Source organism: Ornithodoros turicata, unplaced genomic scaffold (genome assembly GCF_037126465.1).
Source record: "Ornithodoros turicata isolate Travis unplaced genomic scaffold, ASM3712646v1 Chromosome93, whole genome shotgun sequence".
In the NCBI taxonomy this organism is placed as follows: domain Eukaryota; kingdom Metazoa; phylum Arthropoda; class Arachnida; order Ixodida; family Argasidae; genus Ornithodoros; species Ornithodoros turicata.
This window is the reverse complement of record NW_026999397.1, coordinates 158691-230779: the sequence shown is the minus strand read 5'-3', so window position 1 is coordinate 230779 and position 72089 is coordinate 158691. Positions and strand designations below refer to the sequence as shown.

The 72089-nt window shown below is 45.6% G+C and overlaps 2 long non-coding RNA genes across 2 annotated transcripts; one reads left to right on the top strand and one right to left on the bottom strand.

Annotated features, from left to right (window-relative positions):
• Positions 1–23403: 23403 nt before the first annotated feature.
• LOC135374664 (uncharacterized) lies at positions 23404–23786 on the bottom strand. The gene is made up of 2 exons (XR_010417056.1): positions 23689–23786; positions 23404–23630 (listed from the first exon to the last, which is right to left on the bottom strand). It is a non-coding gene; the product is annotated as an uncharacterized LOC135374664 (long non-coding RNA).
• An 11949-nt stretch (positions 23787–35735) lies between these two features.
• On the top strand, positions 35736–36118 carry LOC135374665 (uncharacterized). The gene is made up of 2 exons (XR_010417057.1): positions 35736–35833; positions 35892–36118. It is a non-coding gene; the product is annotated as an uncharacterized LOC135374665 (long non-coding RNA).
• Positions 36119–72089: the final 35971 nt, after the last annotated feature.

Sequence of the window (72089 nt, the reverse complement as noted above, 5' to 3'; positions counted from 1 at the left end):
GTGCTACTCCTGCACCTTCTCTTTCATTGCATGTTGTAGCACAGAGCTCGGCCATTTTTAGGCGTAAATTCTCCTGGATTCTCTCATGGGATGCGAGCTGCTCCTTTCTACCCAATTTCATTGTGTTCTGCACGGCGGCAAGGACCGTTGTCAGCTGTGCTTCAACATTGCCTGTGATGGAGGCCTTTATGGGAGTGTACAAGCTAAGAAGCCTGTATATGTGGGAAAAGCTGGTAATTGTGGGATGATCTTCATCACCACCAAAGCTTCTGGTCATTCCAAAGAATCTCTGAAAACACGAAAGAGAACAGAAACGTTTAGTGTACCAGGAAATTAAGCTCGATTGCACAATGTTTGCCTCCAAAGGGTCCTGGTTCAGTTTGCCAGTGAGGACATAATGTGCCCCTTTGGAAAGAATATCAGTGATGAGGTCCAGAACTGATGCAAGTGTTACTCTAAGGGACTCCATGGTGACTTGTGAGGCGAACATGACAGTTCCTCTCGAGACGTGGTTTCGCTCTGTCACATTCACAATGTCAAGGAATTCCCGGATGGTCTGTAAAAACAAAGTGATAATAGAAATAATTATTCGGGTGTTTACATCACGAGGCAACTATACGGGAGATTAGAACAACTTGGGTAAGTATTATAGCAACATTTCTAGCAGTTACCTCAATTCCCTTCGATGTGCTTGTAATCCCAAAGCGCGGCAGCTTGACATTGAGGGCATCGAACAGGTCGTTCATCATAGTCGTGAACTGAGCAGTTCCTTCTGAGTCTTCAAGCCCAGGCTCTTTAAGCTGGCGGTACAGTTTGAGTCCAACCGCAGTGCTTCGACTGAACAACTGGTGAGGAGAGAGGCATATGAAGGAATGGGATTTCGTCATGTACACATACAGGGTGTCCATGCTAAGTGTGAATAGGACTTTTCAAAACTCTACCTGCAGCGGAAAAACTGATGCCGTTGCTTGAACACTTGTGTAAGTAACAGGTGCTGCATTGCACGATCCACGTGTTTCTTATACAAGCTTCTCAGGAAACGTATCAGTTAGCCTGTGACAGCACATCTTTTGGGAGATCCTGTTCACATTTTGTGTGAACACACTGTATACGTTCTATGCATCTCAGATCAGGATACCCATGCATGTGCCTGTTTACCTGCACAGCAAGCCTGACGTTCATCTTCCTCAGGTTGTCAGGACTGACATGTTCCTTGGTTAGCTTTGGAACCACACGTAGCTGCTGCTTGCCATCCACCTCCTGAAGCACTCGGTAGTCATAAAAGTTGATCCTGTGCTCACCGATCTGGATATTGTTGTGCATAAATTAAGAGCTGTGGTTACGCCAACATGCTTCTTGTATTGGGCACATACTTACCATGCCATATTTGTGCCGAAGAAGGTGATTTCTGACACATTTGATGATATAAGGCACATCACAAAGAAAGTACAAGTCTTGGTTGGGAACACACGGGTGTTCAACTTTGTGTTTTGGGGCATGGAGCTTACCGCTGACTCCAAAGTTTGACCACATGGCCTTGTTTGTGTTGGCACCATCGCTTATCACCGCAACAACAATCGCGCTTTGCTTTTTCAGCTGTAGAATTGCCTCCAAAACAATTCTAGCCAAAACTGTCCCAGGCGCTGCATGTTTTGTTGCAAAACTTGCGATTGGTTGCACCCATGAGTGAAAAAGTGGAACAAACATCACGACCAAAGCGTGGTCAGCTGCTGCTGGCGAGACCTGATCATCGCCATAATCAACAAAGCCATCAACCTTGTAGGTAGTTTTATTGAAAGTAACGGCTTGTCGGACTTTCATTTCGTCCAGTATCAACGTGCCGTAGCATTCAAATTCCCTCTTTGTCTGCATGAATGCACCAATGCTGGCAAGTGAGACCTTATTGAATCCAAACTCACAAGGCATTCATTTTATTATTTGTTTCAGCCTTGTGGTGCTTGGGAGTGGCAAAATGTTCATCTTGGTCATTAATTTGTAAGCACTAGGGCTTGATATCCTTAATAGGAGGCAGTGCATAAGCCACTCAGACTCGTATCGTTTACCTCTTGAAGATTTCGCTTTTAGTCCCTGCAGTTCTGCACGAAAAGCAAGCTGCTGTGCTTGTGGGAGGTCCTTCAAGGGGTTGGCCATGGCACTCTCTGAAACATTCGACAACTCACATCGAAGTTTCTCAAGTTCCTTTTTCGCCTTCTCTCTGAATACAGTTGCTCGAATGACCTTCTTCTTGAGGTTTTTCACTGAGTAGGGCGATTTTCTTTGCGAGTTTGTGCGTTTTCTTGCATGCAACCTTTCTCGTTCTGCGAGATTCCTCTTCACTGTCTTGCATGGAGAACACACCTGCTCCTCAGAAAGTATTGTACACTTTTTGCTTCTCCACACATTGTCAATTTTCACGGCGGTTGCTGACGCAGACACTGATGGAAACTGCCTGCTGTGGCAACCAGAGCACAGTTTAAGCGACTCAATGTAGCCAAGAAACGAGCATACATCCTGCATACTTAACAACCTCGGTAGGTGCTGTACGTGAACAGGCCTCCCCCGTGACCTTACAGATACAGTCGTGTCTTGTGTAACGACGACAGCCTTATTCACATTCACTACGCCACCGGCCTCTTCCAGCAGGTAAAAGATAATCGATCCTTCGCCATGCTTCACAGACCATGATTCAAACACCGAGCGCGCCTGCATCTCAGTAAACCAGGACTGACATTCGGGCATGGCGCCTGGGTCTCTACTGGTGTCAACATCGTCGTCTTCCCCCGCGTGCTCGTCCTCCTCGTTTTCTGGTTTGGAAGTGACGGTACTACTCACTCGTTCTTTTGGCGGTTTCCTCCGACGTTTTGTGCTGGTTGGCTTTGAGAGATAAGACGGAATGTTCGGAAATAGACGGGGCACAGCGCCCTTTCTCAGTGTCCATCTGTCTCGCGGAATTCTCACTACCTGACCTTCAATGACGTGCTCGTAGTGGGTCAGTATGTCCTCTGCCTCAAAATGAAGATCACAGATGTACGTCTTGGCTGTAACCTTCAAATTCTTGCGTGGAATGGCACATTCCCACGCTTTGATAACGTCGGGCTCGCTTGTAGGCTTAAAGAAATGCCGTGGCATAGAAGTTTCCCATGCTGACTTGTAGCCGCTTTTGCAACCGGGAGCAAAGCATGTCGGCATGGTACTTCACCACCGTTACCTTAATACAGGAAGAAATCACAACTGCCGATTCAAAACTCGCTCCATACGACGCAGCTCCGTAAGCAGCGAATACGATAAGCCGGCGACCTCGATCTCAAAGCGCTGTCAGCGCCATCCCGCGGAGAGCCAATGAAAAGGGGCTGCCCCGGGCGCCGAGTTTCCCAACTGACCCTATCTATAAACGTTGAGGGCAGCTAACCGAGAATGGCGGCGCCCGTTCCCGTTGTGTCAAGTGTACTTTGTGAAGAAACGTCCTCTCAAAAGCGTATCATTTGGTCTGACGCGAAAAAGCAAGCCCTGTTACGCATTTGGGACGATATTTTGACATCCTTGCGTTCGAATAGGCGCAACGTGCCCATTTGCGCCGCGACGGCAGATCAACATTACCGACCGGCGAAGGCCCTTACACTGCAAAGCAGGTGCGGTTGAAGATTGATAATCTAAACAAAAAGTATCGGTAACTACTGTTTTCATACTTCGACGATGAGCGGAGTTTACCATTGCTGAGTGGCGAAAAGCAAAAAGACCACGTAGAACCCGCTTCCTCGTCGTTTTCCTTTTCATTGGCTACCGGATCGTGAACTGCGCGCGTGGCAGCAGCAAACTCTCTTCGTTCCTAACCGCGGCTAGGCATAATCTTGGTTAAGGCTGCGTGTGTGACAATGGTATTACATACAGCGCCATACGCGCTGTCAGGCCTGAAAGGCCATGCCACACCTGTCACGGCAGCCTAAGAGGTCACCAGAAACCTCTTATGGGAACTTGAAGGGTCCTATCAGACCTCTCACGACAGTCTAAGAGGCGACTTTGGACCTCTGACGGAGCGTTGAGGGGTCTTCTAGAGACCTCCCACAGAAGGTTGAAAGGTCTCTCAGACCTCTCACAGCGGCTTAGGAGGTCCCCTCAGACCTCTCAGGGAAACTTGAAAGGTCCGTCAGACCTCCCAGAAAATCCTGAAAGGCCTTTCAGACAGATTTTTATTAGGGATGCTTCAGGAGGAAAGCTTTCACTTATGGTACGTACAGCACTTGTTTTGAGGACTTTTCTGCAGTGATTTCCTAGTGGTCCCCAGAGCCACCTGGTGAACTGTTTGTAGGCAACGTACCGAAACTTCGTGCATGTACCATGGACAGCATAAAATTATGGTGTGTAACTTTACTAATAACAAGCCGAAGGCACACATGAATGAACTCACTTGCTCACTTTGCTGTTCCTGATAACAGCGTACTCGTCGCTTTCTCTCACGTAGCAGTAGGATACCTGGAGCAACTCAGTCTTCAGCCAGAGTATTTCAAAGTACAGATTTCTTGAAATGCAACCGCTGCGCTGCTTGAGTAACGTCTCATTTCGCGACAACAACGACATTCTTCTGCCGTCGGCATCGGCACGCATTTGCCGCAAGGACACCTTAACCGAAAGAGCAATATCATATTTCCGCTGCGAGGTTCTCAACATCTTCATTACACATGAAGAGAGTTTCCCACTGCGGCAAGTTGACAGCAATGACGGTAATTCATCATCCGTCGCCGATTCTTCGTATGAAATTTCATGCTCCGGCGTGCACTCGTGAGAACAAACGTTTTGCGGGCGTGACTGCTGGACTATGGCAAGCTCGAGTGCATTCAAGTTTGGAAAATTGAAATCACACGACGTGGACCTGAAAAGAACATTACGGAGTTACGGCTTCGCCACAGACCGTGAGGCGGATAAGAAAGGCGAGACTAGCCGTAGCCGACACGTGCCAACCCAGTGTTGTTGCTGATTGAGTACTGAGCTTTGAAACGGGATTAAAAAATAAATATTTCGTAACTGAGATGTACTCTTCCTAGGCTTTCATAAAATCATAAGATAACCATGGGTTGAAATTCACTTTACAGTTCCTTTAAAGGGGCGGCCTCCTACAGGCGGAGCGATTCTGAAACTTAGCCAAAACTAGCTTCACGAGTACTGTACACATACAACCGTCAAAGTTTCATTCGTCGTTCGCGAGGAATTCGTCGAAACGTGCCATAATAGCAGACGACGAAACTTGCGCTTATCTCATGCATACGTCACATATGACTGTAATGGCAACTGTAACTTGCAGAAGCACCTTGGGTTGAGTCATCCCCTTTGCTCTTGGAATGGGGACACTCAGGCATATACCTCCGCGAGCAGAGAATGTAGTCCGAGCATTGACAGTGGGGTCTCCGATAATGTGGCGCATAATCGGATACATGGAAGCTATGTCACGTGTTTTCTTTCCTCGACTCTGTAATGGGGTTTTTAAATAAACACGCACTCTCCATGTACGTCGTCAGCGACACTTCATTTCGAAGCATGATCAGTGTGCAACGGGGAGTGTAATGGATGCGCGCGCCGATGGCCAGCGACTTCATATTTGTGATTGTGGGAGGGGTTGTCCTGCGACTTTTAACTTGACTCTGAGGATTAACACAGTTGTTCTAAACGACCATGCTTGCCACTTCTTAGAATGTGCGTTTCTCACCTAGGAACTGATAGAAAATGTACGAGAGTTGCCGCGGTGCCCAGTAACTTCTGAACGTCATCTGCTCACGCCGACGCACTAGCGCGCGCAAAAGCAAACGATTTCTGTATCCTATCACGGACTTTCACGCAGGGCGACGTGGCAGTTCTTATTGTTGCCAACACAGATCGCGGTATGCTCTGCAATCTTTATCAATTTAATTCGGTTGTTTAATAACTGTGACGTGTTTTGTCGAGTAGTATTCCACCTTCAACAAAGGGCCATTGAATGGTACACTTTATGAGAAGGGCAAGGGGGTACGAGACCTTCCCTTTAATGAGACTTTCCTTCCGCTGCTTTCGTCCCTTTCCTTAGGAACTCACAACACTACTTGCGCCAGAGGGTCACGTTCTGTAGCTAGTGACAGTTTTGAACGCGGCTCATGCTTTCCCAACGTCCTTCGAGTGCTGAGTGCTTCAAGCAGTGCTTCGGATGGCGACAGCACAGAGTGTAACTACAAAACCACATCCTAAAAGACAAGCCACCATCTCGTACTTTAAACCTAAAAATGTTTTAAAGTCTTACTACGTGTGCTTCAGAACGGACGATTGAATCGATGATCTTAAGAAATGCCAGTCCTACCTGGGCACGCCCTGCTCCAAGAAGAATGCGGAAAGAGTGAAAGCGCATTGCACTCACTACCAGACGTCCTCAGACGTCCGCGTAACCTTGAAATCGATTATCTCCCCACAATGAACATGACAGTCGCCCGCAGGTGGGTTCACGGCGATGTTTTCCGCTCAAAGATGGCGGACTCAAGGGCTTGTCATGCGCATACACGTTGCCGGAAATGGTTCATTGGGCTTCGTTTTCGCGTACCTTGACACATACGAGACCTTGCACCTGACACGTGTTACCTTGACACGTATTAACGACACGTACTATTAGACGAGAGTTGATCTTGACACGTATTAACGTTGACGTCTTTACGATACGCTCGCAGTGCATGCTGCCAAATATGGCAACATGAACACCATCCGGCACACCAGATAGGACAGTATAAGGACAGTCTCTAAGTATTCATGTATACAGAACCACATCACAGGCTTGCCTAGTGGTACTGTTAATTACATAGTTTTTGTATAAATGATGACAGAAAGAAAAAATAAAAAAGTCTGAAGTCTGAAGTCTGAAGACAGCAAACCTGCTTGAGCCATAAGAAGGTCCTCCTAGAAAACAAGAAGACCGATAGCGTGTCTACGGAGGGCGAGATATGCAACAGAAGGTAGCGCGTCAGCAACATGTACAACTGCGACCCTTTCGCGTTTGGGGCAGGAAGACCGAAAGTGTCGTTTAAAATTCGGCGGAAGGTACTCATTCCAAGGGAAAGGGGGATCTGAAAGGAAAGTGGCATTTAATAATTCGAGCCTCACTTCCGCAGTTGCCAAAGTAAATTCTACTTTGCTTTTTTCGGGCTCCGGCGTACATTTTGTGCTTTGCATACGTGCTTTGTATTCCAAGGGCATCAGTTATGTAGTCATCCATGCAAAATTAGCATCATGTTGTATTGTACCTTTTTTTGTTCAAGCTCCAAAGCTTCTGGAAAAGGGTCGCGATTGCGTATTTTTACTATATCTTGCTACCATATTTTCACTTCGGATTGTCTCGTATTCACGGCATTGGGTCGTATTCACTGGTTCAACATCTGCGCAGCAAGCAATTGGCATCCGAGGCTCATCCGCACCGTTGGGTTACGGATGTGTTAATTGTGAGCCTTAGAATACCGTTGATAAAGTTATCGTCTCTATCGTAACCAATCGCACTCGTGCGCGACTCAGAATCTTATCCACTGATTGGTTCCGGTTGATACGGTGAGACGCTAGACACGTCATCAACGGTCTGCTGAAACTCTCTAATGGCATACACACTTGTCTACGAAGCAGGACCCAGGCTGGTTCTCCAATGGGTTCCAGCCCCTTGTGATGTCGAAGGCAATGAACAGGCCGACAACACTACAAAAGCAGCTCTCTCGTCTCGGAGATGGACGCGTATTGCGTTGCTGAGAGGCGATCGTCGTTGCGTACTTCGGCGCCTCGTGACTCTTCTCGCTATACGCCAATGGACCGCTGACATTCTTCCCCTAGCCATGCTGAGGAGAGTTGATCCAGCGCTCGGTTTCCGCATGCCTCGACATATCTCTCGGCAAGATGTCGCATTAGTTCATGGAATGCGCCTCGATGTGGCTTTCACAGCGCAGTGGCTTTGCCGCTTGAGGCAAGTTGATTCTTTCTAATGCAGTCACTGCGGTGCTGTAGAAGGTCTAGAGCACATTCTTCTGCATTGATGATTTCTTATCGTTGATGGTGCGTTCTCTACTGAACCTTTTGGGAATTGCAGAATAGAGCATCTACCCGCAAGGTATGCCAATGAAATAAGAGGGCTTCACCTCGCATATCGAGACCAAATAGTGTTTTGTGCAGTACACGGTAGCGACTCGTTGTCTATTTGCGGCTCCAAAAACTCTTTGGTACCCTGTCTAGAACACCTTGCTTCCGAGAGAAGTGTGCTAACTTACGAAGTCATTTCAATTCAATTAAGAATACATTCTTGACACCTTATGACAAACACTCTAAACCTGAAGCTGCGAGGTCAAGCGGGACAGAGCCAGCTATCAATCGCCACATTCGTTAATGCAGCGTTATTCTCCTTTTCTGATGCTCCGATTACATTAGCTTTCCGATGCCGCAGTAGCGTCCCTGATATGCAAGCACACTAGCGGCCTTCCCAAAACAGTGAATCCAGGAAAGCGTCATTCCTTCGTTCCCATTTGCACACGGCAACGGAATATCTCATTTTTGGAGCCTGTATTGCCTTCTCACACGCTCAGGTGGAGTGAATAAATACACACGAGACGCCATGACCATAGGAAGCCGCGTATTTTCCCGTGAACAGCCACATTTCAACTTTCTTTTTAAACATCGCTCATGGAAGAGAAGTGACGGAGAAAATAAAATGAGAGGGAGAAACGGGAGAAGGCATGAATGCAGTGATGGCTATGTTCTCGGCCGAAGACCAAAAAGGAAAAGAACAAAATAAGAAAGTGCGGTCGCTGTGTTTAGACCGCTGTGCACGAGACCTTGCACTTGCCTCATCCGTAACTGGCGACCTCTTGTGAGACTGAACAGACGTCCAGACAGACAGACTTCTATGGCAGGACAGCCGACGATTTGCAGGTTAGAAGACTGTAATACTAACACGCATTATTTTCTTATTTTCATGAATCATTAAAGAAAGATTTCGGGGCGATTCGAAATTCTTGCAGTGACTCTCTAAATAAGTTCGGTACACCCTTCCGAAATGAGAAATAAAGTTTGTTTGGCAGTAGGAAAGTCGTTAGTCGCAAAAAGAAAAAAGAAAAAGGAAAAGCTGGGAAGCTTATATTGAAACCGAAACTCCTGAAGGTCCTCCCTGTCGGCCTCCTGTACGGAATGCGTGACGTCACAGATAGTTTGGCGCTGTACGGCAGCTACTTTTCGGGTATGCGCTTGGGCTTGGTATCTTCTTTATGGACTTCATCTGCTACCTCGATTTCGTTCTAAAATTTCTTACCATCGGTATAACAGAACCTACAGAAAGGCGCGCTCGAAGAATACCGGTTGACGCCCACTTTTGCTAGATTGCTCTTCCGTGGAAGAGCTCCGAATCACTCAAAGGAAAGTATTCCTGCTTTAATTATCTGTGCCAACTGGGGATGACCAATTGTGTTCATTGAAACATCATAGGGAATGAGTTGATCATACGCTTCATGTGATCCGATTGATCATACAGACATCACACGGTCCCACTGTTACTTCAGTACGTTTTCGATGAGCAATATCCCTTTAAAGGGGCACTAAAGTGCAAAAAAATCTCCTCGTGGAATAAAAGATACCGGTACCTTTACACCGACACAAAAGTAGCGACACTCGTCCGTTGCGTCGTCCGTGATTTACGAGCAGGTAATGGACGCGTTAAGCAGCCTCCTGAGCGTCCTTTCACGGGGTATCAGAGGAACGCACTCTTTTGGTTTAGGGCTTATGAGAACCCGGCTAAAATGCCCCATGGACTTTCTTAAAGGAGCGTTGGAGGTGGCATTTAATGTCGCTCGAAATCCTGCCTCATCTGCCAAACTTTGTTTTATTATCTGTTAGCGCCGCGAAGCAACTGTGGCTATGAGCGGCGTACAGACGTGGACACATGGAGACATGACAGCAGGAAGGAGCGGGAGACAGTATGCGTCCTGTGCCGATTTCAGGGGGAACTGTACCGACAATCGTCTTCGGAAAACCTCAGGCAGCACAGCCGATGACAGGATTCGAACCTGTGTCACCTCCCAGTCTCGGCGTGGAAAGTGATCATCTTACCCACTGTGCCACGGGACGTGGCATCTGCCAAGCTGTCTACCAGGAGTCACCATGCACACTATTTCCGCTCTGACGTGCGTAATAGCTATGCAGGCCAATTTACAAAAAAAGAAAAAGAAAACAGCGTGAGAAAGCAGCAGTAGACGGCCGACACGATCCTTTGCGTGACATATTGGAGGCTCAGTGCCTTGTTTCTTTGTTTTTGCTTCGCAGCTCACGGGATGTTTATACGTGACTGAGCTGTGCCGCTGTACGTTACTCGTCACGTGAGGGGAGTAGCACGCGTCACGAGGTCCCCTCGTTTGCGATGCGCGCTTTTCACAAGGAGACGAATTTTTCAAAGGTGTGCGAAACATAGCCCTCACGCTCGCTCTTTAGGTCACCTACGCTCACCGTTCTTTGGCAGGAACTCATTTTATTCGTAGGAAAACACACTACATCGAAAACGAAGGGGAAAAAAGGAAATGTTGGGTGTCACCCCAGCGCTCCTTTAAGAAGTGAGTTCGCGTTATTATCTCTGCTATTCTAACCAATGCTTATTGGTTAATACTCGACATGGTGAATGTACTAGCCGCGAGGAGTGCATTACATATACTTATAAATAGAGCCGGACGTTTTCGGGTTAAACCTGATCTGACCCGAATTTACCCCCCGAACGACCCAGCAGGCAGTCGGGTTTAACCCGATTTCTACCGGTCGCAGCTCCCGTCCCGTAAGTTGGCTTTCCTGCGTAAACGAAGCGTTCGTGCATGCGTAAACGCTGCCTCCACGTGCAAGCGCCTCGTGCATGCGCGTCAGCCGCGCCATGACGAAGGAAACTCGCCTTTTCGCATTCGATTGCTATCGGCTCTTCGCAGTTTCGTTTGACCAACATGTGCATTTATGCATTTCACGCATTAACGTCGTGACGTTCGTCTTTTGACATGATGGCAGGTCATAAAAGGAAACTCAATGACCCAGTCTTCAAGTCTTTCTTGAAGACTAGGTCATTGAGTACAACGATTTGGAAATAGTGAAGAAGGGTGACGACGAAAACGTGCTCGCGTGTAGCTTTGTGCTGCCGTCAGATTCGGCGAAGAAACCCTACGGTCGAACACCTCGCATCGGCAACAAGACATGATAGTCTAAAGAAGAAAGCGAAAGGTGCGCAGACAATGTTTGAAGTTTGCTGTCGTCAGCGTGAAAGAGAAGAGAACGCCGAAGGTGTCGTTCCTAAGTTCGTGAGCGCACCGGCCAAATGGAATAAGCCTCGAGCAGGCTGATGGTCTCCTTGGAGAATCTGTACGCAAACACTGCCCAGCAGCCAAAACAATGCACGGAGTGCACCAGCTTCGTCGTAAGCAACTCATCGAAGTTTTCGGCAAGCCCATGGTGGGAATCCGCGATGATGTGAAAGACGCGAAACTGAGCTTCCTTATTGGCGAGTCTCCCGACATCCTGGGGTATCCTACCGTAAATACCTGCAATTTATTTTCCGTTCTTTATCCGCGGCGTTGGATATTTTGTATAGCAATAGCAATACTTTCTCTTGCGATGGGAAAATTTCTAAGCCAGAGGTAAAAGATCTAAAACCATTATCCCCTAGAAACTGGTACACACTTTCATTTAAAACAAACTTCATGCAAACCAAACAATTCTTCGCCTCACAAAACAGTTGTGAAATGTATGGGGATTTTCATAGAGGCCTCTAGGGGTGATGCACTTGCCTTAAAGGTCTGGCCATGTAAATTTTGCCGAGTTCCTGTGTCATTCTGAGGAAGAACGACGAGCTGTATTTCACCCGAAAAATACGCAAATAAAGAAATTTCACCCGATTCCACCATGTTTTCCTGCTCACCAGATAACACCCGATTTTTACCCTCCGAATTCTAAAAGCAATAAAACCCGAAAACATCCGGCTCTACTTATAGACGTTTCGAAGGCCTCTTCAATGTCCCTATAATTTTGTCCCATAAAAGCTGGGACTGCACATTAAAGTTCTTGCGGCCCCATTTAGCGGCGACAAAATCGAATCACATTGTACTCGTCGATCAAAACTTTAAAGAAAAGTGAATGAATGAAAAGTAACTCACCAAGCTGTTGAATGCAGACGTCACAACATCCGCAGAGGCCACCGTTCTTCACAATACGTCCGTCGCAGTTCACTTCCGAGATGTCTTCGCAGGTGATTTGGTCGCAGGCGTCTGATTCACAGACAAAGGCCTCGTTCTGAGCCAGCAGAGCAAAGAAGAAGGGCAAACACAGCAGTAGTGCTCTAGACATCTTCGTATGGCTGGGTTAGTGCAAGAGGAAGGGAGATAAGACGCAGTTATGCACACATACTGCTAGATTGTGGAGTGTATAATGCTCGTTTCTGTTTGTACAGTGCGCAGAATGACATTCAGCGAGCATTCTGCACAAATGTGTGCGCTCAACGGTATGTCACTTCGCCATATTTTTGCCGGTGATTGGTGCGACTTTGACGGTAAAATTTGGACGACAAATTGAGAATATAAGATCAATAAATGTTTCTGTTTTGTGTGTGAAAAAGTCCAATATAAACAGTAAAATGAACTCAAATACTACTAATGAATTGCATGATTTCAATGTATCCGTCTCCACAGTTCTTGGCTCTTGAAAGAATTGTAACCCCTTTTAATGCAGAATACACTCCTTGAAGAAGTTCGCCACCAGGCCAATATGTAACAATTGCGGATCATTTGTTGTTCGCGCCGGCTGCCTGTCGAATGGCAATACTGGCAGCGATATGCTACTATTTTTTCCGCACATCGTGTTTCCAGGAGAAATATGCAAACTATATCCTAAAAATACGTTGCGTGTTGCAGACCTTTTGTTCGTTCCAAGTCATATTTCCTAGCACAATGTAACACCAACAATTCAAACATAACAATCGATATTCTTTCTTGACACACTTCTGTGACGCCATCTCCTATTTTCCACCTCACCGTACTGCCCTCGCCCACTGCTACCTCCTCTTTCGTTCGGTCGCACCCACTCAACGAGTATTTTTGGTGCTGAAAGGTGGCAAATCTTTTCGTGACTAGCGAAGACCTCTCCCGAGTGTCCTGTCCACTCCGTAACGGTACTACCTCTACGCTCCAACAACCTCCCTGACAACAAAAGACGTGATAGTAGCGTCACCCCATAAAACTTGTTAGGAGACGTTCTCTTCACCCTCCTCTCTGCTACAACGGGTAAGGTGAGGCTAAACGAGGCACTTTTTGTTTGATGTCATCTATCTCAGGAACGCGTTGCTTGACGAACTTCATCCCTTACTGAGAAATGCCTCGGACTGTTGGCTTCTCCTGACTAGGGAATTGTCGTGACTGCTGTATGTGGCGAAAAGAAAGTATCGTCTCATTGTGCCTGCGTCCAGCAGCGTTTTGGAAGTCTAATACGTAAAAAAAGGCAGACATGATGCCTAGCTACAGAGGCATCATAGCAACGACAGCGACAGAGTTGTTTATTTGAGCTCACCTGTCGCTACGTACATGGTTCGCCCTATCGATTGTAGTCAGCAGCAAGATCATCTTCCGTACGCACACTTCCTAGGACGGCGCATACTGCCGCTGTTCATCTCCACATAGGCACATACACACGCAATGCCGTCCCCGCTGCTGCTGTGGGCGATGAGAGGGCGGTACGCGCGCAGCACAACTGTATACATTTCATGATATGTGGGCAGGCACGCCGCTGCTTTTTCTCGGTGGCACGTGACGCCAACTTGTTTTGTTATCAGTGGTAAGACAGTTGACGATGTTAAAGCTGCTATTTCGAGTGATACTAACTGCATTGCACGCTGGTTTAGAGCGAATCATCTGTCGTTAAATGTAGCCATGACATGCTTTGTTGTTTTTAGAAAGCCGTCCACAGTCGGCACGCAGATTGAGTTGAGTATTGAAGGCCAATTTGTTAAACAGGTACAGGAGTTTAAATATCTTGGTGTCTTGCTTGATTCGTCTCTCACCTGGAAACCGCATATCGATTACATTGCGAGAAATGTACCGCGGTCTTGTCACGCTCTCTTTTTGGCTCGTCAGTGTTTTTCTATTCATGTAACTAGACAACTTTACTTTTGTCTCGTTGAATCTCATTTGTCCTATTGCATAACCTCATGGGGAAATACATTTCCTGCTTATCAGGAAATTCTATTTAAGTTGCAGAAAAGAAGCCTTAGACTGATAACTTTCTCTCACACGAGGCATCCATCGGTAGACCTTTTCACGAGACTTAACATACTACCGTTACCTGATTTAGTTCGCTTTTGGTATCTGAAGCTAATGTATAAAATAATAAATACCGGGGAATATCATGGCACAACAGGATTTAATTTGTGCCCTAGAAATAACAGGAGTGTACAACGTCTTCTTTTCAAACCTTTTCGAACAAACAATGTTTGTGGGAGCCGGTTGCTATAAAGCTATGGTATCAGATTGTGGAATATGCTGCCATCCGACTTAAAATATGGCAATCATTTTGTGCGCAGCTTACGTCGCTATGTGATGAACAGCTCAACCCTCCTTTCATCTTAATTATTTTGCTGTAAAATTGTAGTGTAAGTAGTGTTTTAAGTAGTTGTAGTGTATTGTAGTGTAAGTGTATGTGGGTAATACTTTTAATGTCGTTTCACTGCTTCTCAGTGTGTTTCTATGCGACTGTGAATTAATGTGGAAATCTGAGGATGAGCTGTGGGAGTCAATACTAGCCTGTGCTAATGACACCCATAATTCCATCCCTAAGCTTTGTATTTAGATTTTTAATTCAATTCAATAAACAAACAATAAACAATGTGGTGGTGGTGGAATGGTGGTGGTGGCAAACGTCACACATACGTGGCTCTCCCAACCGACCAATCCGCGTCGCGCACCTTTTCCTCATTTCTTCAAGTCCTCTCGCGCAAAGGGAGAGAAGGGTTTTCGGCGATGCGACGTTCGGGACAGGAGCTTCCCGAAATTGGACCTTCACAGCTCATTAAATTTAATTATTAATCTAGCTAGATATTTACAAAATATAGTCCACTGAGTTCACTGGTTTAGAGTAGAAAACAATATTTGGCGGGTAAGGATATGTGTGGGATGTAACATCGCAACATTTGATCTAAGTGACCGCAATCTCGTCTCGAATAAATTAGGAAATTATGGAATACGTGATTTACCACTCGCTCTACTTAAAAGCTATTTGACTAACAGACGCCAGTACGTTATCCTGGAACAGCATATTTCTGATACCAGGACAACAAATTTAGTGTCCTGCAGGGTTCACTATTAGCACAATATCTCTTCCTCACCTTTATTTTTGATTTTTTTTGATCGCGTGTTAGCGCTATGAGCGGCGTACAGATGTGGACAGATGGGGTGAGGACAGCAGGAAGGAGTGGGGGACAGGGGGGTTAGTATGCGTCCTGGGCCGACTTCAGGGGGAACTGTGCCGACATTCGTCTGCAAAGTCTTCGGAAAACCCAGGGAAAACCTCAGACAGCACAGCCAGTGGTAGGATTCGAACCCACCACCTCCTAGTTTTCAGCACGACCTTGGTTACCACCAACGAGCGGACGCCTTAGCCCAGTCGGCCATGCCGCTGGTCCTCACCTTTAATAACGACCTACCGACACAACGCACGTGTAAAACCATCTTATATGCCGACGACACTACACTATTTATAAGTGGCCCATCCACTAGCGAAGTATATATAGAGCAGCAAATAACGCCCTGCAACACCTGTGAATATGATTAGTAGGAAACAAACTTGTAGCCAATCTAAACAAATGACTTACATATCATTCCAACAACAAAAATAAACAACTAACTGCAGACAACCTACACCTGCAATTTCTTAACACCACTCTAGAACGTGTATACCACACAAAATGCCACGGCATCACCATCGGCCTCTCATGGCGTAACCACGTACTTTTTTTTTTCCTTTGCAAAAGCATATATCCAACCATTAACGTACTTTTTACACTCCGCACTCACCTACAACTAAAGTCATTGCTAACCATGTATAATGCACTTATCCAGTCTCGTCTAGCTTGCTGTGACCCTATATATGGAACCACCTATAAAACACTAGTACTTCCTCTTCAAGTGGCTCGATACAATAAAAAAATACCTATTATACGATTGTCATGATTGCAAGGCAAATCCCTGACTCCTGCCTTATGCAATACCGAATTGGTTGAACATACCCATCGCCCGTTGCTACGTTCCCTTAGATTAGGGCATGTTGGAACACTCTGCCGCCTGTTACATATGCACCAGTCTGACGTTGCAGAAAAGCCAACTATCCCGGCTCCTCGCCATTTCAAACAAATAGGGCATTCAATATAAGTGATGTCACTTTTTCATTATTCAGTCAAATTGTCCCTCAGTTTGATTCTGGGTGCAACGCGAATCTTATTCCATTTAAGATTCGGATAAGCTGTCAACTATTAAGATCCGGGCCTACTTCCAACAGTAAGAAACGTGGCCGCTAAGTTGAATAATCCTCTCTTTTTTTTTCGGTTTCAACTAAGGCATAAACAGCTCTCACACTGCCCTGGAATTTGCACATAAAACGAAGAGGGACTCAAGGAAAATGACCCCCCCCCCCCCCCCCGACTTGACCTCCTGGAATATTGCCATACCTGACCCACCGACGTCCGCCTCGTGGCGTGCACCGATTTTGACGTCAGTTACAACGCATATTTAAGCAATATGGGGTAATCACTGTTCCTCTTTTGTCCTGACGAAGACATTGCCACTGTCGAAACGTCGGCCATTTTCAATTCAACTTTAAATATGGTGTTTTAATGTCCCTCTGTTAAATAAACTAGTGGTCTTAATTTCCCTAAAATCTCTTGTCCACGTCTTTCTCCTTCCACTGCTATATATATGTATATTCTGGAAGTTCCTGAAGATACCAATGGCCCACAAAAGAAATGGGCTCGCACAGAGCACCACGAAAGGAAACTTCATAAGTGGAATGTTTTGAATTATTTCATTCAGTCTAGAACGAAAGAAAATACACAAACACCGTGTTTCTAACGGATAACCGTTCTTTGTCAAGTGAACATAGATAACGCACTCGTCAAACAGGAAGCACAGTTACATTCGTGTGCTAAGACAGCGCTCGGTAGGGGAAGGGAAGCCGAAGTTTGTTGGTGTCGCTGTAGGGAGGTCGGAAAATTTGTGTTGGGGGCAGTCTTGTACCTGTTACTCAAACAAAGTTATTGATTACCGGTGCAGTTACTTCTACGGAAAAAGTAATTGATTGCTGTTACCGATTACTCGACTGCAATCGAGTAACGAGTAGAAAAGTAACGCGTTACTCCGCATTCACGCAAATTATACCCGTCTTTGTCTACCTCAGAAAAGAAAAAAAAAACAGTTCAACAGCGTAACGGCTGAAATAACACAAAAACAAAACGCGTAGGACAAGTAGATCTGCACGTCTAATCCATTTGTCGCCCAGAAAGACGTTCACCCGATCGTGGAAGAGCATTCGTCAAACCTCCAAAGTTTCAGGTACCACAACACTGGTGTAGGGAGAGAGATCCTTATATTCCAGAACGTTATTACAATGACCTCCGCTTGTTATAGCAGAACGATAAAAAAAGGCTGACATCACGAGGGTCTTGATTGCCGGCAGATCATCTAAAAGATAAGTTAATCTCTGCGGGGAAAGGAATCAATTACTGAGTAACCGATTACTCAGAAAAATAACTGATTACTTGAAAAACTACTCCAAAGATTAACTGGTCACAGGCAACGCAATTACTAGTAAAGGGCAGGTTACATGAAGGCGCCCCCAGAACGAAGAAGAGGACCCCATATCAGTCTGGGCAGGGGAGCTTTCTCCTACGACTGCCTCCACGCGCAGTGTAGCGAGACAACGCTCTACCTCCGCGCGCGTTCCACGAACCAAAAAGACTAAAACTCGTCTGTAATGAAGGTTATAACACTTTTATGGCGTAGTGTGATTATTAGAAAGCATGAATAATAGTCTCGAAAGCTTGCTTGTTCGTTTCATCTATGACCACAACGTGTTTCTCTTGTCTGGACACACTGACATGCCCGCAACGAGCGCGCAGCGGCATCCGCTGCTTCTTCGTGCGGCACGAAGCGACGAACTCCGCGCGCCAGGACAAAGTGTGGTGGCACGACGCAGAATGTTCGCTGGCTGCGTTACATGGAGTGAAGAAGCAGCGGATGCCGCTGCGCGTTCGTTGCGGGGCTGTCAGTGTGTCCAACAAGAGAAACACGCTGTGGCCAGTGGTGTAGCCACGGGGGGCTAGGGGGGGGGCAGAGCCCCCTACCTGCCACTGACCCACGCAAATCGTGTAAACCCGAAGGGAAAATAATAAATGGTGTGTGTGTGGAGGGGGGGGGGACCAGTGTGACGATCGCGAAAGTTCTTACAGTGCATGGTGTCTATCTAAGCGGCACACTTCAATGGTTTCGAAAGTGTGAGCTTTTCCAAATCCTTCCAATCTGGTGGCACCACCGCATTGGACATCACAGTATAATTGTATTGTGAATGTCGAAATCAATTATTGTCGTTTTTTTTTCAACCCCATGCTGCGGTGTGCACAAGTATTGTGTGTTGTCGCACCCAGGATCAGCGGGGGGGAGGGAGTGGGGCGGGTTTTCGTATAGAGCCCCCCCCCCCCCTACCTTGGAGGTCAAGCACAACAACCAGTGTGATCTGAGATGAACCGAGCAAGCAAGCCTTGGAGACTATTATTCCTGCTTTCTAACAACCAAACTACCAATAAAAGTGTTATAACCTTCATTGAAAACAATTTTTAGTCTTTCTGGCGCAGTCATAACATTTACGTGCCTACCTCGTGGAACGCGCGCGGAGGTAGAGCGGGAGGTAGAGCGGGAGGGAGAGCGTGGTCTGGCTGCACTGCACGTGGAGACGGTCTTAGGAGAAAGAGTCGCTGTCCAGATTGATATGTGTGTGTGTGGGGGGGGGGGGTCCTCTTCTTCTTTCTGGGGAGCGCCTTCTTCTTTTGAAGAAGTAACTATTGATCATAAAGTTGAGAGAGCTTGCGAAAAAAGGGGACAGGAAAAGGAAGCTATGGGTGCATCCCATATGGCAGCCAAGAAAAAAAAAATGACCCGCCGCTTTTGATGTCTGCTGGAGCTGGGCCTGGCACAACGGGTGAAGAGCGCGCGAAGACGATGACGACTATGTACGGCGAGCAGAAGACGGAAGTCGGGACCAGTATTCAGCCCTGATTGGCTGTTTTCCAAGCGCTTCCAGCTGACCGCTTCCAGGAGCGTCTGACGCCCAGCGAAATTTTCCTGCCTGTCTAGATCGACTGCCTGCGGCATATGTTTGATGCGGCCGTCAAGAGGACGACGCCGGGCGAAGTTCGCAGACTATTCGTCGCATATTCTCTCCATGTAACCCACCCTTTACGCACAAGTCTGGTTGGGGGTCCTGTGAAAATCGCAGACCTGTGAAAATTTAGTCGTGAGCCAGGCGAAACGTCGTGGGCTGGCATATTCCCTGTTGGGATGAAACTCCCCATTCATAATCTCAAAATAAAGTTGTTGTATATGGAGTCCATATGTTGTCGACATGCAAATGGGGGCGCGTTGTTCACGTCTCTCCCGTGTCGTTTTCAGTCATCGTCGTCCTCGAAAAACACATGCTTCTCAAACACGAAGTTGGCCTTTTATTCGACAGCGGCCACTATATGATCGCTCTATTCATTTGTTCGAACTTGACGCACGTATCTGTTCTTTACATTTCGGCATTTGCCTCGTGGCCCTTGCAGAAACGAACGGCACATGCACATGTGGCACGCAATTATTAGAGAAACACACGAAATCATTCGTATGTACCTATTCACCTAATAACTTAAACAGCTTACAGAAATGAAGCACTGAGGGTCGTTTCAACACTAGGCCGAGGAAAGACTCGGGGCTGCAACTTCACGTATATTTAATTCAGATTTAATGACGCGTTTGCAATGCGTCCTGTACTCGCATGTGTTCTAATTAAACATTATTCTTAGCGCGAGCAATAAGGCTGTCGCACATGTAAGATATACCGAAAATCAGTATTTGATCACCCCAGCTTTCTTTGCACAGGATGCCGACCACAGCTGCCTCACACAGTCCTTGCATGAAGAGAACGAACACATCACTGGCATTAAGTTCGGAACCTACTGACACGTTTTTCAAAAGCAGACCCCACTGCACTGCTGAACGCACCGTGGACTCTACGGAATTCACTGGATGCTATGCGTTCGCTTACTCCTGTACGACAGCAAACAGAGCATGGGGATCTCCTATGTTTGCCCGCAGCACCGCGCTAGCAGTCACCAAGCGGGAGCGGAAAGGCGAGATTTCTTTGGTGTCTCCCTGGCGACGACCATATGGTTAGAACGAGACGACCTTCGGCGCGGAAGACGATGCGTGTCGCGCGACCGCTCCGTTGTCATGGGGACCAAGACGAAAGACGACATGCGATGGACGTGATGTACGCGCCCCAGGACGAATTACAATCAGCAGCGGTAAAACTGGGCCTGTACTTCTTACCTGATGCAGTATCACAGCAGTCGGTGACACGCAATGTTCACTTGTTCACTTTGTATGCGTTGTTATGTTTCCCTTTTGTACAGGACGAAAGGCAAGTCGCGCAATCGTTCTCTTTAGGCAATTATTGCTCGCACACGTTAGACACAATGAGCCTCCGATTGTAGGGCTCCAAATTAGCCGCCTCACTGGAAACGGCAAAGGCTAGAGCGGAAAGATAGCACAGAAAACCCATTGTTCGACACCGGCCGATTGTCGGAAAGGAGATAAGCGAGTCTAGCACTTGCTTATTTACCACTCATAGGTCAGTTTTTTTTATATATGTGTTTGTATCAGGAAGCGCTTTGCACGCGGCTATTATTGGCAATTATTGCTCGCACACGTTAGACACAATGAGCCTCCGGTTGTAGGGCTCCAAATTAGCCGCTTCACTGGAAACGGCAAAAGCTAGAGCGAAAAGATAGCGCAGAAAACCCATTGTTCGACATCGGCCGATTGTCGGAAAGGAGATAAGCGAGTCTGGCACTTGCTTATTTACCACTCATAGGTCAGTTTTTTTTTGTTTTTTTTATAGATGTGTTTGTATCAGGAAGCGCCTTGCACGCAGCTACCGCTACACGGCGCCTTTCACGCGGCGTTCAGACAAGCGAGTTTATCAAGTGAAATGATGGCAGAGGAACAAAAGCAGCGCCAGTATGATACCTCAGAACCAGGGGGGGGGGGGAATTGACCACCCGCTGTGCCACCATGCGCGAAAACTTAGCGTGATTGAAAGAGACGGAGGGAGAGTGGGACAGAGTCAAGGAGAGGGGAACACTAAAGCGGGAGCACAGCCGTTTGTTTCCGAATCACTAAACTGTAGTGGAAGTGGCGACACCTAGTGCACGTAATATAGATCAGGTGACACGAGTCGACCATTCTGCAGTGAGACGTCGCCACATCTGGGACAAACAATTCAGCTGCCAGCGTAGATGGCGTAGATGGTGTTCGTAGGTCGGCATAGATACGAGATAGTAGCGATGGACAAGTATTGCGTTGAACTTTGTAGCAATGTCGCTGCACGCTGTGAGCTTAAAGGATGGACGATCACGGTTCAGTTATGCTACAATATGGGCTGTCAATATGGAACCAATATAGGCTGCCCATATTGGCAAGCCCATTTTGCCCCATATTGTGCCAATATTTTCGTGATAACGCAAACGGGAAGCCCGTGTAATAATAAAGCATAAATCGGTTTAATATCCACCACTGATATTACTTCTCTGTTCTTTTTGCCTTTTAATTTCTTCCGATATTCTTATTGATCCACGTTGCATAGCATTACAAAAACAACAACGCACCGAACAGAAAGCAAAGAACAGATGCTATGACCCTCTGGCTGAAGGACCCAGGCCGCTGTATTGCCAACTGTAGGATGGGACAAGTGAAAGCTTGCCCATATCACATTTAAAAAATAGTGCTGCCCTTGCCCTAAAAACGAAGAGCAGGATCAACTAGAGCCAGGCAGGCAGTCCCACTGAACTACCACTGCCAAACATCCCTCAGGAGCCTCCACCCAACCTGCTCCAAGAGTACAAAGAAGCGAAACGCTTTCGTGAGGCAGACTTGTACGTATTTGGAGTATTGTATTTAAAATACTGTATTTTAAATACAATTTGCGGTATTTTGGTATTCTACTCAATACTTTTTCTTTTTTGTATATGTACTCTATTTAAAGTACATTTTACGGTATTGTCTACTGAATACTCTAATTACATATTTTGGACCTCCCACTCAAACTTTCTGTGTCTCGTCTTTCCATTATATTGCCCCCTGTGTACCAATCCTTGGCCAGTGAGGGTTCTATCACGGTCCCTTGCTATCAAGGGACCGTGGCTCTATTATGTGTGCCCTGACGCGGTGACGCCGAATTATGACCTGGTCGAGCAGGGACCTGCTAGAAGTTTGCTTTCTTCTGGGTCACATAAGTAGTATAGATTCGAGCCCCACAACAACCACTTTTTTCTAATCCAGTTGAAGGAATTTCTAATCCACCAGCCATTTCTAATCCAGGTCAAGCCAGGTCTAATCCAGGCTCGACCCCTTCATGGTGATCCATCTAATTCCTATGTCATTGGCTGCCATTCATTGCCACATTTGCTCACTCGCTCATAAACACCAAAATTATCTATTCTATTCAATTCTAAGTCAGTTCATAGGCTTCCAAATCGCTCTTTTTTCTAATCCAGTTCTAGGAATTTCTAATCCACCACCCAATTCAAATCTAGGTCAAGCCACTTCTAAGTCCTCTGGTTGGTTGGTCACAGCTCCATTCCTTCACGCTGATTGACCGATCCAGGCTCCACCCCTTCATGGTGATCCATCTAATTTCTATGTGATTGGCTACCGTTCATTGCCACAACATCTGCTCACTCGCTCGTAGACACCAAAATGATCTATTCTATTGAATTCTAAGTCATAGGCTTCCAAATCGCTCACCTGTCCATAGGTCCGGGGGGGTGGTCACTTCCATTCATTTCTAAAACCTAGTGATTGACCTATTGGCTGCCTCTCATACATGCTCAATAGACTCATTTGTCATTTCCACTCTCTAGTTACTCGGTCACACGCTTTCAACTGCATATTGCTTCATAATTTCAACCGCAACATAGACAGTCCCTCGTGGGTCAATTCCATTCATTTCTGGGCCAGCTCACAAGCCCCCCCCCAAATTGCATATTCGCTTGGGACGCTTTCTAGTTAATCCAGGACAACGCTTCGGAACAGTAAGGACATAGAAAAACACGGGAAATAGTTTTCAACATTTATTAGACACATCATGGCATTCTCAGAGAGATTGTAGTTCTCTCTGGGGCACTTCCAGCACACTGGACATTTCCACCCCGCATCCATGGCGTTTTTCACATAAGTACTGTGTGGATCACCCAAGCGTTCGTCCTTCTCCATCCACGGCTCAGTCCCAGACCGCATGCGAGAACAGCATGTCACGGAAGTATCAGTTCTCTTCCTGCACATCTCCTGGAGCGAAAAAAGAACATTATGAGCTTCACTATTTACATCATCCATTTAAACTTACCATATTCACAGCTTCCGTAAGGGTAGGATTCGATGTCATTGCAGAGGTATCTCTTGTCGTCGTATGCCATCAGACTTCTTTTGACGTTTCTGATGGTATACATGCACTGTTTCTTTCCAACGATTGATACTTGTTCGTTCGATACGCTCGTGTGATTGAACAAGGTATTGTAGTATGTCTCATGGAGGAGGTGCTTGCGTACAATATTCTTTTTGACCCCTTTAGCTCTTGCAATTTGCTTTCCTCCAGCTAATTTGATGGAATACATTTTAGCTTTCAAGCATATTACTTCTTCGATAGGTACACTGCCAGTTTCGCTTTTGAAAGCCCCAAGTCTCCCATGATTCTTTTCACTGTACAGTGGATGATCCCGGTCGAAGGAAGACAAATCTAAGTGGTCGTCAACAATCGCTAGTAACTGATCTTCGTAGTCCTTGCAGAATAGGCCGAGGATCAGAGAATCCGTGTCAAAGTAACAGGCAATCACTGGACAAGTGAGCTTACTCAGCAAGGTTTCGTAGTAGAATGAGTACATGGTTAATTTACTCAGTTCCAAAATCGTAAACCCAATCTGGAGCGGGAAATCGCATCGCACTTTTCTTTTGCGCATTTCGTACATGACACAATCCGGGGACAAAATTTCCATCCTCACGCATTCCGCCCGACTCCCGAGGCGACTCGCCGTCTCCTCATCGAAGGCTACTCGAATATCCCTCATGTTAAATTTATTTAAAAGCGTTCTTCCGAATACCGCATTATTTGAGAGTTTATAGAAATTTTTTTCGAACGTCGTGCTCGAGGCAACGCGCCTGGCAACATTGTCCTCAATGTAGGGACGCAGGAATGGTGCCTGACGAAATTTTAGGATTCGGTGAATTTTTGTCACTCTCATACCCAATCTACAATAGAGTGCGAGCAGCGCATAATGAACGACGTACTCGACCTTGTCCTTGCACGTGAGCAGCAGCTTTTTGCTGTTAGCTGGCTGATACATTAATTCTTCGAGAAGCCCTCGCTGGAATGGCGAAAGCCAATCCTTCGGGACGACCATCTTCTCAGGAGCCAGGGGAAAGTACCGTGTCAGTGCGTGGATAGATTTTGGATACTCCAAGTCACATACATACACGTAGCCAACGTCTGAATCAGTGGGGTGACGCATAAAATCCACGGAGCTAAAATCCTCGACCCATTCGAAATCACCAATTGGGAGGTGCTTTATCATACTGAATCCGTAAAGATTGTTGCAATCTATGTATGATATGTACACCTCCTCTTTATCGGGATCATAGCCACTACACAGAGGGTTATTGGCACGTAAATGACGCCTGCTCGCCTGACAGAGCCCACCTCTAACGCCCGATTCGATGGTTCTGTACATGTCCTCGTCGATGATTAACTCCAATTTTGCCTGCGTGTAATTTAGAGCGCATTGCCACGAATAGGATGCTAGAGAAACACAATGAAGCAATTCCAATCCACGTGCGCTGTAGCACAGACGTCGGAAGTGCTGCATCACGTCAGCATGTAATAGGGCATCCGTTTTCAGGTACAATGCATTATAATCCCGTAAACTCGAGCACCCAAAATGTTCAAATACATGCAGAGCGTACTGGTAGTCTTCGTCACTTATATCTTCTCCAGTTAGATCGTTTCGAAAGGCGGATTTTTCTGGCAAGGTCAATTCATCGTACACTGCAAAAGAACTAATATAGCTGTACGGGAATACACCTTTACGAAGCAAAATTTCGTAGTCATCTCCAAATGCCTGCTTAAGGCATTGGAACGCCTCTGCACCTCCCATGCATTTGACCGTTTCCACAAGCTCCCCCAGCGACGAATTCAGGTACTGCATGGTATCTCTGAAGAGGAAGGTGCCAATTTCAAACGAACGAATTTTTTCCATGGAGCTGGCTACAATGAAGGGAGGTCGCTTCCACCCGAGAATGTGAAATTCCCGCAGCAGCTTGGCCAAATCGTAGGACAAATTGTGTACCATGATCGGCAATTTTTCCCTAGTCGTGCACGCGACGTTACAGGGGTTACACAAAGTTGCGATATAATTTGTCTCGCCCGCACTACAATGCTTCGAATGATCATGATGCCGGACACGGGGTAGATCTTCGGTAAACTCCTGTTTACAGTACGCACAGTGGGTAGCAGCTCTGTGCTCAGCGCATTGCTCATCATTCAGCACCATTGCGGCGGAGCAAGCGTTCAGGGCGATCATCTCATCTCGCATTTCCATGAGCGCCTTCACACACTGCTTTGCCGCATCTTCCCCATGGTGCGTCCTGATGCGCAACACCCTTGAGTCGTGGGTACGCACGAGCACGGCACAAAAGCTAGAGGTGATGTGACGCTGCATGCCATCACTACTGGGCGCAAGTACGCTCTCCGTGTCCATCGCGACAACGTAGTTGTACTGTTGCATGTACTGTATTTTAGTAAATTCTACAAAGTTTTCTCCGGGTTCACAAAATTCTAATAGGATTTCGTTCACGTCCGCGCAAAGGCGTCGATGTTTCGCCATGCTCTTTTCCTCGTTAAAAGAGCGAGTGCAACGTTCGCATACGAAACGCGTGTTCTTTCTCGTCAACAAACGCTCGAGGGACTTAATTCCGAAAAAATGCTCATCAACCTCCAATAAGTGAATTTTCTTTTCGCTTTCCAGTTTTGGGGGTCGCGACACGTGCACTCCCTGATCGACGTACGCGTACACGTACACAGATATCCTATTTTTCTCTTCGAACTCGTCCAGATCAGCGAATGAAACAGGGAAGTGACTAGGCCACCAGTACTCTGTTGCATAATTTTCATATTTTTTCCATCGGTTCCTTTCCTGTGGGTGCAAGAGGGCGAGCGTATTGTATTTAAAGCACTCGCCCTCCTTACGCTCTGGTAAAGGGACATTTGTTAGGACATTCCTACGACTAGCCAAATTAGTGGGAAGTACCCCATTGCACCCGAATTTTTTAGTTTTCACAGAGGAAATACACATTTGAACTTTTTGGACATCAGTGGATACAAACCCACTACCCTCGCGCTGGTAATTTTCAATGCGCCCAGTGGACTCCTGAATCACATCCATCAAAGTATTTGCGATAGCTCCGTCGCTGTGGACTTCGCGAGCAAGCGCCATGAAATGAGCTATGTGTGCGGTTACATCCCCTCGATTTTCTTTCATCATTAGAACATCAGAACAAATGCAAAACCTAAAGGGTATCCTTTGCGCTCGCAAAATGGCAATTATAGTGTGGAGGTGGTTCATTAAATATTGTCGCAAGTCCTCTACTCCCTGATCGTGAACAGATGCCATTAGCACAAACGCTTTGACGATACCTCGAAATGCGCTATCAGTTTGAAAGAAAGGCAGGAAGGAAATGTCCACATAGGGATGTGATCGCTCGACGTGAGCATGCAATGTGGCAGGTGAAATGTCTGGAGAAGATGGTGAATTCTCTTCCAATGGCTCACCATCCCCGATATCATGAGGATCAAAAAAGCAGAACACGCATCTAGGCACTGAAAAAAAAAAAGAAGAAACACTAAGAAATCGTGCACCACAGAGCGTGGATGAAAAATACTTACTTTTGAAGCGAGCTCCGCACACTCCCGACGCGATGCGAAGACTGCTGCCTCTTTACACATCCCCCCCACTTATATAGCGGCGACCTCGCTGCATGCCCCAACATGCACGGGTGCGAGGAGTCGTCATAGCCTAAAAATAACTTGCTCTGCATGTTCAAGGTCGCAGCTTGCCCTTGGCTTCACGTAATGCTCCGTCCGCCTACACCATTGCCACACCTGAGCGCAAAGTTCGCTCTCATCACATGGCATTCCGATATGCAAGTTGATTTCATGATCAGGCACACAACCATCCCATTTTGGCTGTGGAATTTCAATAATATTACTTAAAAGAAACAAATTGCAGTGAAACGCTGGTTCATCTCAGACAGGAATTTCTACCCTCAGTGTTAAACCCTCAGATACCAGCATTTCTGCTCAATTAGCAAAATAGCTATGACTTCAAAAATTAAACACATGCTAAACAAACTACCATCAACTGCTATCAGATAATTATTGCATAATGCTAAATACTCATTTGCATTGTCCCTGCGTGAAGAAAGTACAGGACAAGGGTACACAAATTCACTTAAACGATGAGGGAAAAGGCTTAAGACCTCAGGTCACCACACATCGCCACGCGGCTAGCACAACATGACACCAACAAGATACTAGCAGCGGGAAGAACTGCAACACTGCTAAACAAGTCCAGACATGCCATGATGACGTCACAAACCAGGAAAAAAGCACACGCGCGCGCGCGCGCGCACACAGCAGCTCAGGAATGCACAAGGAGAAGTGCTTTATTGGAATTTCTACTCCTGGCTCAGACACCAACATTTCTGCTCAAATCTGCCATAACTGCAAGATTAAGCACTGCTTACTTCATCGAGCACCCATCAAAATCTAACAAACAAAAAACAAACAAACCCACATTCCGTAATAGAACACTATTCAGCTTTACCAAGTGATTTTCTTCTGCTTTAGCAGTGAAAGAAGAAAAGAGCCATGAAAAATTACACGTACTTTTGCTTGAATAGCTATAAGAGATACAAAAAAAAAAAAACGAAGCACAGGCTGTGACAAAGGCACTCATTTCTGCTATCAGATAATTATTGCATAATGCTACATACACAGTCACGTTGTCCCTGTGTAAAGAAAGCACAGGACAAGGGTACACAAATCGAATTGGGAAAATCACTTCTACTCGCGTAGCATAATACGATATACGCTGATTTTTTTTTTTTTTTTACGGGCGAAAATTGCAATAAGAAGCCACTGCTATGCAAGTGCAACAACCATTATTTTTAAATCAACATTTTATGCAATACCACATAAATTTATCACTCGAGTCACATGAAAAGGCATACACAATGTACTTACTGGTTAAGTGGGGTCACAGTTGCACACACACACACACAACACAGACACAACGAGCGACAGTGAAAAATAAGAAATTACACGCACTTCTGCTCGAATAGCAAAGTGTCAAGCATGACAAAACACATTTGCTACCACAAGAAAATTATTAAACAGAATAATACAATATTCGCAAAAATTAAGCTTGTGTGGCAAACACACAACCTGAGGAACACACCTATTCACATCTGCTTTCTGAATTTGTTATACAGGCGTGAGCGATTCGATAAGAATATAAAGCACGCTGCTTGGAGAAAGCATATATCATGTGTAGCTCAGTCTACTCTATTGAAAATGTGATAAACCTTATTTTTCAAACAAAAAAATCACAGTCGGCATAATATACGGCAATATCGGCAATATCACTGAAGTCAAACACATTGAACTTACTTGTCAAGTGGGGTCCCAGCTGCACAAACGCGCACACACACTCACACATTTTTAGTGCCTCACAACGAGCAAAAACACAAGCTCTATTCACAGTCACATAAATTCATATTATTCCTCACGTCAATAATTATCCAACCATCGTCAAGACGGGGAACACGCATATGCCAATGCGAAACAATAGGCCTTCCCGCCGGATGTAATACGATATCGCCAGTCGACCGTCCCAAAGCAAAAAAGAAACACAGCATCTCAGGAATGCATGTTGCCTATACATCCAAGAACAGCGCGCAGCAATTATAATACAGTATGGGATTCATTTCTTTGTACTTTTGTTTGCTTGCATATAAATATTTCACAAGAAATATTACAGAGTGTCAAAGGAGAACAGCATTCACTACACCCTGTAGCTCTTATCGTTTTTAAACAAACCAGTTTTCATATGTTCATAACCACACTACCATTCACTAAATAGGGGAGTCACTATTGATTCAAATAAGATAAAATATCATTCCATCGTCATCGATTGCAAACTTCACGCAAGAATAAGCAACTGCTGCGCGCCGTATGTTTCTTATAATAAACACCAAATCTCGCCGTGTTAAACACCAATAGCAACGATTTTTTTGTATTTTGTATTTATTTTTGCCGTTTCCCCCTGCAGGCACATTGTTTTATCACTTTAACAGCAGCAGATCAGAAATTTTTAATTTTTGATGACTCGCACAATGTATTGAGCTGCTGGAAACGGCAAAAATAAATACAAAATACAAAAAAAATCGTTGCTATTGGTGTTTAACACGGCGAGATTTGGTGTTTATTATAAGAAACATACGGCGCGCAGCAGTTGCTTATTCTTGCGTGAAGTTTGCAATCGATGACGATGGAATGATATTTTATCTTATTTGAATCAATAGTGACTCCCCTATTTAGTGAATGGTAGTGTGGTTATGAACATATGAAAACTGGTTTGTTTAAAAACGATAAGAGCTACAGGGTGTAGTGAATGCTGTTCTCCTTTGACACTCTGTAATATTTCTTGTGAAATATTTATATGCAAGCAAACAAAAGTACAAAGAAATGAATCCCATACTGTATTATAATTGCTGCGCGCTGTTCTTGGATGTATAGGCAACATGCATTCCTGAGATGCTGTGTTTCTTTTTTGCTTTGGGACGGTCGACTGGCGATATCGTATTACATCCGGCGGGAAGGCCTATTGTTTCGCATTGGCATATGCGTGTTCCCCGTCTTGACGATGGTTGGATAATTATTGACGTGAGGAATAATATGAATTTATGTGACTGTGAATAGAGCTTGTGTTTTTGCTCGTTGTGAGGCACTAAAAATGTGTGAGTGTGTGTGCGCGTTTGTGCAGCTGGGACCCCACTTGACAAGTAAGTTCAATGTGTTTGACTTCAGTGATATTGCCGATATTGCCGTATATTATGCCGACTGTGATTTTTTTGTTTGAAAAATAAGGTTTATCACATTTTCAATAGAGTAGACTGAGCTACACATGATATATGCTTTCTCCAAGCAGCGTGCTTTATATTCTTATCGAATCGCTCACGCCTGTATAACAAATTCAGAAAGCAGATGTGAATAGGTGTGTTCCTCAGGTTGTGTGTTTGCCACACAAGCTTAATTTTTGCGAATATTGTATTATTCTGTTTAATAATTTTCTTGTGGTAGCAAATGTGTTTTGTCATGCTTGACACTTTGCTATTCGAGCAGAAGTGCGTGTAATTTCTTATTTTTCACTGTCGCTCGTTGTGTCTGTGTTGTGTGTGTGTGTGTGCAACTGTGACCCCACTTAACCAGTAAGTACATTGTGTATGCCTTTTCATGTGACTCGAGTGATAAATTTATGTGGTATTGCATAAAATGTTGATTTAAAAATAATGGTTGTTGCACTTGCATAGCAGTGGCTTCTTATTGCAATTTTCGCCCGTAAAAAAAAAAAAAAATCAGCGTATATCGTATTATGCTACGCGAGTAGAAGTGATTTTCCCAATTCGATTTGTGTACCCTTGTCCTGTGCTTTCTTTACACAGGGACAACGTGACTGTGTATGTAGCATTATGCAATAATTATCTGATAGCAGAAATGAGTGCCTTTGTCACAGCCTGTGCTTCGTTTTTTTTTTTTTTTTTTTTGTATATCTTATAGCTATTCAAGCAAAAGTACGTGTAATTTTTCATGGCTCTTTTCTTCTTTCACTGCTAAAGCAGAAGAAAATCACTTGGTAAAGCTGAATAGTGTTCTATTACGGAATGTGGGTTTGTTTGTTTTTTGTTTGTTAGATTTTGATGGGTGCTCGATGAAGTAAGCAGTGCTTAATCTTGCAGTTATGGCAGATTTGAGCAGAAATGTTGGTGTCTGAGCCAGGAGTAGAAATTCCAATAAAGCACTTCTCCTTGTGCATTCCTGAGCTGCTGTGTGCGCGCGCGCGCGCGCGTGTGCTTTTTTCCTGGTTTGTGACGTCATCATGGCATGTCTGGACTTGTTTAGCAGTGTTGCAGTTCTTCCCGCTGCTAGTATCTTGTTGGTGTCATGTTGTGCTAGCCGCGTGGCGATGTGTGGTGACCTGAGGTCTTAAGCCTTTTCCCTCATCGTTTAAGTGAATTTGTGTACCCTTGTCCTGTACTTTCTTCACGCAGGGACAATGCAAATGAGTATTTAGCATTATGCAATAATTATCTGATAGCAGTTGATGGTAGTTTGTTTAGCATGTGTTTAATTTTTGAAGTCATAGCTATTTTGCTAATTGAGCAGAAATGCTGGTATCTGAGGGTTTAACACTGAGGGTAGAAATTCCTGTCTGAGATGAATCAGCGTTTCACTGCAATTTGTTTCTTTTAAGTAATATTATTGAAATTCCACAGCCAAAATGGGATGGTTGTGTGCCTGATCATGAAATCAACTTGCATATCGGAATGCCATGTGATGAGAGCGAACTTTGCGCTCAGGTGTGGCAATGGTGTAGGCGGACGGAGCATTACGTGAAGCCAAGGGCAAGCTGCGACCTTGAACATGCAGAGCAAGTTATTTTTAGGCTATGACGACTCCTCGCACCCGTGCATGTTGGGGCATGCAGCGAGGTCGCCGCTATATAAGTGGGGGGGATGTGTAAAGAGGCAGCAGTCTTCGCATCGCGTCGGGAGTGTGCGGAGCTCGCTTCAAAAGTAAGTATTTTTCATCCACGCTCTGTGGTGCACGATTTCTTAGTGTTTCTTCTTTTTTTTTTCAGTGCCTAGATGCGTGTTCTGCTTTTTTGATCCTCATGATATCGGGGATGGTGAGCCATTGGAAGAGAATTCACCATCTTCTCCAGACATTTCACCTGCCACATTGCATGCTCACGTCGAGCGATCACATCCCTATGTGGACATTTCCTTCCTGCCTTTCTTTCAAACTGATAGCGCATTTCGAGGTATCGTCAAAGCGTTTGTGCTAATGGCATCTGTTCACGATCAGGGAGTAGAGGACTTGCGACAATATTTAATGAACCACCTCCACACTATAATTGCCATTTTGCGAGCGCAAAGGATACCCTTTAGGTTTTGCATTTGTTCTGATGTTCTAATGATGAAAGAAAATCGAGGGGATGTAACCGCACACATAGCTCATTTCATGGCGCTTGCTCGCGAAGTCCACAGCGACGGAGCTATCGCAAATACTTTGATGGATGTGATTCAGGAGTCCACTGGGCGCATTGAAAATTACCAGCGCGAGGGTAGTGGGTTTGTATCCACTGATGTCCAAAAAGTTCAAATGTGTATTTCCTCTGTGAAAACTAAAAAATTCGGGTGCAATGGGGTACTTCCCACTAATTTGGCTAGTCGTAGGAATGTCCTAACAAATGTCCCTTTACCAGAGCGTAAGGAGGGCGAGTGCTTTAAATACAATACGCTCGCCCTCTTGCACCCACAGGAAAGGAACCGATGGAAAAAATATGAAAATTATGCAACAGAGTACTGGTGGCCTAGTCACTTCCCTGTTTCATTCGCTGATCTGGACGAGTTCGAAGAGAAAAATAGGATATCTGTGTACGTGTACGCGTACGTCGATCAGGGAGTGCACGTGTCGCGACCCCCAAAACTGGAAAGCGAAAAGAAAATTCACTTATTGGAGGTTGATGAGCATTTTTTCGGAATTAAGTCCCTCGAGCGTTTGTTGACGAGAAAGAACACGCGTTTCGTATGCGAACGTTGCACTCGCTCTTTTAACGAGGAAAAGAGCATGGCGAAACATCGACGCCTTTGCGCGGACGTGAACGAAATCCTATTAGAATTTTGTGAACCCGGAGAAAACTTTGTAGAATTTACTAAAATACAGTACATGCAACAGTACAACTACGTTGTCGCGATGGACACGGAGAGCGTACTTGCGCCCAGTAGTGATGGCATGCAGCGTCACATCACCTCTAGCTTTTGTGCCGTGCTCGTGCGTACCCACGACTCAAGGGTGTTGCGCATCAGGACGCACCATGGGGAAGATGCGGCAAAGCAGTGTGTGAAGGCGCTCATGGAAATGCGAGATGAGATGATCGCCCTGAACGCTTGCTCCGCCGCAATGGTGCTGAATGATGAGCAATGCGCTGAGCACAGAGCTGCTACCCACTGTGCGTACTGTAAACAGGAGTTTACCGAAGATCTACCCCGTGTCCGGCATCATGATCATTCGAAGCATTGTAGTGCGGGCGAGACAAATTATATCGCAACTTTGTGTAACCCCTGTAACGTCGCGTGCACGACTAGGGAAAAATTGCCGATCATGGTACACAATTTGTCCTACGATTTGGCCGGGCTGCTGCGGGAATTTCACATTCTCGGGTGGAAGCGACCTCCCTTCATTGTAGCCAGCTCCATGGAAAAAATTCGTTCGTTTGAAATTGGCACCTTCCTCTTCAGAGATACCATGCAGTACCTGAATTCGTCGCTGGGGGAGCTTGTGGAAACGGTCAAATGCATGGGAGGTGCAGAGGCGTTCCAATGCCTTAAGCAGGCATTTGGAGATGACTACGAAATTTTGCTTCGTAAAGGTGTATTCCCGTACAGCTATATTAGTTCTTTTGCAGTGTACGATGAATTGACCTTGCCAGAAAAATCCGCCTTTCGAAACGATCTAACTGGAGAAGATATAAGTGACGAAGACTACCAGTACGCTCTGCATGTATTTGAACATTTTGGGTGCTCGAGTTTACGGGATTATAATGCATTGTACCTGAAAACGGATGCCCTATTACATGCTGACGTGATGCAGCACTTCCGACGTCTGTGCTACAGCGCACGTGGATTGGAATTGCTTCATTGTGTTTCTCTAGCATCCTATTCGTGGCAATGCGCTCTAAATTACACGCAGGCAAAATTGGAGTTAATCATCGACGAGGACATGTACAGAACCATCGAATCGGGCGTTAGAGGTGGGCTCTGTCAGGCGAGCAGGCGTCATTTACGTGCCAATAACCCTCTGTGTAGTGGCTATGATCCCGATAAAGAGGAGGTGTACATATCATACATAGATTGCAACAATCTTTACGGATTCAGTATGATAAAGCACCTCCCAATTGGTGATTTCGAATGGGTCGAGGATTTTAGCTCCGTGGATTTTATGCGTCACCCCACTGATTCAGACGTTGGCTACGTGTATGTATGTGACTTGGAGTATCCAAAATCTATCCACGCACTGACACGGTACTTTCCCCTGGCTCCTGAGAAGATGGTCGTCCCGAAGGATTGGCTTTCGCCATTCCAGCGAGGGCTTCTCGAAGAATTAATGTATCAGCCAGCTAACAGCAAAAAGCTGCTGCTCACGTGCAAGGACAAGGTCGAGTACGTCGTTCATTATGCGCTGCTCGCACTCTATTGTAGATTGGGTATGAGAGTGACAAAAATTCACCGAATCCTAAAATTTCGTCAGGCACCATTCCTGCGTCCCTACATTGAGGACAATGTTGCCAGGCGCGTTGCCTCGAGCACGACGTTCGAAAAAAATTTCTATAAACTCTCAAATAATGCGGTATTCGGAAGAACGCTTTTAAATAAATTTAACATGAGGGATATTCGAGTAGCCTTCGATGAGGAGACGGCGAGTCGCCTCGGGAGTCGGGCGGAATGCGTGAGGATGGAAATTTTGTCCCCGGATTGTGTCATGTACGAAATGCGCAAAAGAAAAGTGCGATGCGATTTCCCGCTCCAGATTGGGTTTACGATTTTGGAACTGAGTAAATTAACCATGTACTCATTCTACTACGAAACCTTGCTGAGTAAGCTCACTTGTCCAGTGATTGCCTGTTACTTTGACACGGATTCTCTGATCCTCGGCCTATTCTGCAAGGACTACGAAGATCAGTTACTAGCGATTGTTGACGACCACTTAGATTTGTCTTCCTTCGACCGGGATCATCCACTGTACAGTGAAAAGAATCATGGGAGACTTGGGGCTTTCAAAAGCGAAACTGGCAGTGTACCTATCGAAGAAGTAATATGCTTGAAAGCTAAAATGTATTCCATCAAATTAGCTGGAGGAAAGCAAATTGCAAGAGCTAAAGGGGTCAAAAAGAATATTGTACGCAAGCACCTCCTCCATGAGACATACTACAATACCTTGTTCAATCACACGAGCGTATCGAACGAACAAGTATCAATCGTTGGAAAGAAACAGTGCATGTATACCATCAGAAACGTCAAAAGAAGTCTGATGGCATACGACGACAAGAGATACCTCTGCAATGACATCGAATCCTACCCTTACGGAAGCTGTGAATATGGTAAGTTTAAATGGATGATGTAAATAGTGAAGCTCATAATGTTCTTTTTTCGCTCCAGGAGATGTGCAGGAAGAGAACTGATACTTCCGTGACATGCTGTTCTCGCATGCGGTCTGGGACTGAGCCGTGGATGGAGAAGGACGAACGCTTGGGTGATCCACACAGTACTTATGTGAAAAACGCCATGGATGCGGGGTGGAAATGTCCAGTGTGCTGGAAGTGCCCCAGAGAGAACTACAATCTCTCTGAGAATGCCATGATGTGTCTAATAAATGTTGAAAACTATTTCCCGTGTTTTTCTATGTCCTTACTGTTCCGAAGCGTTGTCCTGGATTAACTAGAAAGCGTCCCAAGCGAATATGCAATTTGGGGGGGGGCTTGTGAGCTGGCCCAGAAATGAATGGAATTGACCCACGAGGGACTGTCTATGTTGCGGTTGAAATTATGAAGCAATATGCAGTTGAAAGCGTGTGACCGAGTAACTAGAGAGTGGAAATGACAAATGAGTCTATTGAGCATGTATGAGAGGCAGCCAATAGGTCAATCACTAGGTTTTAGAAATGAATGGAAGTGACCACCCCCCCGGACCTATGGACAGGTGAGCGATTTGGAAGCCTATGACTTAGAATTCAATAGAATAGATCATTTTGGTGTCTACGAGCGAGTGAGCAGATGTTGTGGCAATGAACGGTAGCCAATCACATAGAAATTAGATGGATCACCATGAAGGGGTGGAGCCTGGATCGGTCAATCAGCGTGAAGGAATGGAGCTGTGACCAACCAACCAGAGGACTTAGAAGTGGCTTGACCTAGATTTGAATTGGGTGGTGGATTAGAAATTCCTAGAACTGGATTAGAAAAAAGAGCGATTTGGAAGCCTATGAACTGACTTAGAATTGAATAGAATAGATAATTTTGGTGTTTATGAGCGAGTGAGCAAATGTGGCAATGAATGGCAGCCAATGACATAGGAATTAGATGGATCACCATGAAGGGGTCGAGCCTGGATTAGACCTGGCTTGACCTGGATTAGAAATGGCTGGTGGATTAGAAATTCCTTCAACTGGATTAGAAAAAAGTGGTTGTTGTGGGGCTCGAATCTATACTACTCACATATACTTAGTGGAGTTACGTGGTATCTCTTTGTCATCTTCCTGGGACTCGTGTTTAGATGACTCCTATCACACAGCGGCGGCTAGCGTAGTGCGCGGGGTTTAAGTGATTCATGTGACAAAGTGGCGACTTGCCGCATTCACCAGTGACAGCTGACGTTTTGCGTTCAAGGATATGTAGTAACTTAATTGTATTTCAAATACTTCTTGAAGTATTTTGTGCTCTATCTTAATTACTTTAATTCATACTCGATCTTAAATACATTTTTGAGTATCTTGTACATGTTTGCGTGACGGTGACGAAGATACGTTTCAGCAACTCACACTGCCTGCAGTAACTTGAAAGAACCTAACCTTACAGAAGAGCCATCTCTTCCTATCAAACATGGTGTCCTTTACTTGACCTGCCGCAATTGCGTTATCATTAGAGGGACCAGCGACATTTTAGCCGTATGAAACGTCCGATCCAACTTTCGCGCATGCGCTTTAGTCGTAGGACGCGTGATTTCGCTCAAACGACCAAGCTCTGAGTCGGTTCAACCGATTGCCATTGGTACCGCGAAGCACGATGGCGGCTGCTTCCAGCAAGGGGAAAGTTGAGTTTTTGAGTTAACAACAACTTTGTTTTGAGATGGAGAGTGGGGAGGTGCATTTGTGCATTTTTATCATATTACAGTACGCATTTTTTGCAGACATGCGGTCCTGGTCGGGTAAGGCCCAGTCTTCATGGGGCACGGTCGGGCTGGGCTTTTTTTTTTTTCTAACTGAGTCGGGTAAGACGACTCTGCTTCGGGCACGCGGGCAGTACATTAGAAGCTGCTACTGTCGACGAAATGCTTAGTCGTTCACAAAGCGGAGTGACCGTGCGTGCCCAATTATTAGGGACGTACTGGATGTGGCACAATCCTTGTCAAACATGCGTGCGGTGTCTGCCTGTTATTTAGTATCTTTCTGTAACATCTGTGTGAACATGCAGTTTAATTTTCTTTTAATTCTCTTGACGACATGTGGACCTGGGAAGTGGCGTGTCCATGTCCAGCGCGACCCTTACAAGGCTACAGGGATCTTACAAGGATTCTCCCAGCAAGTTTTCCCGTGCTCTCACTCGTGTACTCTTTACAGACGAAGAGCTAAAAACCGATCCCTTTTTTGGTAAACAGTCCAACAGCCACAAGAACAAGGACCCAAGGCCTGCCCTCGACGAGAACCGTGTGACAGCTATCTTGGGTATGCGCTTCTTTGCTCGTGCATCACACTTCCCAGCAAAAGCGTACCGTCGTATACTGTCCAAAGTGGCAGTCCGCATTCAAAAGGAGCACCGAGGTGTTCGTATAGCAGTGGCATCTATGGCAAGGGGGAGAGACTTGTGAAATACCACAATCCTAAACCCATCGGAACTGGCGTCAATGATTATTATCCACAGAGCACGAGACGCTATATGACGACGCATGGAAGTGTCCCGCGACATAAGACTTTTGTTAATGAATAGTTAACCGCTGCAGACAATTCAAGACGGAGGCTGTGTTTGGTATATCTTGGACGCTGACTGTGCTCAGGACGACTTTCATCTAGTTTTTGCCAAGGCCGTTGCGCCCCTCCCACTGAGTAGAGCTCTTACCCGCAGATGTGCAAAAACTGCAATGTGTCATGGAAAGGAGTGCGGCAACCAAAAGGAGAAAAACAGGGTCGCTGAAATTATTAGAAATCAGTCCTTAGGCACCGCAAGCCCTTTTGTCCAGCGTCCTCCCTATTACCCCTATGCACCACTTTATCCGCACCGTATGTGCGATATGGATATTAACCAGGGACGTACCACGTGTAAACAGTAGAACAGCTGTTCACGATTCATGTCGTTTAAACCGTTACGTAGGCATGAATACGTGCTTAAAAGATGTGATTTCGTTTCCGTGGATCACTGGCATTAATCTTCATTCGCTGTTTCTATTGCAGAGCACACCTGCGTTACATTCAAGTGCGCGGACTACCTGGTGAAAAGAAGCCTCGGTGCCATGCTTCAGAAGATCAACAAGGGCACCCCATGATGCTGCTGTGTACAATGTGCAAATAAATACTTTGGGTGGAAGTTCGCACCAACAGCTTGTCGGATGCAGTGCTGAAAATATAGCAAGGCCCACTGCGTTGTTTTTAGCAAAATAACATGCCCACCCCGTAGAAGGGTGCTTGCTGGAGGCATGGATGACCAAAAAAGTATGCTGAATGCTTCGAGCAAGTGTGAGTTCTGGGGCGCTTTAGAGATTCCATATTTTCTGCGGTAAGCGTGCATTGAGTTGTGCAGGCTTTCTGTAGCAAGGTACGCTCCATTTCTTCGACGGGTGGCACTTAGTCTGCTATATGCGCGATGCCTTTCCGCGTACTAGGTCACTTGGAGTGTGTACGGTATCGAAAGCGGGGAAATTTATGGTACATAGACTTTCCATACGAAGACTTGATCCGCTGGACCAAGAAAGATAAAAAAAGCCTGCTCGAAGGTTTAAGCCTTTCTGAATACGGGATCTGTTTATTCATTGTTTTCTGTAGGAAGACAGCAGAGCTTATAGTACGCAGACTTTCTATAGGAAAATGTTTTCCAATTGGGATTAGAAAGGTGACAGGGGTAACAAACGGTCTACTGGATTGTTTCACATTTTCTGAGTACTAAGTCGCTTGGAGTCCGTGTACTTTCTATAGGAAGGGCAGACGTACTTTTGTAAGGGGGGCTTCTCCCTGGTGCCATGAAAATGTGTCCTTACCTATGCACACCGGCATGTCCTCAGAGGCCTTCTCGCAAGGCATTCGTTCCGCCATGCAAGACGCGGTAGTCAATTCTAAACGGGGCACCGGTAACGTCGGTCATTCTCCCGGAATTAACCACCTCAGAGCATTACGTCGCCGAGCCGAGAGAGCGGCTCGCCGAACTGGGCAACTTCCTGACATTGTGGCGTACCGCCGGATGAAAGCTAAAGTAACACGATAACTTAAGAAAGAGGACCGGAAGCGTTGGCATAAGTTTTGTCACCACCTTTCACAATTTGACCCCACCACAAAGATCTGGAGGACAATTCGAGCTCTGAAGGATGCGCCCCCAGAAAAGAATCCTCTCGCCGCATTGGCTATCGTTAAGGGGTAGACGAAACCACGTTCGCGACAGATTTCTCCGTCGTCCTAACGACACCAGCAGCTGCCTCAACGTCTGCAGTACACCACAGTTTCGCCCAGAGCCTGCAGACAGAAATCCACCAAGCCTGGCCCCGTCCACCGGAGGTTATGGACCGCGACTTTACTCTAATTGAGCTGCGGACTGCGTTGAAACTTGTGAATGTGCGACCGTCCCCAGGACTATATAAAATCACTTACGCCGCACTGCGAAACCTTGACGAGCCGTCACTCCTAGCTCTCCATCATGTTTATAATACGTCTTGGCGACAGGAATCCGTACCATCTACTTGGAAGGAGGCTTTAGTTGTTCCAATCCTGAAACCAGGCAAACCCCCCAATTGCCTTATCCTAATTTCGCCCCGTGAGCCTGACAAGCTGTGTGGGAAAACTAGTGGAGAGAATGGTTTTGCATCGCGTCGACTGGTCGCTCGAAAAACAAGGTGCGTTCACTCAGGAAATGGCTGGATTTCGCCGCCACCGAAGCTCTATGGATCCAGTTCTCGATCTGGTATCTACAGTCCAACATGCTCGTGCTCATCGGCGGATCGTTGTATCGGTCTTCCTGGACATTAAGCGCGCCTATGATACCGTCTCGCACATCTGTGTCCCCCACGGGTTGCGGTCTTTTGGAGTATCTGGTAGACTTTTCAGCTGGCTTCACGATTTTCTTACGGACCGAACTGTCGCTGTCCGCAAGTCCCACGGGCAAAACCCCAATCACCCTGTTCATCAAGGCGTACCCCAAGGAAGCATCCTCAGTCCTGCACTTTTTAATGTGCTCATGGCAGGACTAAAATCGATAGTTCCACGCAAGATCGCATTCTCCGTGTATGCCGATGACGTTGCCCTTTGGACAGTAGGCAAGTCACGACCAGCCATTCAGCGCCGTTTACAACAAGCCTTTAACAACGTTCATCTCTACCTCACGCGACTTGGAATGTTACCTTTCGCCCGAAAAGTGCGTCGAGCTCCCTTTCACCCGCAAGGCTATGAGTAATTTCCCTCTTTGGGTTGGTGCACGGAAGCTCGAGCCTGGGCGTTCCCATCGCTTCCTTGGTGTGGTCCTGTGCTCCCACCTGCGCTGGGCTCACCTCATTAAGCACCTTTCTTATAGACATACCTTTTTCTATGTCTATAAGACATACCAAAACAAACCAAAGACATACCAAAAGACATAAAAGAAACCAAAGTGCAGCGATGGCTTCCAACATCTTTCTGGCTTCGGCATGGGTCTGTGGGGCTCCCTCTTAGCCGTTCACGCGGCTTTGGTGAGGGCGACTGTGCTTTATAGCCTTCCAGTCTTGCATAGGGTTTCTACAACATCGTTAAATACCCTTCGGTCCCTGTTCGCCCGAATCCTTCGTCGCTGCCTTGGCGTTCTAAGAATGGCTGAAACACCGCAAGTCCTAGCTGTAGCTGGAGAACTCCCGGCGGAGGTCCTCCGTGAGCGGGAAACGACTCGACACTTCCTACGTTTGCGTGCGAACGTTCCCCGTCACCCATTCCTCAGGAAAAGTCGATACCGTCCTGAAAGTGATTTCCATCGCATGGCGCAGACGACACGACACGCTCTCACCGGCTTCACACCTAGGACTGTCACACCGCCGAACGCCCCCTGGTCTCGTCTCTGCCTGTGCCACCCACCTTCGCACGTCTTCTTGACCTCCAGGTTCGAAGAGCTTAGGTTCCCCCTCAAGTCCTTCGAGCCCTCGCCTTTGGCATTGTATATCATCCACAGCTGCGGAACTCTACGCCATCCTTTTCTTTTTGCAGCACATCGCCCCCCCCCCCTCGGAATTGGCTGGTCTTTACTGACTCAGCATCTGCGCTGCAAGCAATTGAAAATTCTGGCATCCGAGGCTCCTCCGCCCCGTTGGTTATGGATGTGTTAACCGCTTACAAACTTGTCTACGAAGCAGGACATAGGCTCGCTGTCCAATGGGTTCCCGCCCATTGCGGTGTCGAAGGCAATGAACTGGCGGACAGCGCCGCCGAAGCAGCTCTCTCGTCTCGGACACGGACGCGTATTGCACTGATGAGAGGCGATCGGCGGTTCATACTTCGCAGCCTTGTGACTCTTCTGGCTACTCGCCAACGGACCGGCGACATTCTACCCCCCGCCATGCTGAGCAGAGTTGACCCAGCGCTCGCTTTCCGCATGCCAGCACATACCTCTCGTCAAGACGCCGCATTAGTTCATCAAATGCGCCTCGGCGTGGCCTTCACAGCACAGTTGCGCTACCGCTTGAGACAAGTTAACTCTCCCCACTGCAGTCACTGCGGTGCTGCTGAAGATCTCGAGCCCCCATGTCCACACTAGCACCCTCCCCGCTCCGTAATCTCCGCATCCCTCAACGAGCTAGACTCCCGTCCCCTCTCCCTCACAAAATTGCTTGGCCCCTGGCCGCATCAGCTCACCAACGCTCTGTCCTCAAGGCCCTCATCGCCTTTTTGGACGCCACAGGACTTTGATCCTCATTGTAACGGGACCCATTCCTGCATTCCCCGCTTCACCTCCAGCAATGGGGTAGAGTATCGTCCCCCGGCGATGAAACTCCCCACCCATCATCCTGAAATAAAGTTGTTGTTGTTTGTTGTCCTTACCTAGACAAATTTCATTCTCATAAATGATGGCAAAGCTTAAAAGAAATGAAACAAACATCACAAGATGTCAAAACAAAATGAGTCATAATACTAATGAAGTGTGTGTCTGCTTGGTAATCTTTTCTTTTTCTTTTCTTCTTTTTTTTGTTACGATTTTTTGATATGGGTACTCTGTTATCCTACATAGTGTTGCAGCTTTTTCTTCATGTTTGTGTCATCAAGATTGTTTTTGAAAAAAATATCTTGCCTTGTTGTTTAAAACACCTAACAGTCTGAACAATGAGACTTCTCGCCTTTGTTGTTTTGTTGTCAGTAGAAGACACTGCTTTATTTGTAATGTACCTGAGTCAGTATGCTCATTTACTTCAGCTAACTTTATTTATCTAATGATTGTTACAGGTCACGTTTGGATGTATGTGCTAGATAGGTGTGAAATGTTGTGTAAACTCTCTCAGGAAAGTGTTCGGACGTCTTGTTGAGCGTCAGTATCACTTTTTTTTTTACTCATTATGTACCTCAGAGAGCATGCTGTTTCAGTTCAGCTGCATTTATTAATTTTCATATTAGATGTGTTTGTAAATGTGCCTGACGAGGATAGAGCATTAGTGGTCAGACGTTTAGTGCAGGTAACTGTTCGAACAGCAAAACTTCTAGTCTTTGTTTTCACTCTTCCACACCGAACAGTGCTGTGATCCACAATGTACCAGAGCAAGAATGCTAGTCCAGTGACTAATTTGATTCATTCAATGGTATAGCTTATGTGCCATATAGTCACAGATATAGAGTGTAACATTGTCTTATTTTATCTTCCCTTTTTGATAATGTCTTCCTTGTACAAGTGTTAAAGCCACTTTATCAATGTACTTTATTGTGCTAGAAAATATGTTAAAACTTAACCCTTGTTTATACACTGGCTTCAGCCTCGAAAGTCAGTCCTTTAGTGCAAGTAAGTGTTTCAACAGCTCAAGTTCTAATCTTTGTTCTCACACCCCCGCACCAGACAGTGCTGAGATCCACAATGGACCAGTGGAAGAATGCTAGTCCAGTAACCAGTTTTATTAATTTCATGGTATAGGTTATTTGCCATATAGTCGCGGAACTTCAGAGTGTAACATTGCCTTATTTTCTCTTCACTGTTTTATGTCTTGTTTACGCAAGTGTCGAAGCCACTTTATCAAAGTATACTTTATTTGCTAGAAAATGTGTTTAAACTTAACCCCTTTTTGATACACTAGCTTCAGCACTCTCAAGTGCCATTTTGCCTACTCAGTGCCTTTGTGCTATAACGCACTTACCAGGCCACGACTGTGATCAAATGAGCTTGAGTCTTCTCAGTCTGCACACGAGGAGGACAATAAAGTTATCTGGAGTTTGTCTTTTACATCACAGCTATATGCCTCTATCAGCACACCAACATAGGAATTTCTCTTAATTTACAAATTGCAGCTCAAACTCCTTTCGAAGTTGCTGTTAGACTACTGACCACACCGCATTTTCAGGCGCAGGCCTGGTGCAAGCGCATTTTCTGTGAGTTACCTACCGGAGCCCTGCACGCTTTGTGAATGTGTGGCCCGGCCCAGTCCGGCTTTTGGGCCTAGACTGGGTGCTTTGTGCATGGCTCGTGCCTGGCCTGTGCCCGCAAAAACTGTGATCTTCCCAATCTGAGCTTCGCCTACCTCAAACAGGTATAATCTTCTCGGTGTTCTGGAGTGAAGTGTTCTCTCCTTATTTAATAGTGCGCGTAATCTCACAGCCCGCTCTTATGCATACCATTCACATGTTTTGTGTCAAAGCATGCAACAAAACCGTGTATCTTTGGATCAGGACCGGGCTGTGTGTCGTTGACTTTTGGTGTACAGCACCAACTTCACAGCTCAAAGCTTTTGACGGAGATTAAATATGAAATAGCTCGGAACAATGAAACACGCACAATGTTCGAGTGAACGTTCGCTGCAGAGGCTCCAGCTCAATCCAGGCCCATATAATGTACTGGCCCACGCCCATCCTAGAATAGGCCCACCAGGAGGACATACTACCTTTCCGAACCCGGCCTGTAGTGCTCTAGTTCCGGTTTCAAAAACTTCCTGGCACCAGTGTAACTAGGGATCTCCCCACCTACCCAAACTTTTTTTTTCCAAAGGCATCTAGAGTGTGTTTCCGTATTGTCTTCTGTCTCCCACCCATTGCTCAGGCACCTCCAGTATGGACTTATGACCTTACACCCACCCCACCCCCGTTCTCAACACCTCGGGAGCTCCGTTTTTCCCACACTAGCGTTTATTGGAATACGGGTGGCTGTGCAGTTATTAGTGTCCCCTGTTCAATCGACACACTTTCCTTTGCCCGCCTGCATAGAATCCCATCGCATGCATGTATAATTGGCTAAGGGCAAAACCGGTTTCTTGAAATCCTTAAACACCCTACTGATCAGATGCTACATGAGGGTTTCCGCGTGGCCAGAATATTATAAAGCTTTCCAGTTCTGGTGAAACCTCCGTATTAAATGCCCATGGAGGATTGCTTTTCTTTCTCAAATACATGTACACATATTGCAATGTATCATAAATGTGAGACCATTTCACAGTATTACTTCTCAGATCTGTCTTGAAAGAAAAATAAAATCGTTCCCTTAAAGACAGGCCGAAAAGTAATCCTGCGAAAGGAACTCACATTTATGGTACATTGCAATATGTGTTCATATATTTGAAAAAGAAAAGAAAAGCAATCCTCCATGGCCATTTATTACGGACATTTCACCAGAACCAGAAAGCTCGTAATACTCTGACCACGCGGAAACGCTCTGTTATAAAAAAAGCACAGATATTCTGTACTTTTACTGTTTTGTAATTTTCACAATGCTTCTGTAAATTCTCCGAACTGAGCGTCTGTAAAATACAACAGATTGCTCTGTTATCAAAAACTACCGATGTACTGTATTTTTACCAAGCTTTCTGTAATTTTCACAAGGCTTCTCTAAAGAGTCTGAACAGACATTCTGTAATATACAGCAGATCGCTCTGGGCGTTTCTTTCCAGAGCTTTCTCTGTAAAAATGGACCGATATTATTTTCAGTGTACATTTTAGTTATGGAGCTTCCATGGTTGTATTGTACGAACTATGAAAACCACAATTGGTGTTTTCTTTCGAGGATACCTTGCATGAGAATCAAGGATCATCAATGCAAGGATCCTAGCTTGTAGGTATGCCCGTACTGCTGGTATCACAGATATGCCTCCATTACTGGTACTACAGGTATGCATGTATTGCTGGTACCCAGGGTTGGCTATCGGAAACGAGAAACGGTAATTACCGAAATTCAGCAGGAAACGAAAATGGAAACGGAAACAAAATTGTTTGTTTCCAATAGCAGAAACCGAAACGAAATTCATGAGTGGTAACGTTAACAGAAACCAAATTCGGAGGACGTTTTCCTCAGTGTTTTGGCGTTAATATGAAAATTATACAGGGTGTTTGGTCTTACGTGTCCAGAAATTATATTTAAAGCGAGCGATAAAAGAAAAGCAAGTGGTACTTTTCTGCTACTTGAGTAAGAAACAGGCACTGCTACACTAGTAGCGCCTGTTTCTTAGTCAAGTAGCTGAAAAGTAGCGCTCTTTTCTCTTTTATCCCTCGCTTTAAATAAAATTTTGGACATGTTAGAGCAAACACCCTGTATATATCCACACTATTCTTGAGTCGTAATTCATTCATTCATTCGCTCGTTTATTTTCGGGACTTTCTTTCGTGTTGAGCCCACTGCGCAGCAAGATGGACGCGAAAGTTTTGGATGACGTGTTATTTTCGCGCACGAGCGGAGACTTGTGAAAGTTAAAGGCATGTATTTCCGCAACCTAGACAGGCATCTACTTGCGATGTATAAGATTCGTGACGAACTTTGCATTAAAGTCTTTAGTGTTTGTGTTTGGTGTAGCTGTCCTTTTGTATCCATTATGTAGCTAGAATACCTGACATGAAAAAGCAAAACCAGACAGTGCGACAGTACGACCAGACAGTACGAGTTCCGGATGAGAAACTGAAGACCAGTACCGAAATTACCTCGGAAACGGAAACGGAATTCTTAAAAGGAAACGGAAACAGAAACCGATACCGAAAATCGTCCAGAAACGGAAACGAAAAGCAGAGTTTTTCAATTACCGGAAGCGGAACCGGAAACAATATTTTCGGTAACCAACCCAGCCAGTGGTACCACAGTTATGCATGTATTCCAAGTATGCATATCTGCCCCACTTTACGGTATGACAAATATCATACATGCCGATTCGATATCAAAAATTTCCAGTAGGGCCGCAGGCGTGCTGAAGAGGCGATCCACTGAGTCGCTCGAAGGGACAGCCTTATTGACTTTGACTCAAAGTGAATACGGCAGTCCCTTCGAGAGCGTTTCTCAAACTATTCCTCAAAGTGTTTCAGGAAGAGTTGATGAATGCGAGGGAAAACTTCTTTCATCGTCAATAGAGGGCAGTTCTCCTCGGTGCGTAAGAACTTCGTCAGCTCGCAAAAATTGGAAAGCTACATTTTGCTCAGCGACACGACCAAACAATGGAATTCAGCAAGCTGCCTGTCAAGCACAGGGCGACGGCCCCACGTCGGTGCCCACCCGACCTGATCGGGTGGGCTCCCAATGATGGACCGGCATACGGTTTGCAACACGGGGATTTCAATGGTCCGTTGTCGGCAGCCCGTATCGTACCCCAACGCTTTCCCCAAGATGCTGCCAATGCACCCTCACGGGTGCCTCCTTTCACCACGCGAGTGTTAATTGAACGATTTTTAACAATGAAAACAATATGTCATTGTATAAAACACATTATTACATCATAGTCATCAGCTGCATGGGTTCTTTGTGGCATCACTTTACCAGCAATGAAAAAAATGATGTTATACAGACTGTCATATGTCCTGCTTATGTACCGTTTACTTCACAAATATTCACTTCACAGAGGTTATATGGAACGGAAATGGGGAAGTTACTCGACGAAGGGAACTCGTTACCAATACTGTGCAAAAATGTAACTAAGTTACCAACGAAGTTACACATAATGGAAATAAACTTTAAGTTGCTAACCTACCTTAGAAAAAGTCACGAGTTACTTTCAAGTTACTTGTTACCCAATATGTACTTTTAATTGACCTTTCCATAGTTAATTCAGATCTTGATCTCCCAATGGGCGATGCAAGACGTTTCAAAATAGTTTTGATATACAATAACTATATAAATTTGATATGCAATAACTATATCAATATGTGATACGACGAAAGAAGCCTACATATGTGCTTCTTTAGGGAGCGATTTGATGGTTTTCATTTCGTAATAAGGTTCTTGAACATAGCACAATGGCAGTTCATGTTCTATGGGTTGTCCTCGACGCACATATCGTAGAACCGCGCCCATTTTTAACCGTAATACACAGCGCCCGCTGTCATTTCAACAAACACTGCTCGTCGCTAAAGTGAGCGACACCTGAGCCTCCTAATGTACGGCGAAAACATAATTTGTAACGTTCACCACACAACAACAAGGGAGTCGGACGCGCGTGATTGTTGCTGTCGTCTCCGATGATAGGGAGGGGGACACAGCTCGTGATATTTGTAGACGAGAATCGAACAAAAGACACATGGAATTTCTCCAGGTTGCTTTGACAAAGTTACCTAAAAAATGAACGAGCCCCTCAAGAAGTTACCGGAGCGCAAGTCACCAAACTTAGATACAGTAACGAGTTACCTTGTAATGAGTAAAACATATCTACTCTACGAGAACCACAACGTGAATGTTTCCAAAATGTCGAGCACAGTTGCTGTTCCTGCACAGTATGAGCATGCAAGAAAGGAAGCTGAACTTGTGTAGTTTCACTTTTGCAATGGCTTCAATTAACAAACGGCTAAACTCCAAAGATAACGACCTCTCTGAGGACAGACTATGTACACCGTTTCCACGGAATTAGGGAACACCCCCTGGCGATTTCCCAGAAGTTACACTATCAGTGAATCACACGTTCGGACACCACCACTGAAAGCCACTGGAAGTCAACATTGTTTATTTGTTTCTTAGTCCCTGATAAAGCTATATAGAAAGGCAAACGCAGAAAAAATAAACGAACAGAGGGAGAGTAGCCTTGTATTCTTGATGATGACCGTTTGCGAATAGCGTTTGCTGCTCTCACAGGTCCAGGAGGCACATGGTCCAGAAAGCGCAAGACTTCTACGCCAGAAAGTGAAACATTACAGAGGACGCGGGTCTTGTGTTGGGGATCGAATAATGAATGTCCACACGTGTGTTGTCCTACAGTTTGCACAAACGAATTATTGTTATGCTATATTTATAACAGCGAGAGTAAAACGTGCTGGCCTGGTTCTTTGCAACACTTACCAAGACAAGAAAAACACCGGGAAAATATCGGATTACTGTACCGCACGTGACAGCATCTCATGTCACATCACAACACTGGGGCCCCGATACGCGGATGGCATTAGTCGTACAGAGTGCATCCCCGTACATCAGTCACACTCAGGTAGCCCGTAATATGAGACAGACATTCCGCGTTGATGTCCTCTAGCTGAGTAGCTCCTGTAGGCGATGCATTGCAGATAATCCTACCCTTGCTGATTCCGGTGATTGTGAAGTAATGCTCGCGGAGGTATCGCAGTTTTTGCTCGATAAGAAGTTGCGCTTCTTCTTCTGATTTCACCAACCTGGACATGACAGCCCTCCTAAGAGTCCCCGTGTCACGTGTCAGTTCAAATGCTTCAATCCAGCGCTTCTTCACAGGCTTATCTTCTAACACGAAACATAGGGACCGATCTTGGAATACTCGGTTCCGCGCAGTGAGATTCATGATGCCCTGTGATTTCCAACGCGGGTTTCCATCATCAAACTGGAACTCAGTAATCCCGTAATTATATAGCATGCGTTGTGTCAGCTTGTGTATCGCCCTTGCTGTCAATTGGTGGGACATGAACACCGAACTTAAAGCCTTGTTTTTACTCACCACGCTTGCAAACGTGTTAACAACGTCGTCAATTGGTGTGTTAAGCTGTAAAGCAGAGAGCGTCGTGTTCTTTTCCAAACTCCGGGCCAGTAACTCCAACGCATTCCGAACAGCTTCATCTGTTCCTCCGACCCTGGATATTGACAGACTCCGAAGACCATTTTTGCGTTGAAGGCACACAGCCAACTGTTGCACAATGCTGTAAGGCGGCTTGCATAAAATGAGGTGCATTTCCTCGACCACTGTTCCGTTTTGTACAAGGAAATCACAAAATCGGTCCGCTGGAAAATCAATCTCGCTGTCACAATTTAGTGTGATCTTCTTCACGTGCTGTGGATGCGTCAAGAGTGCCTGGCCTGTCACCACATGATGAGTCTCCCATGGAAAGTCGATTCTCCCTGGGACGCTGCTCAGAGCAAGTCCCACGAAATCCATTTCAGATTCAAACGGCGTAACACCGAAGCTCACTCTTATGCACGATTCGTTTGCTCTCAAGGCTTCCGAGATACACATTGCAGTAGCAGGTGTGACGTAACAACCTTCCATAATCAATTCCTTGAGTCCCTTTGCATGTCGCAGTCCACTTGCTAATGCTATGCATGCGTCCGACCCAAGTTTGTTATCGCCAATGTCAAGTGTTCGTATTACCATGTTCGCGACCATTAGCCGGCCGAGTGCCGAAGCCCCTTTCTGGCCGAATCCCATATTTCGCAGAATGAGGACCTCAATGCTGCTACGGCGAGACAGGGTGTCTGCAACCATTACTACTCCTCCGTCACGAGGATGGTCCTCTTGTCGATTGTCATAGTCAGAGTCATACTTCTCGCCATCTTCCAATGAATACCAATCGCTATCAGACAGGTTCAAGTAGGTGATTGTTGTGTTCGAGGCCAAGATATCACAAAGCTGTTCCCACTCTGTAGCGCTGCATAAGGCAAGTGTGAGAGAGCTCACGTTCCATACTTGAACCCTATTGGCTGGCTGCACAGCGTGAAGAGTGGCAATGTATGATTTCGAAACATCAGTACAGGATTTATTTAGAACAAGTTTCCTAAGAGTTCGTTTCTTCACCAATTCTCTGCCCAGCTCACCTGCCGCGTCGTTCTCAATAGACACCTCTTCGATCTGAAACATCTCGAGCCATATTGCCTGGCGCACCATATCTAACATCATCGTGGCCTGTGTCGAGCTTTCAGGGATCATCATGGTGTAGTCATACGATCCGAAGAAAGAAAAAGGTCTAGCGTCCCCACGTGTGGCGCCGAGGACGAATCCGCGCACATTTGGCCGTGATGTCAGGTATCCTAGAATGTGGTGCAGGATACGGGCATCTATCCAATGGAGGCAAAAATATTGTATGCTCTTGTGTTCGCATATGAGCCTAAAGATCACATCCAAAGATACAGTGTCATGCTCTCTGACGGGGGAAACATCATTTGAGGAGAGCGTCAGCACACCAGGATCACTTTCAGTTAAAGTGAAGCCACTGTACCATAGCACTTTGTTGCAGTCGAGTAGGGTGTAGAGAAGACAGCATTCTGTGCTTGTTCGGTCGTAGCAACATTCCCAGGAATCTAACTCATCGTGCAGTGCAGCAGATTTTTCAGTGCAGCATTCCACCATGTCTAGGTCTTCGTCGACGTATTCTGCCATGTCGACGTGAGCGTGGCTTAGTACGTCCACTGTGAAAAGGAAAAGAGTGCAAAATATGATTTCACAGAAGCGTTGCAACGAAGCCTAGAAAGCGTATCTCTGTGAAAAACGCTATCTTTACGATATCTGGCATGTAAATCCTATGAAAAGACGACTCCAATGTGTCTACCAGGTCTCTGTTGAACGCACGTTTTCGTGCTGAGATTGACGGCAATGCATCAAATGTGAATGTGTCTTCACGCTCAACATGATATGAAAATCAGGTATCCAATGGCTTCTGATATGTGGGATGAGAACTGTTAGTTTTTGACGTGAAAACCTCTAAGTTTGGTTTGGCAGCCAGGTCAAAATTTAGGATGCCTCGAAATTATGCCGTATTTCAGGGCGCGATAACTCGGTCAGTAAAAAAACCATAGCAACCAACGGCTATATCCAGACATGTAAGATTCCAGCTGACAAGAGTATTGGTCATTGTGGTCTGGGTGTGTCAGGCGCGTGCGAAATAGACGGATATACAGGGGTATGCGTTCCTTGCTGCAGTCAACCTCAAGGTGTCATTTGAAAGCGCTTGAGAGGTTCTAACAGGACCTTAAGCGACATTGGCTTCAACAACAATAACCACAATTTTATAAAGCTGCTAATTTGAGATATCAAAATATTGCAGGAATATCGGCATATATGAAATTAGAATATTATCAGAATCGAAGGAAACAGCAATCAGAAGGAAGGGCGGCTCGAGAGGAACCCAAAAAGCATCCAAAGTCCAGCACCGAGCGATCGAGAGAGCTACAGGAGCACCTTGGATCATTAGCGGCGAAAGCAAATTCGACTGGCGGCGCGCGCGTCGAGCCCTTATCCCCTAATCGTAAATGACCAATGGATGGAATGAATAAATGAATATAGAGGTGTATTTTCGCGAAGTCAGGTCTCGGCAATAAGCGAGACGGGTTGAAACAACGTCTTTACTTCGTGTGGGCCGGATGCGAACTGTGCGAACTACTGCACGAACAGTCAGCACGAGCAGGGCAGTCATGCAGGGCTCGTCGTAGTCGGCAGGTGCCGCTACAAGTGCCCCCCTCCCAGACCGGAGATTGACGAAGGCAGGGCTGGAGGACGTTGTCGAAGTCGGCACGGCTGCGAAAAATGCGGGGTAGCCACCGCGGACACCCGGATAGGTAGGAAGCGGGGCAGGTGCGAACTTGCGGAAAGCCAGTAACCCAACATACGCATCGCGGAGCTGGTAGTACAGTTTGCGGGACTGAAAGGCCAGGAGACATTTGCTGAGGGCGCAGTGCTGGGGAACTGTCGAGGAACGCCGGCTTGACGCGGTCGATGGATACAACCTCGAGGTGATCTGGGAACTTGACGGTAATTGTCTTCTCTTGCCTTGTGCCAGGAAGGGGCCGTCGTTAGGAGGCTGTAGTGTCCGGCGGATGGCGTCGTGGCTGAAGAAAGACGTGGGTGGTGGTGGAAAAGTCTGGATGCACAAAAATCGGTCGAGAATATGAATGGCGTGGGGTTGGTGAGCGAAACTCAGCCACATGTTCTTGGAGACGTGTGGCGAAGTGAGGAAGGTCCTGCGCGGGCTGGGCTAGAGTCGCGGCGTCGAAGAACTGGCCTGGGAGACGCAAGGCGGACCCGAAGACGAGGGTGGACGGTGCCACGCCACAGTTTACCTTGGTGGTTGCACGAATACCGAGGAGCGTTAATGGTAAGCGCTTAACCCAATGGGTCGAGTGTACAGTGGCGCGTAAAGCGGTCTTCAGCGTGCGATGGAACCTCTCAACTAGCCCGTTCGCGCTTGGGTGGTAGGCCGTGGTGAAGTATAGTGGCGAGCGCCAAGGAATCTGCAGACGTCAGCGAAGAGGCGGGACGTGAATTTCCGTCCGCGATCGGCTGTAATAACGGCGTGGGCTCCCAAACGCGCCACCCACGAGGACTGGGACGCGAGAGCGGTTGTCTCAGCCGTGATGTCCTTGATAGGTACCGCTTCCAGCCAGTGGGCGTGCCTGTCAATGCAGGTGAAGAAGTAAGCGTGGCCTGTAGACGGAGGAACAGGTCCATCCAGATCCAAGTGGTCATGAGGAAGCAGGCATCGGGGGTCGTCGAGGTAGGCGAAACAATAAGGCAGACCTCGAAGGACTTCGTCAATGAATTGCTGGTAAGTTTGAGCGGCGTTGCGGAGGCCGAAGGGCATCCGAACGTATTCGAAGATGCCGAACGGGGTTCGTTATTCCGGTCTTCGGAATGTCACTCGGCTACATGGCAATTTGGTGGTAAGGTTTGATTAGATCGATCTTACAGAGCGTTCGTCAAAAAATGAGAAGACACAGACCTGCCTGTTGGTCAACACCACTTTTGTAGTATTCACATGCAATCAACAGTTCTATATGAATGGTTTTCTAGTTATCTTTTACATAGCTGTTTTCATTTTGATAGTGTAATTTCAAATTTGCATAGTGGTCAAGCTCCTGCAATGTTCTAGCATCTTGTAATATTCTGCGCAGAGGTGTTCAGCACTACGCATTGCACTCATTTACAATCTAATGTACATCGGAGAATTTCTTTAAAGTAACCCCCACTGTTCAAGTGCTTGCAGTTAATGGACTATTTATGCATTCACACAGGTGCTATTCGCCAAACTTCTAGTGGCACAGATGCAGACACTGAAAAGGCAATTCAAACTTGGCTCCGGCACGCACAAGAGCGGGAGGATAAGAAAGAGAAGGCGAACACTGACTAGAAAGTGCAATGGATGACAATGCAGAGCACTGTTTGCTGGATGATTCTAGTCATATGTATAGTGTCTATACATAGTGTGTATGTATTAATGGCACCATGTTTCGGTACACAACCTTGAAGCTGCAGGTTGGAGAAGGTCAGGGAAAAGGCATTTGATGGGACCAAACTGAGCACGCTTCTTCACGCTCCATTATGTGTTACCACGGGCTGCATTAAAAGTTGCAGTATTTTTGAAGCATGGCAGAGCATGACACGGCATCATGTTATGCCCCAGTCACAGCAGCTTACGTCATCGAAACGAGTCTCGCACGCCAAAAGATGTTTGCTCAAATTTTCATGCCCAAGTTTTGTTCGTATTCCATATAATTTTTATAACTTTCTCAAACTGTGCCCAAGACTTCTCGCACACTAAGCATTAGCAAGGGTTAAAGCGTGCTAGCAACACGATATATATTCATTATTATATGTTATTACATATTAGTATATATTCATTGTCATCAAGAATATGTAAATGTTGCAGACAGCATGTACTGTATCTTTTACCTGGGACACTATGGTGCTATCTTTACTGTATTCCTCTATACTCAGGCATCCTCTGTACAGGCATTTTGAGTTTTTGCTAAAATTTCTTTTGATAAGTCATTTTCATGCATAACCAAAGCCATGCAGTGTACATGCAATAAAACTGTGCGGTGCTCATGCATTAAAGATTCCACATTCGCCTTCAGATTTATGTTGTGGTCATTCAAGCCTTATGATACTGAAGTCAGATGATTCCACATGGTAAGCATGTAACAGTAAAAGTGAGACGACCGTCCTATAGTCAGCCTGATGACCTCCCAGACCTGTCCTTCAGGACCCATTTGGGACAGAGAAGGATCACCCTGGGTTCATCCTCGCAGCCTCCCAAACCTGTCCTTTGGGACGCCCGCAGAACGTTCTTAGGGTTCCTGTGGGGACGCTTCAGAGTCCCACTTTGACATTTCAGAGACACCTTGGGGATGGATTTCGCCATCCTCGGGCTATCCTCGTCGTCCCAGTGAGACAATCGTCGGATGTCCCTGGGACAACAGTGTGTTGTTGGGGTAGCCTTCACTTCGGACACAGTCGACGAGGTGTTGCAGGCAGCCATTTAGTTTTGTGCAACGAAAACAACGTAGAGGACGGAACGCAAAAAGATGAGCCGATCGTTCCAACGTGAAACGCGGAAGCCACGTTTCCGTTCCCGCGCACGCGCTCTTGCTCACGTGGAGAATAGCGTTCCTTCCGTTCGCTGCGTAACGGTGTACTAAAACCCTCTATTGACTACAGTAGCAGTGTCGATGAGAAAACGAAGATGGCTGATGGTGTCGTTGACGTAAAAGAGGCGACTCTTATCAGGCCTAGCGACTTCGGCCGCGTTCGTTTGCCGGGGCTGTGGTTTCCCGGCCACGTACATGGTTGTTGACAGTCACGAGCCCGGGGACCGAACGTTGCATGGTACCAACAGTAAGGTGAAGACTGCACTGGGGATGGAGATCGGTATCGTCGGGGCGAGCGAGTGCGTCGGCGACGATCATCCCGGTAGTGCGGTGAAGGGGATCGATGTGGTCGCGCGGTTGTAGAAGCGACCAGCGTGGTTAATTCGGTTACAAGCTGCTTGAGCCGATGGAGGCTTCACTAAATCTAAACTAAACTTCACTAAATCACTAAAATTGCGCAATGGAGCAAAAGAATTGGAGATCGTGACGTTTTCACGTAAAATACTCTGGCTCGGACACGACTTAGCCATCGCCAATTTTTTGGGTTCTCTTCGAGCTGATGGGCATCGGTGTGCTTTCGCTTCGTTTCCGGAGCACACCAAATATATGTTCGAATCGGCTTAATCAGATTTCGACCGGTTAACTGAAGCTCAATTTTGATTCGATTCAGATTGACTGCAAGGACGGAAGATTCTGGCTCCCTTGAAGGACAAGTTCGTTCCCAACTGTAATAAAAAGAAACGTGTCCGGAAGGATTATCTTACGCCAAACAAAGATCTGTCATGCCAGCCTTTTCTCTCGAAATCAACAAAGGTCTACAGTTAGCATTATTTTGCCTAGGCAGCCAGCAGTGGGCCAGAACCCACGAGGAGGAGCAAGCAGAAGAATGTCCTCATATGATCGCAAGACTTCATATTCTTAAAAACGAACTTGACCGCATAACACGGTGAAAGCCAACCATTGCACTCCTGATTTGTGGAAACCGCGAGGTGTACGCCTTTTCATGTTAATGAACATGAGTGAGCAAGTGTCACAAAAGGGTGTACGCCGCCCGTTTTCAAAAATTCTGGAGAACGGTGTCGTTCGGGATGTTGGTGGCTAAGAAGTTGCTATACAGTGAAGTTCTGTTTTTTTAGAGTGTACCTAGACGTTCCGCTAGGAAGGTCATATGTAAGCGTCCTTCCATACCTTCTCCTCTTTTTTTTTTCTTTTTGCATTGACATGAGAAGATATCGATGAGCATCTTTTTCTCCTTGTTCTCGTTATTATTGTCATTGTCCTACCTCGAAATGAATGTTTGCTACTGATTCACATACAGCACCAAGAAACGGTACGTGATAACCAGTCAAAAAGAAAAGAACAAGAGATAGAAGCACGTAAGGGAAGGTACTAATATCGACCGACTGTTGATATTGCATCTACGCATGATCGAAGTTAAATAATAACATAAATAATAATATGTCTCTCTTTTTTTTTATCTGTTGAAGGAACGGTACACATCTCATATCAGCTCTGGGTAATATATTAATCGATAACAGTATTGTGGCACCCCGCTAAATTTTGTGTGCAATGTGAGCCACAACTTACTAGTGGCGCTGAGCGGCGATTGATCGCGCCACGTGTACCACACCACAAGAAGAGTATGCGCGGCGCAGCCTGCGAACTCACTGCGGTCCAACTGCCGGTTCGAGTCGCGGTGCAGTATCAGACCACATGGTTGTGTTAAAAGGTGGCCGGTAGACACTGGTAATGTGTGCTGCGTTTCACAACAAGAGATTGTCATGGGATGCAAATTAAAAACATGCGTGAGTTTTTTCTTGGCATGAAACGTAAGGATACTTTGGCATTATCTCTGTCATGACAACGGAACTCAATCTATCCCCCACTCCTTCCTGCTGTCTTCTCTCCATCTGTCCACGTCTGTACGCCGCTCATAGCCCCAGTTGCTTCGCGGCGCTAACACGGAATAAAAAAAAACTTGACTCAATGCGATTCTGCTGTTAAATTTCGACAAACAACTGCACGAAATCTTTAAGTATTCATGGAATTTCACAGCAACTCAGGATATCAGTTACATCAGCAGGGACACCGCCAGATTTAGGATTATTATTTCGGTGGACGGGCGAACGTATGTGCAAATATCCATGGAGGTCAATGGTCAATTCCCTGTCAGTCAACATTTTGCTGGCTTGCTGCCACAAGACCGCAAAAAGGCAAACAGCTGATTCAGATGTCAGCGTCTCAGTTCTCTTGATTGAACGAGGTTCAGACATAATCCGCAGTGACACTAAAAATAAATCAGGCTATATAATAAGAAAATAAAGGCTTGATTAATTGATTGATAGCCACTGTTTAAACTACTTTCGGCGGCTGTGTACACCAGCGCCAGCGAATATTCACTCACGATTGAGCGTAACTATCTGAGCCTAAACTGTTTCTGTTTAGGCTGTCTAAAACCTGTGAGACGAGAATGAATATCGACAATCCTTACACACATCCTGCGGGTGGTATCAGAAAGGCCTTCAGCCCCTGCAAATCACATTCGCGCTTCTTTTTAGAGCGTAGAGTTCGTCTTATGGGAGGGGCCGTCTAGTGAAAAGTGTCCCAAAAAAGCGACACCACGTTATACCGCCATTTATGACCTCGTGCTTCACGACTGAAGTTGTGTAGATTAAACGAAAATGAGCCTGCCTCCCACGCGTTGCACCGCCAGTGATATGCTATACTTATAATGTACTTATACTTATAACTTATAATACTACACCACTTTACGTAACGTCCACAAAATATTTACGTCGCGAGTGCCAGGATCATAGAAGTAGAATTTCCTTCTAAAAAAAATTCTGCAAATATTAGTCTACAAGTTTCTAACGGGAACTACAAAATATGCCAATGGAGTTCTTCGAACCCCAGAACATGATGATGATGATGATGATGATTCCTGTTTTATTGGCGCATCGGCAGCTAAGGCCACAAAAATCCCAGAACATAGCATGCAGCGTTACCTCGCCGAAAAGAACCAAAAACAAAACGAAACAAAAATTTATGCACATCGTTTGCATATTCAGAGGACTACACGTGGTCGAGGACCCCGTGACAGATGTGCTGTGGCGAACATCAATTCCAAGAAGCGTATGAAGCATGCATGAGCACCGGAGAACTTCGACTCGGCACCCAGCATCACACAAAAAAGAAAGAAACGAGAGAGAGAGAAAAAAAATGAAAGGGGGAGGGGCTAAATCAAAGACAACGTATCGTACATAGCCATAACTAGGCGAAGAAAGCTTGGGTTGCATTGTATCGGATAGCACTAGTACTGAAGCGTGGTTAAAGCATCACCTCGCCTGAGGAGGCTGGACAGCCCTCAACCTGTATGGGATTTCCCACGTAGTTTTAAGCATATAGCGGCGAGAAGAATTGGTTCAGTTTACATGTATTGGGTTTTGACTGGTAGATTTCATTGATATTTAGTACTTAATGAAGTTACATTTTCGGTGTGTGAAAAATGGTCTGCTTCTTTCAGAGGATGGCCAAAAGTTGCATTTCTTACTGTCTCTACTCTCGCGAACACTCACAAGATAAAAATACCTCGCACGGAAGTTATAATATCATTAAACACGAGAGCAATATGTTGAAGATCAATACATGCAAAAATGATTTAGAACACTGTGAGGCACCAGGCAGTCTACCTACCACACGATTTTGTGCTATGGTAAGTGACGCTTACTCGCTAAGGTACCGGTTTCAAGCTAGTTGCAGGGCGTACATTGAGCGTGGTCAACAACGGCAAGCAGTTCCACCATCACCACTACCACCACAGTGTGCAATATTGTCACATAGTCGGGGCACCGAACCGACATACTCTACTGATCATAAAGATATGTTGTTGCACTTTGAATAAAGCAAATGTCAAAACAGTTGTTTATGTCCTCCTTTTTCTGGAAGCCGTTTATTATTGATGCTCTCTTATGTTGCTTGGATGAGTGTGTTTGCAATAAAGTGTGTAATGCGATGCGACAACAGTTAATAGGGGACTCGCTGGCATGTCAAATGTGAACAGGCACGTATTCTTCTAGAGTTATTGACAACTTAGTGCCCATATTTCACAGGAGAAGGTATAGGTACCAATTGATTACGATATTAGAGATTTTCGAATTAGGGCATCCAAGCGATTTCGGACCCCAAAGAAATAACGTCGTCACCACTGGGCATTCCCAGAGCCCAAACCGCGCTTTTAGGTGCACGTTCTTGTTTTTCGAACATAGCTTGGGATCCCATAGTTGGATTGTGTCGCTATCGCTGCCGGCATGAATTCATGTGAGCCTGTCGTCTGCAAACGGACGATCAACAAAAAAGAACAAAAAACGTTTTGCGATACGAATTATTTTTACATCTAACAAAGCAATACGTTTGCGAAAGAGAATTTTTTCGTTTTCGTTTTTCCTTTGGAAGTTAAGCCTTGGCCCTTTTGTAATATACCTCTCACAGTTTACAAACAAATGACGTCAGATTGTACCACAGCGCCACCAACTTGGTATAAGTGGAACTACTATAGCAAAAAATCAATGAGTCACAAGAAAGCCACGTCTAAATATAGCTTTTCCTATTGTAAGGTTTCTATGCAATTCACATATTATGAGTTGTATGGCCTTGTTCTACTCCAGTCTACCGGTAGCAATAGCTTTTCGGTAGCTCTTTCTCAAAATGGCTACCGGGCTCTTCCATGCTGAAAAACCTTAGGAGAGTGCGTTTCTGTCGGAGTACACGTGGTGTTTCACAATAAAGCAAGCACGAACTAAATCGTGGTAACAAACCACATTCCGCACAGGATTACGACATTTACTTTCGAGGCGATGCAACCAACCCTTGTGTGGACCATTCTTTTTTGTTTCCGCGGAGGTCACCACTGGGGAACGCGAAGCGCATGTGGGTGAAGACATCAAGGCGACTAGAAAAATGTCCTAATTCGTGTGTACGATTAATCCAAAGAAGCGACCTTCTTGAAAGAATACGGCTTGAGACGGCGGCGTCCTCCATCCCCGTTCTTTCGGTTTCACTGTGCCTACCAACGTCATGGTGACGTTTCTTCGGTACAGGTCGATTAGCCTTAGCTGTGCCGTGAGCGAAGAACGCAAGCGAACCGCTCCACGTTATGAAAACCGTATTCTACATTCTAAAATCTGTACCAGGTACGTACCCGACCAAAGAAGTGGTTCATAAAAAACAGGAGGTTCATAGACGGTGCGTCTTCGACAACCGTCTCATTCGTGAGGTTCATGCTGAAGCGTGAAAAGTTTTAAGCGGTAGATAGCGGGTTTGTTAAGTCTCCGATGGGTTGAAGCGCCTAAGTGCGTTGTGAAACCTCTGTGACCCTCCTCTCGACCATGAAAAAGAAAGGAAAAAGTGTGTACCTCATGAAATTCTCGCCAACGGAAGGATTTTGTTGGCAGTGTTCCAGTAGCCGCTTGCTTGCGTCCGTGTTCACTCATCTTGTTGAGCCAGCGTGGTTTGCATGGCGTCGTTATACGCGTCACATTTCCAGACCGCAACGTGCATATGTTGAAAGGCATTGGTACGTACCTGAACCTCTTGCTACTCTTTATTCATTACACGGTCACCATTCATATTCTTTCTCGCAGGGACCAAAGGAAGCCTCCGCTGATTTCCAGGCTGCAACATGCTTATGAAGAAAGGCGTCGGTATGTACCTGGATCTTTTTCACTCCTTACTCAATACACGGTCACCATTCCTATTCTTTGTCATAGGGATCAAGGGAAACGATGCAGCTCCGTTGGGTGTTTAGGGTTAGTCCTAGGCAGCAACTGTTTGTTACAGTGAAAAAAAACAAAACAAAAAAACATTGCAGGTTGGATGGCATGTGCCATCAGAAGAGTCTTTGAAAACGGAATGCAGTTAACGGGTGAGCGTGGAACCCCTTTGGATCTCTGGGAGGAGAGTGGCGAGCTAGCTGATGTTACTTGTTTCTCGCTTCCGTATAGAAAAACACATAAACGTGCACTTAAGCGTTCAGCGAGGTTGAAGATACAGGTAGTTCGTTAGCTCGTTACTTGAGTTTTGTCATGTATGTACGCACGCACTGTTTCATTACTTGCTCTGAGACTGTGCTTTGAAAATAAATGTTTCAAAACTTTCGTTTGCTTCGCCTTTTGTGTGGGCAGAAGCAGGTTTTCATTTTTCGTTCGAAACTCGCAGGCCCCCGTGATTGCTGCTGTGCCAAATGACATACGGCGATAACTTAAGGGCACAAGTGAGTGCAACATTCTACCCCGCTGAATGGTGTTTCTCTTTTTTTTTTTTCGTACTGCATTTATTTTCAAATCTTGTTCTCTGTTGCAGGGTTGAAGATACCGACGCGGGAACATAGGTCGGCATTTTCCTAAGAAATCCAACGTCACATCATGGTCGCATTTACGCAAAGCCCATCACATCACATCACCATCATAAATTATGACATCACAAGCCCATCACGCAATATTAACTTCAGAAGCCATCACGTCATAACCCATCATTGAACTTCAACTTCAGAATCCCTCGCATCATAGCCCATCATTCAACTTGAACTCCAGAACCCATCACCGACTTGAACTTCATAACCCATCACCGGCCTCAGAGCCCATAATCGGAATTCAACTTCGGAGCACATCGCGGTTTTGAAGTTGAAATACTATGTTCTGATGTCGATGATGGATTTTGAAGTTGAATTCCGAGGAAGGCCTACGTTGGTGTTCCCGCTGCTGCGTAATTCCGTTACGTAGGCTATAGTATACGCATAGAAGAATGGATGGCGATGCCTATTGGTTGGCCTTGCGGCAGCCTGAAAATTAAATTTCAAACTAACATCGCAAGACGCACGAAAGACCTGCGGCAGCCATAAACGGACGGAGTCGCCATCGCCCCATCGCGGCCACTGTTGCAGTGGGTAAACACGTACTGGCTACCATGGCGGCCAGTACGTGTTTACCCTACTGCAATAGGAACTGAAGTATTGCGAAGAGAAGGTGCAAGGAGCAAAGAAAGCGGGAGGTGAACAGTGTGATCTCGTAGTACAGTGTTGCAGTTGTGGAAGTTTAGTGGTCAGCCCTCGTTCCCTGCGGCGTTCCGTGTTGTTTGGCGTGTGTGACAAGCCATTGCACAAGTACGATGGAAGAATTCATTATTGCTTGGCTGCAGCCAAAACTCAACGGCCGCTGAAGACGCACGAAATAGAAGCCTCAAATTCGTTGAGTTTTCTTAATTGCACTTATCGCTTTGTGTCCACCGTTATTACCGCAGGTAGTACAACAACATTTCAGCTGTGTTCTGTACATTTGGTACAAAGTAAAAAGCAACGCCAAAGTCCAATTAACTGTGATTACACTGAGTGAAGAAGAAACGTGTAGGAACACTTTATTACAATTAAGATGAACAAAGCTTTCGTGCAGAGTCTGCACTTCATCAGGTTAAAGAGTAGCCGTACAACCGGACGTATATATACCAGTAGAAAGGGAGGGAGAAAGGGAGGGAGAAAGGGAAATAGACAAGCAAAAACACAATCGAAGACACTTATCTAGCTGAGGGAGTTGAAAAACAATAAGTAAAATAAGTAGCAGACCGGACAAGACCAAAAAATATAGCCCAGGGTCATGTGTCACAGACACATAACAGGGGAAAGTTCACAGCGCGGACAGCCGAAAAACGCAAGGCGACCCTTCCGATGCTCCCTGTAACAAGGAGTTTCGAGGAAGGCTCAAGGTCGCTCCGCGGTCCCCAGCCGACCGCGCTGCCACCCCGCCGGCGAACACATCCACCCCCAACAACCACACTTCCTGGAGAAAATTTAAGTGTTCTGTTATTCTTGCGTCTTTTGCCGACTTGAAAGGATCTTGTCGCTTGATTTGCAAAAACATCGATTCATAAAAGATACAACGGTGTCAGGCAGAGGTCTTTTTTTACTTTTAAGTCGACAAAAGCAGTGTCAAATAAAAACACATGTACAAATGCGTGACACAAATAACTATTCAAGCATTTCCTTCTGCAGTCATTTTCCTAGTGCATGCTCTTACCTTACGTCTTACACATTTCCCATATGATCTACTTACCCTTCTTCAATCTTCGTAGCACAGTATTCTATATATTGTAGAGCGGAAGAGCGCAGGTAGGCGTGACCGTAGGAATAGGTTTATTCAGACAGCCGCGCGGGAGTGGCGCGAGTCATCGTCGTCATCTGACGTGTCGTTATCTTCACTACAATATATACATATATATACTATGACAAATGGTTGTTGCTGTGGCATGCGCCTGGAAACTGTCATCCACGGGGTGGTTTAGGGGGTTAAGACACCCCAAATCATACCCTTGGTAGTGCATTTGGGGGTGGAAAACGAGGGGGAATCATTCTGTCCCATGTAAAGTCCCCATAGAAACTGCCCTCCCAAAATATTTTCTGGCTACCATCGTGTCAGCAAACTGCTACCTAGTCAGGAAGGAAGTGGTACTCCATGCTTAATGCCTAACACCTAAGTGGTCACACCCTATGGACTAATTTGTAGACCACTGGACGTGTTAGAAGTTACACTTTTATTTCTACTTCCTTGACACATGTGCCGGCAGAAATTGGCGAGACTCAGAATGCAGTGTGTGCCTTTGATTGGCAAGTCTCGGTCATCAGTCACAGACTCCGTTGGCACTTAATAACATGCATTTTAATTTGGTTCTGGTGCTTGGAACTGCTGAACAGTTCTTGTTTGTTTTTTAGAAATTATTGGTGATTATATTGCAAAACAACCTGTTACTCCGTCACATCTTTTGATAGTTTTGGAGTATTATTCTGAAAGCAATATCACACGCTTCCTCCAATACACGTTTTTCCTGTTTAAGCTTGAAAGCTCGTTAATTTTACCAAACACGAATAATTGTACTACTGATACAATACTGGTGCAATCATTATTCTATTTGATGCATCACATTTCACAATACAATTTTGAATTGTCTTGACTTTATAACCTTCGGGAGAGCCTTTTTAGTGGAGCACTACTGAATACTTTTGCAGATGACAGCATGGGGCTTTGACGAGAACAAAAATAAAAAATAAATGAACACGCCACCGCGAGAGATATGTGCACCTGAAAGTAGTGAATAACATGGAGAGTAACATGAAAAATTATATGAGCTAACCGCAGTACTGCCACAAGCTCGCACAGCTACTGTTCGACAATAATGGATGCCACACGGGCTATAACAGCAACCAAACTTCGGTGCCAACTACTTAAGCGCGAAAACAATTACTTGTGCACTCCCATAAAACATGGGAAAATGAAGGGCGCTGTTCTAAAAATGATCTTGCAGTGATGGCCACTAACTACTTCTACAGTAGTTTAACTATAACTACTAACTACTTTGCGATTGAGTAGTTTAACTAGTAGTTCAACTACTTTTCAGGGGAGTAGTTAAAACTACTTCTTTAACTACTGCAATGTAGTTTAACTACATCTATAACTACATAACGTTGTCCATCAACACCAATCCCTTGTAGTGTTCTTGGACACCTAAATATGAATCACAACCAATGATAAACTTTGGCTCAAGCCATTGCTACGATCGTCAAATATAAAGCTTGCGGCGAAATTCTTTTTGTGCCTACGCGATAAACTAAATTGCAGAATTATTTCACAGCAAATGAGGCTTCACTAGACAAGCATTATTTATTTATTTATTCACATACCCCAAAGGCCATACCCTGGGGGACACCAGATGATACGTGACAAAAGGACGAGGAATGGTTGTTCACGAAAGTGGACTGGAGGCGGTCAGTTAAGAACATATGACTCGAGGAGAGAACATGTGCATCAAGGCCTAGTTGTGAGAGTTTAACCATTAATCTAGCTTGGGGTACAGAATCAAAGGCTTTAGCAAAGTCCAGGAACACGGCATCTGTTTGAGTAGAACTGTCCATATTTGAGTGGAGGTCGTGGATAAAACCAGCTAGTTGTGAGAAATGTTTACGGAAGCCATGCTGGCAGGGGAAAAGTAAGCATTTGACTCTGCGAAGTTGATTACCTGCGAATATATAATGTGTTCCATGATGTTGCAGGGGACGCTGGTAACGGAGATTGGTCTATAGTTCAACGGTGAATGAGTGACACCACTTTTATGCACTGGTATTATGATTCCCCGACGCCAGTCTTCTAGCAGAACTATTAAGTAGGAAGGGAGTTGCCTCAGGAGAGAAGCCGCCGATATTTCGAACAGAGACTGTTCTTTTTCTGGACACCGTCCTCATCATTGGCATGGTATATAAAGGGTTAGGTGTGACGTGTTTAAAGGTTAATGCGAATTGTCCCTTTAAACCATGCCAATGATGAGGACGGTGCCCTGAAGAAGAACAGTCTCTGTTCGGAATATCGGCGGCTTCTGTCCTGAGGCAACTCCCTTCCTACATCTGTACCGGTTCGCTGGATTTCTACCAATCTATGAACTATTAAGTGATTGTTGGAATATTGCAGCAAGAAATCTGCTCGAGTAAGCCTTTGTGTTTTTAAGAATTTTACTGTTTATTCCATCGAAACCAGCACCCAAGCAGCAAAATGTACTGAAAGTCGGGCGCAATAGGGGTGGGCGGTTAGGTGGAAGGCCTTGAACAGACTCGTGAAACTAAGGAACATCGATAAGACACATGCCGTCCACCCCTATTGCCCTCTACTTTCAGTACATTGTGCTGCTTGGGCAGAGGAGGAAACCTTGATGGAAGAGATAATCTTTTCAATGCCAGCAGGAGATATCGCTATCGGTGATATGGTATTGAAGATGGATGTGGGAGGCGCGGCAGGGGGAGTTGTGTCGTCGTTGGTGAACACGCTTGCAAATGCGTTATTGAAGATAAGAGAACATTGGTTATCTCTAACAAAATTACCATCACGATCTTTCAGTTGGATGTTTGCCGATGGAGATTTTGGGTTTATAGCTTTGTAGAATGCTTTGGGGTTGTGCTTCAAGAGGTTAACGAGGCCCTCGCTATAGAACATGCGTTTTGAAGAAGTCATCAATGATTTTTATTTCCGGGCGCACTCTTGATAATTTAGCAGTGATGATGCAGACTTACAGCGCTTAGCAAGCCTCTACAGACGTTTCTTTTTACGTTCGAGCAGTTTGATTTCATGATTGTACCATGGGGCATGACAATGTGTCTTGATGATAATGAAGGGTATATAGGCTTCAATAAGTGCATTAATCTTGGATTTGTATAAATACCAGTTTTCCTCGACTGTCCGTACTTCAAAATTAGCGAGAAAGTTAGCCAAGTAATTGGATAATTCAGAATTTATTTGGTCGTAGTTACCCTTATCGTATAATCTTATGCGTTTGCATGAGGAACGACGGGGCACGCTGGGGACAGATATTGTAAAGTGTAGTACCTTGTGATCACTCAAGGCGCATGGAGAAAATACAGAACCTACTATATCTGAGTCGTTAGTGAGGATTAGGTCTAGGATGTTTGACGAGGTGGGAGTTACACGGGTGGGTTCATGAACCACCTGATGAAGGTCAAACACATGACACAAAATGAAAGAACGTTCTTCACTGCCAGAGGCTGAGGTGGATCTCCAATTAATTGAGGGGTAGTTGAAGTCACCAAGAAGAATAACCTTTGAATTTGGGAATTTGGGAAATATATGATGTAGTGATTTGTGTAATTCTGAGATGAATGCATTGCTTGAGGGAGGTCGATAGCATGCACCAACTACTAATCTACACGTGACGCAGTCAATCAATACCCACGTTACTTCGATAGGAAATGTATAATGAACAGCATATGATTTAAAACAGTTTTTAACAACGAGTCAAACACCACCTCCTCGTCTGTTTAGCGATCACAGCGATAGAAGGTAAAGCCAGGACACTCTGGTAACAGCTCACTGTCTCTTATATCTGGCGATAACCAAGTTTCAGTAACTGCAACAGGGTCACATTCACAGGATTGCAACGAACTACACAAATCCTTACGCTTTGGAATCAAACTGCGGACATTACAAAAAAAACAAAAACAAAAAAGAAACAGATAAAGCATGTGCGGTAGTACAGTGGTGGGAAACAGAACAGATCAGCTATGGTGTATGTTCAACAACCTGTTTTAAACATCAGGAAGGGAGTTGCCTCAGGACAGAAGCTGCCGATATTTCGAACAGAGTTTTAAACATTGTTTTTCAAGCAACCTGTTTTAAAGCATTAAAAGTGAAGATTTAGTACACATGCACGACACAACTGCTCTGCCCCTCCGTTCTCATCAAACAAGTACCTCAAGGTAAAAGTCGGTAGCACAATCGTGCCGTAAACGTTACGGCAAAATCGGAAGTAGTTGGCGCCTTCAGTAACCTAACTACTGTAGTTAACTACTCAAAATAGTAGTTTAACTAGTAGTTGCCACTACATTTCTGCAAGTAGTTGATAACTACTTTTTAACTACAATTAGGTAGTTTAACTAGTAGTTTAACTACATGTAGTTAACTACTGGCCATCACTGTGATCTTGTGTAGGCAGAAGGAAGAAGATAAAGTTTTCTCGTTATTGTAGCTCGAAAAGCGTGGAAAAAAAGTAAGTGGTCACTAAATGGAGCAGTGTTAGAAACTAGCAGAGTAACTAGCATAGCAAAGTAATGGAGAGAGTTTCCTCACAGTCGACATAGGGTTGCTTATATGCACTCACCAGCCTACTGTAAAATTTCTACCAGTGTGCCAGAACAAGGCACTTGGTACGTACAGTTGTGCCTCGTTAATATGGACCCCGTTATTATGGACAACTCAAACTATGGACGAATTTTGTGAGGACCAAACTTTTTCAGTGCATTTTCCTCTTGTTAAAATTGAAACACTCTTTTCGGGCAATTAACGGTTCAACAAGCTAGAAACCATATGTACCCCATGTATTTTTGTCTCGTTATTATGCACGGCATTGATATGGAGGGCAAGCCTCTCCCCACATTCTACAGGAGAACTTTTGAAAGTAGGACGTTCCATTGCACAAAAGGAGCGATGCCGTCTCCTTCGCAGCTGTCCACAAGAACTATAAGAGGGAATGACGATCTTTGACGATGACGAGTTGTGCTTTGAGTTAAAGCTCAGCTACGCCGATTTTCGAGTGTTACAGAATGGAATGGTACTCACACGATGTGTTCATAAGGGAACACTGATTATGTGTGCAAAATAGTTATTACAAACTCCTTGCGGTTTTTCGAAAAAGTGAATTTTTAGTTTCACTGACATTCCGTCTTGTGGACCGCAAACCCTGTGTCGACGACACATTCGTGGTCTGCCCGTGCTCCGGCTTTGCATGACATTTGGCTTGGTTTCTTCCGCCAAGCCGGCCGGTTTCTTCTGCCGAGCCGTCTGCTGCGCAGATTGACATTGGGGAAGTGATAAACAGTTCGCTATTAGGGAGCCAGTATATTTCTGGACTTCACTAAACCCACGAGGAACGTGGGTTTTGTTTCCTTTGACAGTGAAGCATTTGCTAGGCCAATACAGACTTCCTGGTGTGTTTAGTGTTCTGTGCTCCGTGCCGAGAATGCGTGAGCGTTTTGCTTTCGTCTGCAAGAACACTTCAGCATGCAGTTCCAATGTTTCAAACCACAACTTTCCGAAAGGCGAAAGAAAAAGCTATTGACTGCAACAATCGGTTGCAACTCCGACTGGGAGCCACCTTCGAAAGCAGCGATTTGATATGTTCATTTCGCTCAGGCCTCGGTGGCTCAGTCGGTAGCGTGTTCGCCTTCTGATCCCGAGATCGCGGGTTCGAACCCGGCCGAGGACGCCAGCAACTTGGTGGCAGCGTACAAGTTGCATAGACACGCCGTCTTCCGCGAGGGACGTTAAATACGGGGTGCCGTGTGATGAGCTTTCATCGCACGTTAAAGAACCCTCAGGTGGGCAAAAGCAATCCACAGACCGACCGCTGTGGCGTCGCTCATGATCTCAGTTGTCTCGCGACGTAAACACCCAATTATTATTATTATCATTTCGCTCATACGAATGTTACGGAAGCAATGCGCAACTTGTTTCACACGAAGCCGAAGATATCGCGTCCGGGATGCTGTGCCAACCTTATCTGCAGCAGGATATTGCAGAGGCAGGACTAGGCAGCAGATAAAGGTAAGTCGCGTAATGTTAGACAAGTCAGTCATTCGGTGCAAATGCCATCACATAGAAAAGAAAAACACGCTATCTGACAGTTACTGCTTCATCTTTTAGAGATTAGGCCCCAGCGGGTGCATTCTCAGTACATATTTGGAATTACCTTATTTGTCAAATGATTTCGCAGGCATTCTGGAACCACCGAAAACCTTGCACTCCACGTCTCAACTATCACCGTCTGGGTTTCAAGCAGAAGGCTGTCACCGGTGCCAGCCAGACGCCCCTTCAAAGTTCATCTGTTTTTGTTGACGGAACAGTGACACCTGGTACTGAGACATTTCATTTTCTGATTAATCAAGTGCATTCCATCACTTGTGCTCGACTTCTTGTGTTCGTAATACCCTTGCTGTTGCTCGCTAGCTTAGAGCAACCATGCCTGAGGTGCCAGCGCTTTCAGAGTACATTTCAGCAGTATCATCGTATCATATGCACGGCAGCACAGCTTGTGTATTTTGAGTAAGGTATAAATTTAAATGTTGGCTCAGCTGTTGTATTTTGGTCACATATATGGTGTTCTTCTAGAGCCCTCAAGGGTTACATTCAGTCAGTTTCATGTGTGCAACAGGACATACCTTTTCTCAGTTTTGAGTAAAGTAAATCGAAATCTTCCAGTTGATGTGTTTCGGTCATAAATTACGTTTTTCGGGACGTTTCAGGATTACATTCAAACAGCATCATGTGTGCATGTGTAACAGTACATTCTTTTTCTCAGGTTTACGTAAGGTAAATCTGTCCGCTGTTGTGTTCTGGTAATGCAACAGAAGCTTGTGTTGCATTCAAGAGTACGCAATTACAACATGAAACAATTGACACAGAGGTCGTAAAGCAGTGCGGGATTTACAGGGGTGGGGGCCCGTGGCAGTGTACATGGTGGGGGCCCTTCTGCCTGGTCAGTACTTTTCATGGTGCTTCATAGGAATAAATTATGGTCATAGAGATGCCTGACCTCGGTGAAAATATTCTGTGCGATATATACGTATATGAAAAAGTTCAATGGACAGTAGTTGGTTGGTTTATTACAACGCAGTTTCTAGAAAGAGTACTTCACATTAGCTTTTGCAGTTTACATCTTCTAAGATCTACTATATCGTGCAAGCTATTCAAGACTACATTACGCTGCTAGTGCAAATTGGAACCTTCGTTAACTTCCTTATTGAAAAGTCAGTAATGAGCTCTGTAAAATCAAGCTCTTTTAGAATGTCCCTTTGCATAACAGTGACAAGCGATTAAGTGTAACTTTGTAACGTTTTGGTGCTCTTGTCCACTCTGTCTAAAATATCGTCCCAAAATGGCGCATAAATTCCCGTTTCAGGTAAATGACACCGCAGGCTTTAAAGCGCACTTGAGGCACTTCATCTGGATCGTACTTGGAGCGTTTTTAAGAAAGACAGTACCCCTTGACGGCTCTCACAGCATCCGTTCTACAGGGCCACCGTGTGCTGGTGACTGTTTTCGGTACTGCATGGAAGGGGCTGCTTTGCTGAGCACTCGCCGGACACCGTTGTGGTGAGCTCGCTCATCACCTTGTGTCTATGCGTGGATGCTGCAAAGAACTCGTATACTTGCTCATGGAAATCGAAAAAGGCAACAGCAGCGGATTAGCACTCGCCAGCTAATTTTGCTACCAGATTCAGAGAGTGCTCTGAGCAAGGGACCCACGTAGCCAGAAGATTTTTCTGTCGTGCTCGTGCTTGATGACTTTTGTACTTTCCACTCATGGACGCAGCATTGTCGTAGAACTACCCTTTCTTCCTTGATGTTTATGCCATGTGCGTCGAGCAAACTCATTAAAGCTTTGAACGTGTCCTCAGTATTATGCCCCTGGTTAGGCACGAAGCGTATACTATAGAAATGTAACTGCTCTGAGGCCGAAACACAGAACAGACGCACACAGCACAAGCCTCAAGGTGCCTAAGAACATGAACAACTGAATTATGGCAGTGAACTCTACAAATATCTTTCAACTGGGGTAGTATTTTCTAAGTGCATGAATGCTATTGCTGCATATGTGATTTTGGCGCGAACCCAAAGCCGTATCGTTTGCAGAAGAAGCAGTGACAATTGAAGTGGTGGGGCACCGTTTTGGTGGGGGCCCCGGGGCATGCGCCCCGTCTGCCCCGCCTCTCCTTAAATCCGGCACTGTCGTAAAGTCATGCATTTTCCTCCGCGCCTCGGGTTTCATATTGTTATCCTCACATGCAGCTCATTTCGCCTGTGCTGTGCAGCATGAGCAAAAGCACATATTGTTTTTGGTCACATGACACGGGGCATAAATACTATACAGCATTCTACATCATGTAATCTAACAGTTGTTCACGTTTGGATATTTTAACCACGGAATTTACCCTGCATGCATCATACCATGTCCAAACACGAACAACTGCTAGAAAGCAGCATGTACTGTTGCCGTATAGCATTTATGGCTTGCGTCCTGTGATTTGGAAACAATGGTACCTTTTTCTGCTACAACCGGTAAACTACAGTAGAGTTTTAGAAACACTGTGTCATACCGTAAACCACTATGGAAAATGGCAGTTTGAAAAACTGGAGAAGACTGT